Source organism: Schistosoma mansoni, chromosome 4 (assembly GCF_000237925.1).
Source record: "Schistosoma mansoni strain Puerto Rico chromosome 4, complete genome".
Taxonomy (NCBI): Eukaryota; Metazoa; Platyhelminthes; class Trematoda; order Strigeidida; family Schistosomatidae; genus Schistosoma; species Schistosoma mansoni.
In genome coordinates this window covers 22,543,095-22,609,699 of record NC_031498.1, presented here as the reverse complement: position 1 = coordinate 22,609,699, position 66,605 = coordinate 22,543,095, and the positions used below count along the sequence as shown (strand labels likewise).

The following is a 66,605-nucleotide window of genomic DNA, read 5'->3' as shown; positions in this document are numbered from 1 at the left end:
TGTCCTCATTACTTCAAACGTCAAAGGGTTTATTTGGCTGATTACTGAGTTATGAAAACTATCATTAGTTGCTTGGTAAAAAATGTACTGGAGTTCAATTTTTGGTTGTTTTTCTATGGACTAAAATCTCATTATGTATACTTTGTGTTTGTTTTCATGACAGAATTCATTTTTCTTGAATGGTATATGTACTTGTTGAAAAGGTCTTCAAAAAAACCCGTTACATGTGGTTACAGAGAAGTAGTGTATATGCTTTATTTGTGTGTTGACTTGAATGTATCAGTAAAGAGTGTGACTGGATGAGGACTAATTAAAAGACACTAAATGAGTGGTTTAAATCCGTAATACAATAGATACTGAAATACAGAAAAACTGACCAGCAAAGCTTACTGTATCCTCAAAACATACATTAATATTAAAAAAATATCCAAGTTAAAATTTCACATTATTGTGATTCACTGGAAATATAAATAGATGTAGGAAAAATATTGTTGAAATTGCACATGAGAATCAGGACTTATTTTGCACTATCACACAAAATGGGGTCGTACTTAAGCAAGTTATACAATGATGAATGTTTGGCTTTTTTTAATGAATACAACATTAGTAATTCGGGTTCCAAATAATCTAATAAATTGAGCACGATAACTCAATATTCCATTCGATACTTGACTGATTACATAACATACAACTGCTTCTTGAGAAGCTCTGATGTTTTCAACACTAAAGTACAATTATGGGATCAGTATCATATACTTTACATAAAAATGTAATTCCTAGTTTTTGTTCTCAATTAACAATGAGTACTATATACATAGAGCAAGATTAATGTTGTAGTATAAGCATTGGATTTTTTCAGTCAGATGTTTCTTCTTTATTTTCGTATACATTTTATAAACCGACTAACAGTTGATAAAGTCTAACGAAAAAGAGTTAGCTCTGGTACAACCTTCACTCCGAACGTTAATGTATTGAATAGAGAGAGTAAATCAATTTATTTACCTGTGAATCTTCACTGACTCACGTATTTGAAACGTGTATTAACGATCTCTACCCATCGACTATTCAAAACTGCCATATAGGCTACTATAGAAGTAAGTAAGGAAGGAATGACCATACAAAAGAACGATATCAGTTTACATAGTAGCCGAATGTCAATCTTAATCGTAAATAAAAAATTTGATTCCGCATAATATTCGTAATCCATGATGACATAACTCTTTCACTTAAAACACTAGTGAGAATAATAATAATATTTTTTGTAATATCCAAACGAGTGGGAATTTGTATTTCCGACTTTTCGTGACTTAATGTAAACCCTTCCTAAGGAGTAAATAAATATTTCAAGTATATATAAAAATTACCTAAAATTTCCACAGAAAACCCCCTTATCATATGTTTACTAGTGACTGGCTCCATGAGGTATTTCCTGGAGTTCTAGTGAGAAGCAGTAACCAGTGGAGTTCAACCACGTCTGTTGGGAGATATCAACTCACTGAAGACATTGGTGAAATGGTTGCTCAACTTCGTGGATTGGTTGAAGTGAGACATTAACACCGTCAGATGCCGGCTCAATGATCTATCGGTCAAGTGCTCACGCGCGAGACTGGTAGGTCCTGGGTTCGAACCTCGCGCACTGCTGAGGAGTCCCATGATAGAACGAAAACGGCCGTCCAGTGCTTCCAGGTTTTCGATGGTAGTCTAGCTTCAATTGACTCATGATTTCAAGTATATATAAATATTTATTTATTGGGACGTATATTATCATAACTCATCTCTCTGTACTGTATTCTCTACTCCTAATTTTCCGTTTCCACTGATATTGTTTAAATTGCTTTGATTTTTATATTTTCACTGTGTTGATGTGTCTTTTTTTAATGAAAAGGACCGATAAACATTTGTTTCAAGTTATGCAATATGTTTGACGGGTTAACTGTTTCAATCAGAGCTTTACTATATCCATTGCACAATAAATCTTTATCAATTAATAGATAGACTTTTAGATAAATCAAGAGACTATGAAATTTAGTTACATAATTTAAAAGGTATGGAATATTTATAAAATCCCTCTGTACAACCTTAGTGTAATCTCTTTGATGAATATATTAGGAATACCTTTTTCGACCTTTTAAAGAATCTGATTTAATAATCCACAATATCAGACTTTGTTAATATTCGACAATACATAGGATTTTTTGAAATGGTTTTTTAGGCAGTTATAAATGACAAGCATTCATGCACACACAGATTTGTAACATTCTTGAATAATTAAATTAAAAAAGTAATCATGGATGATAATTTCGTCGAAAAGAGAATTTTCTTCGCTGAATTCTCTTTATTTTTATTCAGTGACACAATGGGTTATTTTAATGATCATGGATGCTTGGAATTGAGTTCCCTTTTTAGACATCAGTTGTTTATTTCACTACTGTTCGTACGATTGAGTTCGTGCATACATTTTCTTGGTTTAATACAAATTATTTTTCACATAAGCGTTTAAAATAGCTTGAGATATATGTTACAAAAACTGAAATGAATGGTAAGTAGTTGAACAGACAAGTTTTGTCATGGTATACCAGTTCTTTGCAAAAGATAATCTTCTTTTGAAGTCCTTCAACTCTTGAACAGTTTGTATGTACGTACGTATATATGTATAATTTACATATAAATTCGTGACTGTTTATAGATTTGACATTACTTCAAAAATGCATTCATAGTAAGGACTAACAGAGTTTAGTTTAGTCTTCTACTACGTTTACAGTAAATTTTTCTGCTTTCTGATTCAGTCACTATTTATGGTTTGCACGACGTGTAAAAATTACCTGATATTACCATATCTGTTTGAAGCAATAGGATCAATAGAGTTTAGCAAAATAACTGAAAGCATAAGTATGTCATACTTACATGGATCGTAAAATTTCATAGTTTGGCTGTCAGAAATACGTTTAAAGTACTCCAGTGAAACTCAATGTTCATCTAAAGTCACAATGAATAATCGGTTAATTTTAATGTGGACTTGAAAATAGGTTTATAACTGCGAAGGTTCCCACTAAAGAGATAATGTACACCCTGGATATCCTACGAATAGTTCCATAATGACTCGTTCAATGGCCATTCAATCGTGTCTTGCTTTGAAATTGGTGATCTGATTACTCTAATGAGGAAGATGAAATTTACGTAGTTAACCAAGTGACAATCAGATAACATCCCAATACGGTCATATGCGAATTATCTAACAAGAAGTAAAATATGAATCGAGTGTGCTTACAACTGAGTAGTCCCTGAATGGGAATGAATCAGTTGTTCAGTAGTACATCTTACCATCTGATGCTGTTATTTAATGATGAAAAGTATTGCAGGATGTACGGTAGAATACTGACTGTGACTGACGAATTTTTATAAACTCTCACATATTTCACTAGTTACATTTCATTAAATTTATCACTGAACATATTTAATCAGTGCATAATCTGTTAGGGTATAAGTGGCATAGATTAAAATTCTTCAATCTATCATCGTAAACATGGGGTGTGGCTATATATCCCTGGTTATTATTGCCTAAAAGACCCATATTCATAGGCTCAAACCCCAACTAAACTATTGTGAGAGATATCAAAATATTTATTGTTGGATTTAACAAGTGAATGAGAAGATCAACGGCGTTTAAATTCTAATACAAGCCTAGCTAAATTGATGATTCTGAGTTTTGTAAGGTGACTATTGACAACGCGTTAGTAATTGCACTATTTCGTACTGTTAGCTCTGTCAAATAACATTTTAAGAGTATAGAAATATTCATTATCAACTAAAAAATAAGTAACTTTTTGTTCTGGTTGTTGTTAAACAAGTATATTATGGTTATCTTGATCATAAAACGATTATTTCAGTGTTTCTGTTCAATGCCAGTGAACTTTACCACTAAACGAATGTCTTAATAGGAATCCCTTCTTTAAAAAATAGGTATTAATTCAACATTTTGACTGCAGTTACTGACGTTGGACTGTTGAACTGCTAAACTAGTCACATGATTATATCCTAGTAGCTTATACTCTTGAATTGATTAGTTAGTTGAAACAAACTAGGCTTATTACAGATTAATGATAAGCGGGTTTTTTTCGGTTAAAACATATTTTCCAATCTATGCTATGATTTATGAAATCTGTGTTTAATTAAGCAAACATTTGAGCATAAAGATCATTTTGACTACTTTGATTTTATTTAAAGTGAATTGTCCTCCCATAATTACTTTTAAATTTATAATATGAAGAAGTGATTCCGACGAAATTCGTTCAACGAAAAATTGCCAGATTCATTTAAAATTGTATGAATACAAAACAAACTACTCGTGAATAAGCAAATGAAATTCTCTAAATTTTATTAAAACGTTAATGAACACAATGAATATTTCAGGATATAGAAGTTTTGGAATTTTCTCACTATTATGTTTGATAAAAATTGTACACTTCCTTAAAGTAATAATTTGTAATCCATCGTAAATAGTTTTTAGGAGGATATCGATTGCATTTGATGTAAAATATGGTTTATTTAGTCAGAAATTCCATGGAATCGGTCGTCAAAGTGTATCTAACCTAATAATAAACATCATTACAACCAGTACTATCAGTAATTGATTGACGTTCACGTTTCTACAAGGGGTCAGTTGCGATTAGGCTACATCAGTGGTAATGACCATTAATGTTGTCATGGATAATGCGGGCTTGAATTACATAGTAAACATTGATTTTCATTTGATCGGAGCTAAGGCTTTCTGATAGGTGTAAACATAGTTCAGGAGTGGATTGATAATTAAAATACAATCAGCACTACATATTAAAAAACACTAGTCATTAAGCAGTGTTCAATTCATACGAATGAGACATGCAAATCTGCTTAATACGATCATTCAACTACAAGTCATTAGGTTTAACTCACTCAGCACTAAGGTTATCTTACCATTCCTATCCAAATATGTATATCTTGACCAAGCAAATAATTGAATAATTTGAAATGAACTAAATCCAAACACTATAATTGAAACGTAGGAATCAGTGTCACACGAATTCAGCGATATCGAAGCAAAGTGAAAACAACAACCAGAGATCTTGAAATTCAAGCTGAATAAACTTCTTTTCAGTATGAGATTGTGAAGATTATTGTTCTTCACTGAAGACAAGAACTGGTCTATGTCACACCACCATTGAAAACTAAGAAGATCTAGATGTCTATTTCGTCAAGAAATCGTCAACAGAGGAGATCCACGATCTTGTATGCCAGATGCCTAAACTGTCTTAATGTTCATGTTTGAATCCTCACTGCTGTTAGTATAGTATCTGGTTTGTGCGTTTATTATTGAACAGTAAGTGTTAATTGTCACACTCGAAAGTATCATGTACTCACTATTCACTAGCTTCGAGAGAAAACTCCCAATGTTTCAGTGACATGTCGCCGTTACCTTTGCAGTCCAATGCAGTAGGGTGCGAGTTAGCTACTCACCAAAGACAATGGCCAATGGTCACGCAGTGCTGTTTACTGATTTAATGTAGATATAAATACCGTTGGATACCGACTCAGTGGTCAAGAGAATAAGGCTCCGCATGTTAGACCGATGGTGGTTTCGATCCCTGGGGTGAACATGAACTCTGGGACGCAGGTGCGTCTGGTTGACGAGTCCTAAACAGGGCGAAACACGGGCCCAGAACTTCACTACCATTCACATTCCATCTCTGCCTAAAATGCTTGTGATTTCAGGATGATATCGAGAGAATGATTGACTTCAGTCTAAAAAGTGACAGGGAAGATTCAAACGATCAAAACTTATGAATTATGTGTTCAGCTATTGAGACAATTCCATTCCTCTAAACTGGTGCATGATCTTTAATTATTTCATAAATGTACTCTACTATTGATATTTATGGGGCGTTAGATCAATTAAATATACAATATGTAGATTTTAGTTATAAAATCAAATGAAATCAATTAATAGATGAATAAATCAAATTTAGTAATCATTCGTTATTACGTAATAATTAGTAATCACTAATTTACAACTGTATCATTCACATTTTCATTTAGACATTTAACTAATTCAAGTAGTATATTTTTAATCTAGTTAAACTTTAATTCAATTTATTGAGGCCATCCATCGATTTTGACTGTTATGTTAAATGAAACTATTCGGTATTTTTGTTGAAGAATTGTCTCTCGTGGAATATATCATATATCGTTTTACTGAATAGTGTAATCAACAATCATCAAACATCTCCATGTTAACATTCTTTTTGTGATAGAAATAATTTCCCTGATTATGAACAAGGAATATATGCATAAATGATTATTATCAGAAGGAGTTTTGTGGAGATTTAGTATTTTCATAGTTAAGAGCGTGAGTCAATTGAAGCTAGACCACCACGGAAAACCTGGAAACACTGGACGGCCGTTTTGTCTTATTGTGGGACTCCTCAGCAGTGCACACTCACGATCCCGCACTCGCGAGATCCGAACTCAGGACCTACCAGTCTCGCGCCAGAGCACTTAACCGATAGACCACTGAGCCGGCATCCGATGGTGTTTATGTCTAACTTCAGTCAATCCACGATTTTGAGTAACCGTTCACCAATTGTCTTCAGTGAGTTCATATCTCACAACAGACGTGGTTTGAACTCCACTGGTCACTGTTTCTCACTAGAACTCCTGGATTTACCTCTCGAAGTCAGTCATTAGTGAGCATATGATTATTATTATTATCAGAAGGGGTTTTGTGGAGATTTAGTATTTTCGTAGTTTAGAGCGTGAGTCAAATGATTGGATGGCTTTACAAGTTGATTAAATTTATTTTCATTATTTGGCAATGTTTTTTTTTAATATCTCTGTCACTTAGAAAGTTATTCTTTTGAAACATTTAAGAGATTGTTTATATTTTCGAAAGGGGGAGAACAAAATCTTTACCGGATATATATTAATTAAAAAGAATTAAACGATTAGGTATTGTGATTGATGGACTCAATAATTTTTTTTGCAGTTAAACGAATGTAAATGAAGTTAGTTTCCTTTCCAATGTAAGGTAGATGCACATTATCACACACACACACACTTGCATATACACACGAATACTCATATAAAATCAGTATTTTGAATATATTTTGTCAGAGCTGAATGGTTATAGAATAGCAACTATGATAATATTTAGTGATATCATTTTTTTCTAATCATATTTTTGATTGATTGAACCTTAGTTAGTTGATTGATTGTTTATGGGTTGTGTACAATTGAACAGATTTATAAATATACCCTATCAATTGATGTCTGTGATGATAAAAATTGTTAAACCTTAAAACACAAGCATTATATCATAAGGTTTTTGAAGCCAATCAATAGAAAGGTAGCTAGCTTTTGGTCATTTTAAGATATTTACTCCTTTAAACAAATAAGAGCTCATCTCGACGCCATATGTCCGTCAAAGAAATCCCCCATTGAACTATGTAGGTCTTAGTTGAGCTCTTGAATTCAGTTGGCTCTAAGAAATGACTATAATAATATCACACTGTCTACTATTCAGTGATAAATCAGCATAAAGGCGTCACAATTAAGTGAAACTCATCTATTAACCAAACATACAATATTATCTTTTGATAACATCAATATCAATCAATTTATTTGAATATATTTAGGGAAACTACTGCAACATTTTAACTTTTAAGGTTCAAAGCAAAATATGTAAAAAAAATGTTTTACAATAGCAGTTGAGCTTTAAAGGTCTTGAAACGGTACTACTTTTACCCACTAGCGTTTGTAAAAAATCTGTGATGTTAAACTGACTACATGAACCTATGCTTGTCAAATAACTTATCAATTATATATAATCATAAACCAACAATCGATCTATGCATGGACAAGTGACATTGTGAATATCAAGGTAACAAACGTAATTAAATACTCATCGAGTTAGTTTAATTCCTTGTCTGCACTATAAATGTTTCATAAATCTCACTTATTTGTAAAGTTTGAATTATTGTGACCCACAATGAAATTGTATCGGTCTATCCATAATCTTATTTTAAATCTTTCTTTAGGAACTAGTTAAATGGATCAAATTACGTTTGGACAAACATTATAAACGTTTATGGCATTGTGTAATTGTACGAGGTCAATATTCATCATTCTATTCGTATCAACCAGGTTATTCATTTTGTTTCCGTCATGGACCACGTGTTTTTCTATTGTTTAAAACACCGAATACTTAAACAAAATTATTATTTGTGTGTTTGCTTGTGTATTTCTAATCGTTTTTACATATCATCATTGAAACTATTTAACCACCTATACATTCTTAGCAACGACAACAAATTGAACAGGATATAGAATAAAACATATCGGATCTACCAGGAGAAAATATTTCAAATCAATATTCAATTACCATTTATTTTAATGCAGTTGTATAAGTTAAAACAAAAGAAAACCTTCGCTCCTAACCCAGCTGTAATTCATTGATCTTTTTGTTTAACACTGAATTTATTTTTTTTCCCAGTTATAACTTGGGTTGTTACGTTTACATGTTATACTGTGCTTAGGATAATTTTCATGGAATATCCCAGAATTGATGGATTATCTTGTTCATTTCTGATAGTTTAAGTAACTCTATCCAGTAATGAGGCATGAATATGAACTAGGATGAATTATTTTATTGTAAACATTATCCCAAGTAGTCATAGGATCTCAAAATCTGACGTTCCTGCATGAGATTTACTCAAATTTTCTTCAACCTTGATAGACAATATACTGAATATTTCTTTAATTTAAAGATATTTCACTTTAAGTCCGTTAATCTATGAGCATGGGCTCAAATTTGACATAATAATCATAGTTGTACCCTAGAGATAAGTTTATATCAGGCTGAAAAATGATATCAGTCATGTTTCCAACAAAAACAAAAACGCTTTTAAAACTAGAATGTTACACACGATTCAACTAAGATTTTTATTATGTTTTTAAATCTGTTTGTTAAAAAACATTAAATAACAAAGGTTTATGGTCTGGAAACGCGGTTTTCATCTAATTTTAGCGTCTTATCCTCATCACTATCTGCCGACTTTAAAAAAATATGTTATCTATAATCTATGCTAACATTGAGCTGTTATATAGTTAATTTACATAATCTCAATTGCTTAAATCAAGGGCCATCGACGTATAGACTGCCGTTATGCTTAGTTAATTAAACCTTGCCCACGTACAATGACGGTGACAAGCCTGAAATTCTAATAAAAAGTTATCTCATGTATATATCTCAGTGGTTAGTTAAATAGTTAAAACCAGTTTTGGCATACTATAAGATTGTAAACAAAATTATGAGTGCGGAATTTCACATAAGCTAAATCAACTTTCCCACGACTACAGAGATTTTCTATTATTAAGTAGTCTCTCTATGAATACTTTAAATATTGCAATGTTAATCATGGATATACTAGTCATTCCATACACAAATCAATGCTTGTTTAAGTCAACTTTTTTGGTCCTTAACATGATTTTCGGAGCAAGAATATTTTTCGGGTTGATTGGGATTAGGAAGAGGATAATGAATTGTTTTATCTGTAGTATGCTGAAATTGAAACCAATGGTTTCGTATCGTATGTGTAGAATAAATAAGCAGAGTATTGTGTTTATACTGGTCTATTCTAAGATTACTCTATTAGAACACATGAACCTTCATACTAAGGTTCCACGTTTTGCATTATAAGTTATACACTCAACAAACTTATACATAAAATAATAATTGTTTGTCTCCTAGCTACAAAATATTTCAGGTAGCGGAATACTGAATAGGTGATTTGATTGACTTACAATGAATATGAATCGTGCTACGAATATTCAGTAAAAATTTAAGATAATTTACAGAATAAACAACACTATTTTTGGATCATAGCTGAAAATTAAAATCATGATATAAGTTTTATCCTATTTCTAACTCATTAGATGGATTTACTCGGATCTCATTGGTAATGTTCATAATGAAATCCCAATCCTGTGTCTACCACTTTATACAGTGACAGTCCGAATAATTAGTATCACACTGCTTACACAAGTAAGTAGCCCTATGTTTGTAGTAACAGTGATCAAATTCTATCATCAGTACAAATATCCTAACTTACATTTCAGTACATTCATCTGATGAGACCCCAAAAAACGAAATGTTCGTTACTAACTCCACCGAAATGTAAAATGTAAAAATATAATAAAGCATTTAACTACACTTAGTACTTAGGAATCTTCTGCTTCTTCAAACATCCTAAAAGAGACCGATAAAAATTCAATCTTTAATATTAGTAACGTAAAAAGCACAAACACTTATGAATAATAAATAAAATTATTCTATACTCATAGTTCCTTTTTTATTAGATTGGAAAGTTCAATAACAATGATTTGTGTTGAATAGTATGGATTCATGAGTACCATGCGGTTTTCATACAAAATTTGACAAAAAACATCAAAGGCTGTTTTAACATCCCCACAGTAGTAAAAAAATAGATAAATCAGCGGCTTAAGCAGGTCGCTAGGCGCAATAACTAGGAAAAAAACAAACCATATCAAGTACACAATTATGCAGAGTATCGGAGAAAATATTAAATATTAACAGTAATAAACAAACTAGCTTGTGAATTATTTACATATATTTCTTACTATAAATAGGGATACTCCTTTGAAGAAATACTTTTAATTTGATTGGTAGTTTTTTATACATAGCGCATAGAAAAAGGGAAATAGTAATCTTATTGTTTTAAGTACACAAAGAGGAATATATTCGGTGAACAACAGAAATTCATTTGAAGAAATTATTATTATTTTGATAGACTTACAATAAGCATTAACGTGCTACAGTTTTCTTCTCGATGAACCTCTTCAGATTGGTTAATGGTTAAACATTTGTATCTATACTCATTGTGAAATATTACTTGAAACGGTCAGGAAGTTATTGTACTAGATGTAACATCAAATTATTTCAGGTTAATAGTTTTAGATGGTAAACAATATTGGAAAAAGTAAACGTTTCTTTTTTTTTATTATAAAATATATATGACGCCAAGATTGTCAAATCCTTTCAGTGTGTGCCGGTATTCAACTTATCTAAATGCAGTCATGATTCGGTTATCCATTGAAGTGTGAATACTTGTGATGCCCGCAAATCAAATATAGTGTCAAAATAATGAAAAAATCGATGAGGCAATTTCGAAAGATAGAAATTAAATGCGTATGAATTAATTCAAAGTGGAGTACGTTGTTGTATACTTTATGCTTTAGTTCCCTAAGTAACACAAAGAAATAAAACGAAAAGTCAACTATTATTTAAAAGATATGCTCAAGTGTGAGAAAGTCTAAACATTGTTTACAGATAATGTGTAAATATCTACCACAGTTTGGGAATTGTGTTGTTTTGCAGTAAAAGTTATTCAAAGAAATAAACTGTAGTCTGTATTGAGTAATAATTAATTTCAAGATAAATTGTAGAAGATAATCTCTTGGATGCACTGATTGTATTTTGCATGACATTTACCACTGGTAATCAAAGTGTATCTACAATTCTGAGGAAACCTGATAGATTTTGTGCATTTTTGACCAATATACACTAGTGTTACTTTGTAGAGACAATAATGCTACCAATGGGGGTATGAACTACACATAAAACACCTACTCCTTCACGGCCTTAGATATGCCTTGCTTACAAGCGTCAGCTAGCACGAAGGATATTACAAAGGACTCTGACAGATAGAACAAAATTAACAACCGCCTGTTACCATATTGAACCGGGTTCAAACAAAGATCACTTAGTTACTGGATCTCATAACTTTTGAAAATGAATAAATATTTACTGTGTTTATCACTGTTTTAAAAACTTTCCACCGATTTAACACAAGAACTATGATAATTACTATTCATTGGATTAATAAACACTGTTTTTTATTTGTCAGATCATAATGTGGTTTTTAAAAACAACTAAAAGCCAGAAATTCATTCAGTATTGTCTGTTTTTGAATCTTCCCATCGATTTGTTAGGACTGCAACTGGTCAGTCTCTAATTGGCATATGTGCATACTGTGCGTATTGCCTCGATATAGCCTTAATTCACAAGCATGGTTAGCAGAGACGGATGTGGTAATATTTTAATCATGAATACATCATCAGCGTTAGTGAATAACAAAATGAAACAACTAAATCTCCCTATTTTGGGTGAAATTTCGGGATTTTCGTGCTATTTCTCAGAAACAAAGTGATTGGGAAGTTAAATAAGTGTCGCTTTTGAATAAATATTTATTGATTCGTTAAATCAGACGAGAAAAAGTCGGATCGAAGATGTTAGACGTGCAAAACTTGTCAAAATATTACTCATTACAAGCGTTAATATGACTCAAAATAGAGAATGCGTACTGCAGTCACGAGACAAGCATTGAGTAAAATAAAATAATATGCAGACACAAGCAAGCACACATGACATTTATAAGCTTAGAATTACAAGGATATAAATGTAAAAGTTATGGTAGTGAAGGTCATGATTTCCTATGAATAAAGTTATTAGGATAGTAAAGATGACTCAAATAATCACGCGTACTATTTGCTGATAGCGTAATCCTAACAAAATTTTACATTTTGGAAAACAGTAGTTGCTAGAGTGTAAGATTATCTCATTAATACAGGTTCTTTTTAATTCCCATCATCATTGTTATCAGCACACCGATATTCGGTAGATACCAATTTAAAATACTTCACACAATGTTAGGTGACATTTTAGTAAGTATTTAGGTATCTGGATTTCCCGTTCTATTCAATCCAAATAATCGAAGAATAACAGCTTAACGAATCGGATACAGTGGTCGAAGTCATTCGTGTTTTTTCTTTGTTTACAATAGTTCTTCATCCAGATTGAAGTAGGAATTAGGGAATAAAAATCACAACCCACTTAAATATTGGCAATAAGTTGTTTTGGCCACTATATGTTTAGTGGTTGAATAACGTATAAATATAAGGCTGATGCAATAGACTGAAGTTATTATTTCCAACATTTAATAGTTGTGAAGTTTTTTTTATGGTTGTGATATGTTGAACTTCTCTACTTGGGCCAACTGTTTATATGAATATTCCAGCATCCACTTTCTCTCAATTAGTATATCTATTTCAACAAAGCTCGTTATGTTGTGAAGATAATCCTTAATTTGAATGATAGAATCAGTCAATGAGATAATAGTCCTGAGAAATTTGTACAATAAAACATAACGCTGCATTTATTTGTTTGTAATAAGGACGTTTTTTCGGTTCACTACTAATTTTGTCGGTATCTTGAATGTCAACTGAAAATTAATATAATTAGAATCTTTCGTTTTTAAGAATGATAATATAAGCTTCGTATATGTGTACTTCAACTAGCTACTGAAAAGAAAAAAAACCCAAAATAAATAGGCAGCTAATTCCAGCTAACTCAAATAGAAAATATACAACCAACTTATTCATAAATGTATATCTGTTCCCTCCAAAAATAAAGCCAGATTTCCAACGAATAGTGTATATCTGTATTCTTAGAAAGATAAAGTGAGTTGTGACTTGGCCTTGAATTGGTATGTCTGCATAACGCAGTATATCATCTTTCATTAATAAAGAGTTATTCTGGAGTTTTAGAATTATTTGAAGGAATTGAGGATGGGAAATATCAGTTTAGTTACTTCATTTCAGTCATTTGATGGGTGGTATTCGTCGCGGTTTCACAAGAGATTTAGGCTTGAAGTGTTGACATCAAAACAACCTAAAAAGAATCATTTCTACTATAATTTATCATAATTTGTACTTTAGTAAATACTTAAGAGAACACCTCAATTAAAAAGAAACTGATTTATTATATTAAAACTTCATTTTATATGAGCTTTCATGAAAAGCTCTTGATACATTCAAGAAAAGCATAAAATGCTGACTTTCTCTACAAATTATAAACATGTATAGTAAGCACAAACTAATTTTTCTTTATTTAATTGGCAAAGATTCATGTAGGTAATTTAATTTTCCTGAACTAAAGTCAGTAACACATTGTCCATCTCCATGTAAAATCCATTTAGTTGTTAATAGTCCTTCAACTCCAACTGGTCCACGAGCATGAATTCTCCCTGTGTTTATTCCAACTTCAGCACCTGTTTTTTTAAAAATTAAGACAATAATATTTACATTTTGATTTTAATACATATGAATCACATTGTAAAACAATCATTCAACAAATAAAGTAATATAACACTTGCTTATTATGATCATGAACCGATCTAAGTTAGACCACCATAGAAAACCTAGAAGCACTGAACAGCCGATCCATCTTAGTATTGAACTTCTCACCTGTGCTCATCAAAGACCTGCATATGCATACAGGAATCAAAACTACCACTAGTCCAGCACGCGAACGCTTGAGCTCTTGACCACTAAATTGGCATTCAACGGCATTTATATCTACATTCAATCAGCACACAACACTGCGTGACCATTCTCTATTGCCTTCAGTGGGTAGCTGACTCACACTCAACTCGATTGAACTGCACAGGTCATGACGACATCTCACTAAAACACTGAGAGTTTTCTCTCGAAGCTAGTGGGTAGTGAGTACATGATACTTTCGAGTGTGACAATTAACACTTACTGTTCAATAATAAACGCACAAACCAGATACTATACTAACAGCAGTGAGTATTCGAACATGAACACTAAGACAGTTTAGGCATCTGGCATACAAGATCGTGGATGTCCGCTGTTGACGATTCCCAATTCTAAGACGAAATGTTCATCTAGTTATTCTACATTTTCAATGGTGGTGTGACATAGACCAGTTCTTGTCTTCAGTGAAGAACAATAATCTTCACAATATCATACTGAAAAGAAGTTTATTCAGCTTGAATTTCAAGATCTCTGGTTGTTGTTTTCACTTTGCTTCGATATCGCTGAATTCGTGTGACACTGATTCCTACGTTTCAATTATAGTGTTTGGACTTAGTTCGTTTCAATGTAACATTCATCGTCTTCTTTGTCCAATGTACTGTTTTTTTCGCAGTTGGAACAATGTATTTTGTAGATGATTCGGTTTTTCTTTTTTTGCCATTTCGTCTTTTGGTTTGCATAAGATTAATTGAAGTGATTTTGTTGGTTTGTGTGTTACACTTATTTCAAATGGCTTCAATAATCTCCTTGTAATTTTTGATGTCTTTTATATTTGATAGGGTGATCCATTTGTTGGTTTGGGTTCTTGATTTCGTTTCTGTTGATGCGTTTGGTTGATGTCTTTTGATGAAGTTGATTGTGTGGCCGTACCAATCATGTGGACAACTGAAGACACACATCCAATTGGGAAAATGTGAGATTTTTGATAAAGGGAATACTATTTAAAGGCGCTAGAGAATTTTTAGAAGCTTGACACTGAGGTTAATCAGCAATCAAAAAACACATTTAAATCAATCTGATACGTCAACCAATCAGAAAAAAATTATGGACAAATGTAGGACCAATAATCAAAATAAAGAAGTAGACAATGACAGGTTAAAGGCCAGTCAAGATCGAGGTCTACAGGACAAGTCGTGATTCATACGTTGGGACATCCGATCACTTCATTTCTACCTGAGGTTTGTGCTGATGATGTTGTTCAGAAGAACAATGAAAGATTCATGACTAAACCATCCAACTCGGAAAACGAAACTCAAACTAGAACCACGTTATAATCGATACTCCTCTTGATCTAACCAAAATGGACAGTAAAATATATACATATAATGCAGTAAACATATACACTTACCTAACCCAAATCGGTAACCATCAGCGAACCTTGTACTTACATTGTGAAAAACGCATGAACTGTCTGTTTTCTCAAGAAATATTTCGGCTGTAGCTTCTATATATTCAGTGAGAAAAAAAGTAAGCATTATATAGTTAGGAAATTAATTTAGTAATTATCTGACAGATGATTCAGTTTAGTGGATATATTAGAGCATGCTAAATATTTTCAGTGTGGTTCATTTTGGTTAAGATTAATGCGGAAGAAATGGTATTCTAAAAATTATTGTTTTGAAGTAGATTTTAAGATCCATTATCACGAAATTCATATGAAGGTTTAAATTTCTAGGTACTTATATATGAAAATCATTCAACAATTAGTGAATTTTTATTTGATTGATAATACAAATGGTTTGCACAAAACACTAATTAGTTCGGCACAGTGATAAATTACATGATTAGATAAACCCTCTCCAGCTAATCGACATACTTTATATTCTGTTGTTTTTAGTTCCAGATTTAAAAGAAACAATGCACCAAGTTGGTACCAGTCACCAGTGATATAAGAACGTTGATGATTATAGTTTTGTGAACTGTGTTGTTTATTTCATTATTTCTTTCAGTAGTGTAAGGGATGATTGTTGTCGATTACTTTCAGTATTCAATGTCTTCTTACTGAGTCGTTACCTGGTTTTGTTTTTCATTGAACAGATTGATCTACGTATGCAATTACTCAAACATGTTAAATGAAAATGTATTTTGAGTCAATATGTGAAAGGTCAAACATTAATAATAAAAGCATTGATATGTTAAGATAACCTTTCATACATATATAATGAAACAATGCTAACAATACAATTCCATTATGAATAAATGTTTTGCAGACTTTTAGCCATGAGTTCCCACTCACTAACTACGTCATTTTCATGTAGGAAATTCGACTCATGTAGAATTGTGGCCTGGTCTACTTATATCCACATAAATAGTATGTGGTGATGGTCAGACATAGAATGTATTTTGGCAGAAAACCGATAAGGAAAGAAATGAAATGAAGCGCAATTGGTAAGAAAGTGCATAAACAATGAAATTAGAGAAGATGGATTGATATTTACAGAAGAAACAGTGAAGATTGAGAAAATTAGGTGCTATTTTGCAAATTAACTGTTTACTAAATGGTTATCAGATTTTAGTGAGATAGTCTGTAATTTGTGCTTAAATAAATCCGATTTTCCCCAGTCGTGTTTTGTTCACTACAGAATAACCATGGTTTACGATTTTAGGTGTATTTAATTACTTGAGCGAGAAATAGTGGAACTTATGAATTAGGTTACTAAAATAGCATGAGTGTAATTTACAACCAGACATTAAGTCAATGAAAAATACGGCTGCACCAATAATATAGATTATTTCTAAACCTGTAGAGTGATAAACATGTATTTCATTTAGTTAAAGAGTTATCAGTGATGTGCACCATCAAATGCATATTTAGTCCAATGTAATTGTAGTCAATCTCTACAGTATTATCATTCACAAATTAGTTTAAAATCAAATAGTCTTCATTTTGCTTAATCCCATTCACCTGAAAATATAAGTCTTCACCATTGAAAACTAACAGGTTAAAGTCTTTCACCACCTCAATTAGGTCAACTCCAAATAATACGGTAGTCCATAAAAAATTTCGGGCTCTTGACAGAACAAATCTTTTATTTCTTTAAAAGATTGTACCGTTATTATCAGTTTGTGACAAGCACTTGGTGTTCACGAAGTGAAAATATTTAAACTTAATCTATTGATTAAAAGTAATTGATACATTTTTTTCTTCTATGGGCATATTTCCCTAACTTGTTAGATACTGTCTTGAAAGAATAATATGCTATCTGTCTTTATCAAACCTACACAAAGTTTGTATAGACAATGACATCCACCATGTGAAATGACTATAGTCAGTATTTTATATTAAGTATTTTTATATAAATTAAGTGTGGTCAGAGTTTTAACGTAGCGGACAAAGGTGATTTTCAGAGATTATTGTTCTATCATTTGTCTTAGACAGAGTTGGCTTAATTTGTTTGGTTCAAAGATTATAAATAATTGTAATGATTTTAATTTTATTCAGGTCATCATCTAATATCTTATCGTTTTATAGGCTTTAGTAGACCTTTCTCAGAATTATTCAAACAACTCAATCGATATAAGTGTTACAATCTCATTCTCATCAGAAGATCATTATTACTTCCTATATTCAGTAGATTTCTTTCAAAATGAATCGTATAACTATATATACGAGGCAAGGTCGTGGATGCGCACTGCTGAGGAGTCCCACAATAGGACGAAACAGCCATCCAGTGCTTCCAGGTTTTACTTGATGGTCCAGCTTCAATTGACTCAAGCTTTCAACTATGAAGAGAAGTATTCACTCATTATGTTGATCAGTTGGATTGTATTAGTATTAAAGACTGCATACTATGATCAATGTATGTAAATTTCTGAGATTTGTTACAATTTGGTCGTTAATCAAATCACTTCGAGCTGTCATCTTTGACTGTAACACTGGGTGAGATAGAATAACATCTCACGACGAAAACCAGCTTCTTCAGGGTTCTATATGAGCTTATCTAATGAGTACCAAGTAAAATGAACCCTAGACCTAGAAACTTCAAAATACTTTTCCTTTCAATCGTTTAAAAATCCCAATCATAATATTTGAACGAAGAATATTCTTTTCGATAGATTCTCTTCAGGTTCTACAATTATATATCCAAATTAATAATCCGAAAAATGGCCAGGTTAAAGGCAAAGTACATCGTTTAATGCATGTAAATTTAGGAATGTCAAATCAAATAGAATAAAATTGTTAATGTTGATATGACTCATATAGAATGTTAACTTGAATCTGTATATATGTAAAGTGAAAATTTAAGATCTGTGATCAGAATATAAATATGGGTCGGATAGGGTGAGAGAGATATGATAGTGCAATTACAATTCGATCAAGTGGAAGACTAAATGTGTGAAAAATTAGTGAGACGTAATAAGGAGGGATCAATGCGATGTGAATGAATCATGTTTAGGGGGGATTAATAATGATATTTAACCAATAATAATAATAATAATAATAATAATAATAATATACAAAGATTTGTGAATAAAGATAAGAGAGACAATTACATTTGACTACGAAAGGTCGTAAGTACATAGTCAAATTAGGTCATACAATAGCTAAGATGATTGTTCATTAATTGGCCTTGTGGTTGGCCAAGGGAGAAGTAGGGGTTGGAGATATTTCTTCTGTACACATAGCTCTGGTTTGTTCATTCTGATGTCTACTGCCTCCGCCGTTTGAAGGACTTTAAGCCTGACAAGCTTAGGCAAAAAATTACTGACCCTATAAATAATTGAAAAAGATTGGTTTATATTGGCACTATGACCAGTTTGTACTAAATGGGCCAAAATCGAGCTGTTTACATTCCTCATCAGACCTTTGCTTAGCCACGCTGGGAGGTGTTCACGAGCACGAAAATGTAAATTCCTAGAACTTCGACCAATATAACTTGCTCCATAGGAGCAGTCGAACTGATAAATACAAAATGAAGTGGTCATTCTAGGAACTTCATCTTTAAGCCTCGGTGTCACCATTGGACGCGTAGAAAACACCAAACGTAGTTCACCTGCGTTGAAAGATTTTTGGATAGATCTGCGTAATCTCTGAGCAAGTATTTCGCTAGCGGCATCCCCCCTGAATTGTAGGCGCATGAACAAGGACTTTTTCTTGACCGTTTGGAATTCGCCTATTTTCACTTTCAAGATCATATATTTAATTATAAATTTTCTGGGATACCCGTTCTCCCTTAGAGCATTATGCAATGTGTTTAGCTCATTGTCAACTACATCAGCCGAACATATAGTGCGTATTCGATAGCTAAGGGTTTTGATTAGGTTTCGTTTGTACTGTAGAGGTACAAAGCTAAGGAAGTGTGTATACTGTCCAGTCCACGTACTTTTTCTGTTCATGTTTCTTCTTAACGATCCATCTGATCTCTTAGTTAAGAGGACGTCCAAAAAGGCTAATCGGCCATCACTCTCTCTCACATTAACAATTTTATTCTATTTGATTTGACATTCCTAAATTTACATGCATTAAACGATGTACTTTGCCTTTAACCTGGCCATTTTTCGGATTATTAATTTGGATATATAATTGTAGAACCTGAAGAGAATTTATCGAAAAGAATATTCTTCGTTCAAATATTAGACTTTTCCTTTCACTCAATATATAAACTAACCTCGAGTAGTATACTATCAATCGATGACTGTTTCTTCGGAAACCACGGACATGGTTGTAGATAGTGTTCTATAAATCCTATAGGTTATATTAGGTCGATGAATTTTGTTCGTTCAATTAGGCTCAAGTGTCACTCATATAACAGATTGTCAATCAGTCATACTATAAAATAAGCCCCTGCATTGTAGATTTTATTCATAATACTAAAGTATTACCGTATTAAACTGTCAGTAAAGATTGAATATTCTATGAATTATTTATCACTAAAACCCAGATAATTATTGTTTTTGGTCACTTCTACGTTATGATATTATTATATTTAATGAAAACCCTGTCTCTAGTCAATAAGCTTGAAAGGAAACCTATGGTAATACTGTCATTTCTTCATATCATCAATCTGACAAGTTGAAACAAACTCGATTAAATATTTATCTTATACGTGTAGTCGTTTGCTAAACAATGCAGAATTCTAAATTTTCTCTTTGATGACAAATACTATGTGTGATTTTGAGAAAACTTAGTTCTTTGAGGCATTTGGATTCACATCATTCACTGTTATAAACAATCATGTAACTAACTAGGTGGTAATTTCTAATCAAAATAAACCTAGGGTACAGTTGTATGTACAAATTAATTACAATTCTATAGTCATTCCAAATGTTTGGATCCTAACGTTTTCAACCTGTGGAAGCATAGCGATCAGGAATCTATTTAACACGATAAATTGACTCAACTTATGTGCTCAAGGAAGATCTAAACACACTAAACACTACACGAGATGAATTTTAATGTTTTTTTTTCTGGTTAGTTCAAATATCTTATTGAACTCCTTAACTGATGCATTGCAAAAAAAGAAGAGCTCGAAAGATCAAATAAGTTACATAAGAACTAGAAAAAATAGCTGAACCGTTCAAAAATTAATGTTTATAAGCCTAAGTTTGTCTCCCTGATTTTAGGCTATCACAGAAATATACAGAATTTTACCATCTGGGCTACTTTTCGAGACAGATTATTTTCATAAACAGGATATCACTCAATTCAGATTATTAAAGACGTTTACAAGTATTGTCATTATCGATGAAAAATATCAGTAAAGTACCACGAAGTTAAATGGTTCGACCATTTTTAAATGTTGAAAATGTTTATTTTCGATATATACTGATGTTTTGGATAGATTATTTTAATTCATACAATTTCACAGGGTAAGAAATGAAATTTTTTATCTTACTGTCTTCTGTTACAATCGATTCAGTATGTGCGCTTCCATACGATCCAATATACTCGATAGCTTCATCTACGCTTTCTACTAATTCTACAGTACATTCTAGATCACCATATTCGTAAGATAGATTCTTTGCTGGTTTCATTTCATCTGTTAAATTTTGACCTAAACGTATCATACCTGGTCCAGCATGCAGTTTCACCTGAGAAAAAGAACAAATTAAATAATAAGCATACTGAAAAAAATGACAGTTTAAGCTATCAAACACTAAGCTGATAATTGGTCAACATGTCACAAGATTTATTCAATAAAATGTATTGGCGCTATCATCACACGGAATGTTGATGAGCTTCAGTATGTGATGAAAAAGCTAACTTGTACTCCCTGATTCTCAGTGATTATCTAGTTGCTCCTTGTGTATGATCAAGGTCAACATAATACTTTAGAATGTTTATTGATTTAGCTTTGGACTGTCATTAGTTAGTCACAGATTTAACCTTATTCGATACTTACTTTATGATCTCGTAAATGATTACATAACCTCTCCAGTAAGCCTGATTCAGCATGTGATTTATGCACGAGTAAAGTTTCCATTGCATTGCAAGCTGATGGATAATCACACTTTGAGTCAATAACTGAAAAAAACATAAGAGAGAACACAATTAAAGTTACAGTGAATATTCATATTGTTCATACCTGCTTTAAATTTTATGCTTTTAAAACAAGGTCCTGCATTCGAATCCCATGTACGGAATCTTAGATGCGCATTTCTCAGGAGTTCCATATTAGGACGAGACGGTCGTCTAGTGCTTCCAGGTTATCAATGATGGTCTAACATTGATTTATTCATGATGTCAATCAAAAACTCAACAATCTCCACAACCTCATATTGATCATAAAGCCTAGTTGATGATTGATGAATTTAATTGTTGAATGACACGTGTTGCTGGTTAAAATAATAAAATTTACCGGCTTGATCACTGTAATTTATACAACTGATAATTACTCATTTCATTTCTGACTGTGCATATCAATCTTGTACTCAGATAGATTAAGTTGAGCTAACAAAGTAGTTTGAATCAGTTAAACAATGTCATTAGACCAAAGTTAAACATGTTGAAATAAATCATATTTTGTTGGTTTGGAGACAAAACTTCACCATGCCGTTGAGCCAATGGTAAGTATGGAAAGTGACTCGATGTGATGGCGGATGTATCAATTAGGGTTATATTTCAATTTTTAGAGTAAGTTTTGACAGTTATTGTTAGAGTTTTTATCAAGAACTGATACCTCTTGAAATGCAAGGATCCTAAACTACAGATTTTTGTTCGAAGTCTTAGCAAAATAAGTTATACATTCATATTATTTCCTGATTGGTCAAGCAGGTTAGGATCTCAAGGTCTTTCAGTGATATAGTACAGGTTTATCATTTTAGTTTAACATTTTCGAACTAAATAAAATCATAACCTCTGGTTTCAGCTTGATAGTTTATAAAGCTATGTTTCCACTACTGATAGATAGTAAAAACTCAGTCGTCTGAGTACATATTACACTAATATAACGATCGATCCTAGACTACTTTCTAAAGAATTTACAGCTAGAACTTCAAGAGGAGTAAGTTGACAAACATTTAACACTGGTTTTAGGGTAAATTAGGAAATGCGGAAGCAGTTAAAAAATCAAGATAAAGAGTAAATAAAGGTTTGGAAAAATTTGTCATTAATTTGTAACTAGTTAAAAGCTAATGATACATTATTCTGCTGAAGTACTTTTTAAAGTAAATAACTTTTTTCTTTTAGTCTATGTTCCGTATTTAGTACACAGTCCAGATCATGTAACAAAGAAATCCTAAATTAAAATCATACTTTAGATAATCCAAAACCTTGTCATTTACCCCTTATTGAACTGGAATTACATTTAGAGGTGAGATTCCATGAAAACTTACAGCACTTGACAACGTAAATGATGAAGCTTCAGTACCTCATAAATTCGTTTATTTTTAAGCTAGTTTAACAATATTTAATCAAAGGAAACGTCGAATCTACACATTGTGGGGTAAAATAGTTTCGCACTCAACCCTTCACATGATAATCCCCTTACAAAAAAACCTGGCTCAACTCTGAAAATTTAAATCATTGAATTTTCATTAAATGTTTTAATAAGTTGTACTAAGTCCGCTTGATGTCTTGAGTTTAATTGTTTGGGTGATCATACTGACACGTTCTGACACATCGTTTCAAACTTGCATAACACAGATGTCAATTACTGCAACGTTCTCCAGATCGTATCAGTAAAATTGAACCTTAAAAGAACATATTTAGTCAGGCTTATGGTTAAAACTAAAAGTTAATGATGACTTTGTACAACTTAACAGCGGATAAAAAAAACAGGATTTCGTAAAAAGTGATAATACGGCTTAGGTACTGGAAGATGAGCTTGTAGTAAGCCCATTGAACTATTTTATTATTTGTCTACACGCTGTAATTTGAACATTTAACTCACTCTGTAAAATTATGCGCAAGTCTTGATATCTGAGTATATCATCAGCTATAGACTCAATGGAAAAAGTATTATTTGGTGTTCTACACTAAAAAACATACATATTGTTAAACCTTCTACTTGCTTAAGGCTGATATGGGATACTTTAACAACCGTAAATCGAAATGTAACACCAAACAGGAGAAATATTTACTGAAGTAAGCGTCCAAATGTTCAGAAAAACAGGTGGATATATAACTTTTTGGTATAGGCTACATCACCAAAATCCAGCCAATCCCCAAGCAGGAAATTTATATAGTTGTTCAAGCACATCATTTTACACTGATATTTTAAAACGTTCTATCGTCCTGAGATCGAATGGATGCCTCGTCTTGCTTCCTGGTAACCACCCCAATACATATGTATACGAAAATTTTCTGTTCTTGAAATGTTAAAATAATTTACAATTGTTAGTTAAATACGCAAAACAGAATCAATCATCTACAGTGTTACTCAGCCATTTACATTTTCACATATTTATATTATTGAACTATTGTATTGGTGTTAACACTTTCCAGTAATTTCAACATTATATGATTTACTTTTATTCTTTTAACAAGAACAAAAGGTTTACTTACCTATTTTTAAAGCTTTTTCAGGATCAGCTGCTGAATCAACATAAACGTGACAGACACCAGATCCATGCCCCATGACAGGTACACCAGTACCGGCTTTGTTTGCTGCATTACGAATACTTTCAATCATTTTTGAACTACCTCTTGGAATGACTAAATCAACAAAAGATTGTTTATCTATACCCTGTAAAACATAATCCACATCTTTACGTCCTTCAAGTAGACCAACAGCTCCAGATGGTAGATCGACCATTTCCAAAGCTTCACCAACAAGTCTATGAAGTACTCGAACTGTATGTAAGGCTTCAGATCCGGGTTTGGCTAAGAGACCATTGGCTGTAGCGATTGAAAGTGCAGCAACCTTAATTAAAGTTATTTAGTTGACTTGTAAAAATATGAAGCAGTTTCACATAGAAGTTTTACTATAATTCGGATAAGTGTTAACAGTGGAAGAAATGAAGACTATTTGTCCTGTTAGGAGCTTGTCAATTGGAATTACCTGCTTACCAGTGTTGATGTTCATACTGGAACTAACTTAGTATTGCTTTATTGTTGCACATTAATCAATAAAGTCTGACCTGAATTCAGTAGTGAATATCAATAATGGGATAATACAAACCTTTATAAATAAGTTTGAGTTACAGTTTTAATTTATGAGTAACCACTCAAACTAACTTAATAAAACTATTCTCGTATCATTTCTATCCTACAGTTTATCATCAGTTGTGGCCTGAAAACTGAGAAGTTTACTGATGAACGAAACCTAGATTAAGAGAATTCCTAGAATCTGCTTTAAATCATACAACATGAAAAAATACTTTGTACCAATCAATCGAGAAACTTGGTTTGAGAAACGCATTGCAACTTGATCAGTAGAACTTATTCAACTTTAAATTCTTGGTAATATAGCTAAATCAATGCTCAGCGTAATAAATTGTACTAGTAAACCAACTAAATTATCTTGACGGTATTATTAGTAAGTAATTCTATAGGTATTTTTGTTGTAAAAAAATGAATCAGAAGGAGTTTTGTGGGGATTTCAGTATCGTCATAGTTGAAATCATGAATCAATTGAAGCTAGACCACCATCGAAAACCTGACAGAAACTTTTCGTACTAGATCGTCCCATTGTGGGACTCCTCAGCAGTGAGCATCCATGATCTCGCATCTCGGGATTCAAACCCAGGACCTACCAGTCTCGAATCAGAGCACTTAACCGATAGGCCACTGAGCCGTCATCCAACGGTGTTAATGTCTAACCTCAACCAATCCACGAAATTTATATATATATATATATATATATATATATATATATATATATATATAATCACAAGTTCATATTTTCTGGTCTAGCTTTAATTGACTCATGATTTCAGCTATGGTAATAAAATGAATATTAAGAAAACAGAAACTTTTAGAACTACAGAGAATTATTATTTAGGTTTTAATAGTTTAACTATTGAATAACCGGTTAACTATATTTCTATGTTCCCTTAAATGTAAGCTTTCATTAGACCCATTATTTATTAATAAAGGTCTTACTATTACGAAAATATTGCGAATTAATTATACACATTTTGTTTCATTTCATATCACATAGGGCTTAATTGCGTACAAAATATAATCCCTTAATTGGGTTGCTTCGTAGTCTAAACATTCATGTATATAATCTATGAATGTTTGAAATATACGGTAGATAAAAGCTAGCTTGCTGGTAAATTCTGTCAACGGCAATAGAACACATGCGTTTTGAACCAATAGCAGTTAAAATTAACTAAGCCATAGATCATGGTCGGTTGAAGTTTATCATTAGATGAAAAGAAAGAACATAAGTCTACAGACATGAACATTAGTTTGAGATAGAGAATTAAAAACCTTCTGGTGCATCTCTCTAGTGATTTCAATTATAACTTAGTCATAACAATATTTACTAACAATATTTACATCAATGGGAAGATCCGAACAAACGATACTAAGTAAATTTCAACCTCATCCCATTGCACAAGCAAGTGGATATGAGGACTCAGTGGCCGAGTGGATAACGCGATGGTGTTTGAAGCGAAATGTACTGGGTTCGAGTCCCAGAGTGAACATCAACTCTGAGATGCAGGTACATCCAGCTGACGAGTCCAAAATAGGACGAAACGTGCGTCCTGGATTCCACTGCTAGCCACTATCCATCTTTGCTTACCATGCTTGTGAATTTAGGCTATATCGAGGCAATACGCACAGTATGCACATATGCCAATTAGAGATTGACCAGTTGCAGTCCTAACACATCGATGGGAAGATCCAAACAAACAATACTAAGTAAACTTCAATATTTTGTTTCGATCAAATGACACTAGATCACAATCAAACATTTAACATAATATGCATGTTAATTGATAATAATGTTACTATTACACGCTTAAATTGAATGATAATCATGTAATCATAACGCGCATAGTTTCTTAAGCTGATCAAAATACTTAGTTATTAGTGTCATTTGGTGTCAAATGGTTGACTTGACATTTAAAAAAATACATATATCAATGAACAATTTGAAAATTTCTGACAAAAAACCTTACTTATATGACATGTATACAGTTCAGTAATTTTGATATGTATATCAATATTAGATGAGATAGATATACTGAACAAAGGCAATCTTTTAGGTTTCATTTATTCTGGTCTATTAATCAGCTAAATTGTGTACATCATTATTGGATCAAATTTAATCAGTTATTCATCTCTCTATGTTTTTTTTTGCATAAATGCGAAGGTATCAGATAATTCAGAGAAAATTCAAACTAAGCTGGTATTCAAGTTTTCGAGTCAAAACGACTGTAATGTGAGTAGAATCAATTGCAGGTTGTTACTTTGAATCTTGAATTACTCAACAAAGTCGACACAATACATTTATTATAATTTTCTTTAAAATTTCCACTCTTAATTTATTAAACCAATACTACTATCAATATATTTATGAGATTGTCATCAAATGAAATAACCTTTATTTATTCCAGGCCTATGTTTAAAAAATTGTTTAAAGGTGAATGATTCTATTAAGGTAACTATTTGCAAGTTATCAGAATGAGGATTTATGGAGATTGTAGTAATTTTGATAGTTGAATTCATGAGTCGATGTAAGATGGATCACTATTGAAAACTTGGAAGCATTGGACGGCCGTTTCGTTCCAGTACGGCACTCCTCAACAGTGCGTATACACGACCCCGCACACAGAACTCGAACCCAAAACATTCGACCTCATGTGCGAACGCTTAACCTACAGACCATTTAGCTGGCATCCAACAGTATTAATGCCTAACTTCAGTCGATCTATGATCTTGCTCAACCTTTTATCTATTGTTTGAGGTGAATAACTGTCTCCACACGACACGGATAGAACTCCATTGGTCACGGCTTTTCACTACAACTCCACGATTGATTGAAGTCAGACATTAACACTGTTGGATAGCAGCTCAGCGGTCCAGAGACTATGTGTTCTCATGTGAGACCAAAGGTTCTGGTTTTGAGTCCTTTGTGCGAGATCGTGGATGCGTACTGTTGAGAAGTCCCATACTGGGACGGAATGGCCGTCCAATGCTTCCAAGTTTCAACTATTTGTAACTTGATGGAAGATGCTTTAGAAATATCCTGACCTCATGCGCTAATGCCCACTCTATTATTATTATCATTGTCATTCAGAGAAAAAAATGAAAAAAATTTTGGAATATAAATTCTTTCCAGTTAAGTATATTTTTTAAAAGTATATACTATAGAATTAAACATTTTTCAATTACTGTTCCGTGGTCTTCGCTTTCTTCTCTCTAATTATAGATCATCCTCCAACAACAACAACAAAACCCTGATTTTTAACTCTTGCTTCATATTATCTTATTCATTGCGACAAATGTCCTTTCAAAAACAAAATTTATGGACAACGATATTTTAAATAATTTTACTTTTATATCTCTGTCCATTACATGTTGCATACTTTTCGGTATCAATCTGGTTTTGCTTTTAAATTGGAATGGATTTTGGAATTTATTTTTGAAATACATTCCATTTGATTAAAAACAAATGGAGCAACAATCAGTGGATAGTAATTGATTACAATAAATACGTTTGACAGGGTATGAGACAACCAGACTGAATGCATGAAAATATTTGAGGTTTTTTATCAGTACTATCGTAAGTAATATATGAGAACTTTCGTCTTAATTTGAATGAATAGTTTCACATTATTTGAGTACCGAGTTTATATGAGACATTAAGGAGGAAGAATGTATTTGTAAAATCTCAGAGAACGAATTTGATTGGATGTCCTGTTTAGTATACAGTTAACCACAGAACCGTGTACTTATTTACATTCTATAATTTTGATGTTTGATCATATTTTCTTGAAAAAACTTTGCACCAGATTGCCAGACGAAACGTTCGGTTTACTTTAAATTCATTCGCAAATACGTTATTCCTCCTTAATATCTTTAATAATGTTATTCAATTGAACAAAAGACTTACCTGTGGTAAGCAATCTGGTCTCGATTCAAATATTACCATTAATACACCAATAGGTGCAGTAATTTTCTTTAAAATTAAATTGTCTGCTAATTTGGTACGAGATAATACACAATTAACATGACCATGGCGTTTACGCGATTCATTGGCAATTTGTCTAAGTCCTTCACTTAATGTTTTTATCTTTGAATGACTTAATTGAAGTCTAGCCAATAGAATAGATGAAATACCTTTATTAAAGATAAATTGTAAAATGTATTTTATTTTGGTTACATAAGTTATATAATAAACGTTTTAGTACTTATTAACCTCAAAAGAAGTTTTGTTTATAAAATGTCTAAATATGAAATATAATGACTGATATATGCCAGTAACGTGAGCGCTTAATTTCAAAGCTTAGTGTATTAGACCCCTTTAAAATCTGATGTTATATACACTTTTCATCGTAAGATTATAACATTTTGCTTTCTACCTAGAATTTTTCACCATTGATCAGTGTCAGGTAACCACATTTATAAGTGTTAAATGGTAAATGGAGTTAGTCGATTGGAAACCCTAATTCACCTAGGTTTCGTGCCATTTGGCACTCGTCAGTAAGGTTTGCCTGCAATCTTGAGGGAAATAATACTTCCAGAAGGATTAGATCGCGCACCACTTCGCTTTACAGCCACAGACATTACCACTGCGCTATTCGAAATGCGAATGACTAATTGTAAGACAGAGATATATTTACAAGTGGTTAATCATTCAGTAGTGACCGATGTACAGGCGTAAGTAAGTAAGTGAGTAAGCGACCAATTTCATGTATGTCATTCTCTTATTAGTATTGATTGATAGAATTTGATTATCACCAAGAAGAAATTGACCTACATGGCATCGGTCACTACACAATAATTAATCAATTTTAAATACATTTGTCAATTGATACATAAATGATATGCAAGATGGTTGAGTAAAATCTCTTTCCACCTAGTTTGCAACCATTAACAAGGGATATATTCAATTCTAAGGGCAGGAATATCCTTTAAAGGGTTACCCAATGTAATGGTCAGCGTGGTTGATACTAATCTATTCTTCTTGACATCGGGATCCTGTAGAACTTAGATGATTGCAATAATTAATCACTTGTTCTTTCGGATTAGACAATAAACAACTTCTACTGAGAGATCAATAAATATACGACAATTAAATTTGTTTTTAATTTGTGCTAGCTTTATGAAACTCCGTCGAACAATAGTATATCATCTATTGTAAAAAGGTTTATGGAAGGCGTTCTCCCTATGAAATGATATACTGGACTAAATATCAGATAAATTCCTATTGTTTTTTAGTGGTTTATTAGACCTTCAAATTATATCACTTGCTTGTACACGCAAAGTGTTAGTTGATTCATTGAGAATGATCTCGATGATCTCATGGGACGATTGGCAATTAATTGAATTGCACATATTGGTAAGGATATAATGAACAAAATAGATTTATAAAGTTATTGATAAATAATGACTGTTTACATATTGTATAGTGAGATGATTTTGTCCAATACAATTTAACTATTCCCATATCACTTTTCAGAACTGTTTTCTGTGAAACACTTACTGCAACTGAAGACTATGATGGACTATAAGACACAGTTTACTGTGAATATAACTTTTTATTTTGAGTGAAATAACCACCGGTATTAATCGATGTGAAGTCAGTGGTGATTATATTATCCAGAGTGGTAAACAAAAACTCATATACAAACAGTACTATGAAACAAATCTACGTAAACTACATGTGTATTCTATCATTTAATCACATTCTGAAGTGTCTGAAAACATATGTTTACATCCCGAACTGTTTAGTATTGGTCATTTGAGGCCTGAAATAAAGAGTCTAGGTTAGTGTGAGCTTTTACTCATAAACCTAGTTGACCGTGATACGCATACATGCTACAACTTGAACAAGTATGTGTTCATACTAGATCCTATGTTGTCTTTGGATGAATATAAAAACGTGTGTGGTTACTGATCTACAGTGTTTTAAAATATCTCCTTCAGATTCGTTTACTCAACTGAAGTCAATATTTTGTGTTTTGTCATGGAAAAACCTTTTAGTTCCTTAGGAATTAGAATATATATATATATATATATATATTTTAAATCACAACTGGAGTGCTCATTTTGAATCATGAATTACGTATTATTAAAGATTTTATATAGTTGAGCTCATGAGTCAATTGAAGCTAGACCACCACGGAAAACCTGAAAGCACTGGACGGCCGTTTCGTCCTATTATGGGACTCCTCAGCAGTGAGCATCCATGATCTCGCATCTCGGGATTCAAACCCAGGACCTACCAGTCTCGAATCAGAGCACTTAACCGATAGGCCACTGAGCCGTCATCCAACGGTGTTAATGTCTAACCTCAACCAATCCACGAAATTTATATATATATATATATATATATAATCACAAGTTCATATTTTCAATGATCTATTCAACATTCAATTAAACAAATAAACATACCCGCTGTTTCAGCTTGTTTTATATCAATTTCATTTTCATAAATAATTTCATCTTCATGTTTTAAAAGTTTATCAGCTAAATTATCAATTGCAATTGCTCTAGCCTCAGGTGTAGATGAGTTCAATAGTATACTGGCTTCACGAGCTTATTATAATAATAATAAGAAATATATATGAAATATATAATGTGAGTTGAATATTTCAATATTTAGTTTAAACAATCTAATAACATATTCATTCTATCTTAAGTTTTGATGAATGAATAGATATTCATAATCAGTTGTTGTCAATGTATGTTGATTTCTTGTAGTTCTGAAGTTGATTTTATTTGCTTAAAATAAACATCTCCAAATGTTTTTAGGTAAAAATGGATAGCGACTAGCAGTGGAATCCAGGACCCGCGTCTAGTCCTCTTTGGGACTCGTCAGCTGGATGTACCTGCATCTCAGAGTTGATGTTGACCCTGGGACTCGAACCCAGTACAGTTTGCTTCAAATTAGAGACTGACCAGTTGCAGTCCTAAAAACTTCTTATTAGGTTGTTTTCATGATTTTCGATACATGTCTTTTCAATGTCCGTATTTTGGCTTCAAACCCCATCGCGTTACCCACTTAGTTACTGAGTCCTGATATCCACCTGCTTGTGCAATAGGTTGAAGTTTGAATTCACACGGTGTTATTTACTTGTATCTTCCCATTGTTATTTAGAACTGCAATTGATCAGTTTCTTATTAGCATATGTGCATACTGGGCGGACTGCCTCGACATTGCCTGAAGTCACAAGCTTTATAAGCAAAGGTGGATAGTGGCTAGCAGTGGAGACTGATCAATTGCAGTCCTAAATAACAATTGGAAGATACAAGTAAACAACACCATGTGAATTTCCAAATATTGATTGAATTTTTATGAGTGAATGATCTTAGGTTTATGAACCAACTGCTGTAATAATAATATGATAAGTGATTTATCAAATTTGACCTCATAATTCATTATAAGTTACTCAAGTTCACGGAGTATTTCATGAATCCTGATACAATCATGACAAATATATACTTTAATAAGTCCTCGAGGTAATTGCAATCATTGGTTGAAGATGTTGAGTGAATTAAGTCGACCGGTGACCCATATATATTCACTTTTCATCTTTCTCTGCATCTTTAGTCTTATTACTTTTCCATAAAAAAAAATCCTTTTTATCTCTTCTTTTCGAAACCTATTCTCAATATTTACTTTTTCTCATTATCATTCCTACTACTGTAATGTTGACTCCTTTGTTATTCAACAAATTAATTTCATCTCACTGTGTTGATTCAGAATAAAAACTAGAGCTAACATACATTTGCATCAGTCTCTATGTTAATTGTAACTAACTGACTATTTCAAGTATACATGTTTTCTCCATAGTCCTATATTTGTTATATGATAGAAAGGATTGAACTGATATAGATGGTAAGAATGAAGCCTGATAAATGGGTCTTATTTTCATTAGATAATAGTAAGTGATGTGGAATATTTGAATCCTTAGTGGTCAAATAGACTTTCTTAATATTTTTTATTAGTGTTTTAATTAATATTCATAGTAAAAAAGTCATGTTGCAACGCAAAATGAATCTCTTTACTAACTGACTTTCCTGTCAATATTTCTGTTTCATTGGCTATTTACATTAATATAATCAGTTTATTGCACACATACTGAAAAATAACATTTAATGCTTGTTATAACACATTGCTCATTAAACAATATGCAGTTGAGTGCTAGGAAACAAACGATGATTTTACTAATGAAATAGTTTTGTACAGATATTGGTTTGTTTAATAATCAACTTTCGTCACTAATTATGGGTGATTGGAAATGCTGAAATGATATTTCATCCTAGTTTTAAACTCTTCAGAAATGTATGATCTTTCATAGGAAACTGAATCACTGATTATTAATTAAATGCTTCATATCCTCAAACTCCTCTAGTCTACGTTGTTGTGGGTTTATAATCTAACGGTTTTATTAGTTGGTAAATGTTGAGTAAATTTATTTCTGGATCGTCAAAACAATAAGTTTTTAATCCGTGTCGTGTAGAGACAGGTATCTATCTCAGACTATAGATGAATGGTTGAGCAAGATCATAGATCGATTGAAATTAGACATTATTACTATTGGATGCCATCTCAGTGGTCTATAGGTTAGGCGTTCGCAAGTGAGACCGAGGGTTCTGGGCTCGATTCCTGTGTGCAGGGTCGTGTATGTGCACTGTTGAGGAGTCCGATACCAAGACGGAACAGCCATCCAATGCTTCTAAGTTTTCAATAGTGATCTAGCTTACATGGACTCATGAATTCAACTATTAAAATAAGAAAGTATTTAATGGATTTAGTTTTGAACGATGATTTACTTCATTTGTGGATTACACAGTTTTACATCAAGGATTGACCTCTGAATAATTAATAAATTCAACAGTTTTCACAGTTTCCCTACACTAAAAATAAATGTTTGTAACTATAATAGAAAATTTAAGAATTATGGAACGTAAGCTAAGAAACTGATACATAACTAAGCCATAGTTATAAATTACAGTGAATAATATACTGTGAGTATTTTTTTCATCCACTCTAGCAACCTGAACTGAATTTGATAGTATTTAATTTATATTTTCATGTTACCTTTTGTGGCAATTTGTTTAATTGTCTCTTCTCGAGTATCAAGCTGATTTTCAGCATCATTTTTCTCTTCCAGTGTGAAAAATGTGCCAACATCCATGCCATTCATTACATCAGTAATACAATTAAATCTGCTACCTCTAATTATGACAACTGAAGTTCCCTTCATTGATGAATAAATTAAAATATGAAATAAAATAAATTTTTTAATAATACTCTGACTCCAAGATAAATACAAGTAATCATGATATAAACGTACAATAATCAGGTTTTCTAATTCTGAGCATTAATCGAATTTTGTAGGTTAAATAGTAAATACCCACGCTTAATAGGAAGTTAATTGATGATAGAATGGTTCAGTGATAATGATTCTAAACATGACAATTGGTTATGCAGGTTTCAATCACTCAGGAAGTATCATTTTTTAACATGATTATAGATAATCATTGCTTCCAAACCTATTACCTCTAAACGTCTAACACGATACTGTCACTCTCTATTTTGCGTGCTCAAATGAGTGTCTTGAACAAGAAATGGCTTTAATCTTCAAGTGCCTACGTGAAAACGCATACCCGGAGAAATTCATCCATAAATACGCAAACACCAGCCGTCAAGTAAAGTATGATCGAGTGGAATAGAAAACGTGCTTCTTATACTTACGTTTCAGAGGAGATGAAATCGCTGGAATAATTAATCACAGACTTAATTCTGCGTTGAAAGCGACTTACCCAGCAGCTAAACTGACAACGGTGTGGGAAACTAACTGCTCACTGGAACAAGCTAAAATCGACAAGTCCTCTTTTCTCAGAAGCTCCAACTGTATTTACCAATTTACATGTACGTGCTAAAGCACATACATCGGCAGAACCGAGAGAAGAGTACATGTTCCCATTTTTGAGCATGTTCCTAAGAAACTGAGGCTGCGAGGGACCAGGGTTCTCAACAGTGCAATAGCTTGGCATTTACTCGACACCGGGCACACCATTGACATTTCTCATGCTTTCAAAATCATTAGCAAACAAAGTAGTACAACTGCTCTCCGGTTTGCTCAAGCGATCGCGATAAAAAAACTCAAACCGGATCTATGTACTCAAAAAGAGACAGTGATAAACTTATTACTACCCTGGTAATCAATTTTTTTTATTTTTTGATATTAGTTTTATTTTGGTTAATATTTAGTTTTTATTATATTCCTCTTCCCTTACCCAATTCTTAAATCACACTTTCTCTCACACATTTCCTCTCACTTGTTTCTCTTAAATTATATGAACTCTCCAAATTCTATTCAATTATTACGTAACCCACCTAATTGTTTATAATTCCATGACTCCTTCATTACCTCTAAAAATATCACACATTGGATCTTATCTGTTTTTGAACTCCGCTCAACTATTACGCCACCCACCCTTTATGCTTCCTTCATTCTAATATATATATATATAGTTATCATTGATAACCTTTATCATTTCAATCCTTTACATTCACTTATGTCCATTGTTCCACACTATTTATTATTTCATTGCTAAAATTCTAATACAGATTTGGTTGTAAGCAACTGACGAGAAACCACGAAATATAATGAATTCATATTATTCTGCATCAATATTTGTTCTTTATTTAAATTCATAAAGGGAACTAACTGCATATACTAGAAATAATTGTCTCACCAACAAAGATATGGTCTTTTTAAGTTAATTATTTCAAGCAGGAGATAGTGATAAATTCATTACTAAATGAGGGAAATTGTTATGTGATATTTTCTCTTGATCGACTTAATTACCCAAATGTAGTGGTTACAAACTATGTATACCTATTATCGACCAGTATTATAAGCACTTATGTTTGTAATTGTCATAATTTGCAAACTATTCTTGTTTACAATACATATGACTTCATACTTAGGTGGCGAATGTTATGTTACTGATTTATGTCAATTATTTTTTTAAAGGGACTCATAGAAAAAAAATGTATTTAAACTATTTAAACTACACATCGAATTACTGTCTTACTTGTCTAACAGTCCAAACTGCCGATGCAATTTTACTTTTCATACCACCAGTACCGACAGAAGATGCTTCACCAAAACTCACTAATTCACCATTGACTGATGGTGAGTGAGTATCATATTCTGGGTTTTTCGTTACTTCATACTCGGCCACAAATCGAGCACCAGGACTACCAGGTGGTGCAGTGTATACCCCATCTACATCAGATATTAAAAGCAACAGATCTGATTTTAATTCACATGCCAAACGAGCAGCTAAACTGTCATTGTCACGTACTTGAAGGGCTGAGGCTGTATCCTGAAGATAGGAGAAAATGGTCAGAAAAGGTTGTATTACCATACTGTTATTAACCATGATCAGTGTTTCAAGTGAACGAAAGCTACCTGAAAATACATTTAACATTAGACAACATTTTGAATTTTCACAACACCATAATCCTATGTCGTTAAAAACATCAGTATTAAATAAATTAGTTAAAGCAAAAAAAATCAATTTCAATTTACCCAACAGGAAGCACCTATTAAACTGTTGCCGGCTGCGGAGCATTGAACAGTTAATGCATTCTGCTTTGGATCATGTACACTGTGCTCAGTCACAGGCTTGAACTATATGCATTCAAATCTGACAGAATACAGATGTCTCACAATCTAGTGTGTTGCAGAAGTTATAAATGATTTAATATATCAACTTCTCTCATTCCAGAATGAGAACGTTCTTTGAATTATTCTATATAGTAACGATAAAGTATCGTTGGTGAATAACTGCCTCATACTCGACACAGCTGATGTTTGATGATTTCGGCTTCCCTTTAGAGATCCTAGAGTTACCTCTAGAAATTTTCACTAATAAGCATATGGTAATTATTAGTGTATGACTTTTATCTTGAACTCGATCCTCGGTGGAGTCAAGTATGCGCAATTACATGGAGTCTCATACTAGCATGAAACAGCCGTTTACCGATTCCTCGTTTCTAATTTTATTGTTAACTGCGAAATATATTTTTACTTTTCAATTTCTTAGTTTTTCAACATTGAATACACTTACTGTGCATGTTGTACCAGTAGGATTTTCTTTACTCCAAGCGACAGCATCGTTTGTATTAATTATTGGAACAACCCCTTGATTTAATAAATCTTGAAGTGCTGTACGCCAATATGCTCGTCGATGATCATCATCAAAGTCTACAGGTGTCAATAACATCTAGATGACAATATAAAGTGAAATATATGAACTCTTATTGTATTTTATTAAAGTGTAACATAATGTTAACAAACTATACACTAAGCTACTGGGTGACAAAAGTCACCACGCTCCTCCGGTTTTATATTTATATTTATGTGAAGAGGCTTATTTTTTAAATCATATTCAGAACTGAATTAGATCACAACGCGATGCAGGTATATTCGGCTAACGAGTCTTAACAATGATGAAAGTTGAATCTTAAGTTCTACTGCTAGTTATTAGTCCAGAATGTAATAAACACGTAACTTCTGTCAGTTTTGTAGTTTCTAAATAAAGAGGCCACATGTAAACAGTTATCGATCAAATTCTTTTCTGAGAGTTAATAGGAAAAAATTGGACAAACTCCACTGAATAACACTAAGTCAGACAATAAATAGGAAGAATATATTTATAAAATCTCAGCGAATGAATTTGAAGTAAATCCAACGTTTCACCTACCAATCTGGTCTAAGCTTTTTCAAGGAAAAAAATATTGCCAGTCGAAACGTTGGATTTACTTCAAATTTATTCGCTGAGACTTTACAAATATATTCTTCCTACTTAATGTCTCACATCAATTCGGCGCCTAAATACTGTGGAACTATTCGTTCTAATTTAGACGAAAGTTCTTATAAACACTAAGTTAGATCGTTATTTTTTTTCAATGGCGAGAATTCTCGGTCATATTTACTTCAGTATGTAATCTATATTCCAATTCTAAATCAATATAATTTGAAATGTATACAAAATATGAATAAACATACAGCCGCTGTTCGAAGATCACATTGTTCAAATAAATGATCATATAATGTAACCATTTCTGCCATACCAAAAGCTGCTCGAGCACCACGACTACTTTTTTTCTCATCTGTTTCAAGATGATGCCGTCCTAATGCTATTGCTCCACTAGTAACAAGAATACATTGACGACCCTTATAATAGTAAATAGAAAACAAATGGAATAATCATAATGAACGAAATAAATATGGCAAACAATAAATTATATTAGAAAAAAGTTTTGTCAGAAAGAGCTGATCATTAGAATACTAAAACATAACATACTAACATTAAATCTCAATCAATGTAATATTGTCTGGTCTAGAATGCCAATTGAATCTTATTGATGCAATTTTCAATGTGGTATACAAAGTATGTGACTCAGGTATATTGATGAACTTTATTGAGTATTGGACTACTGAATGAAATTGATTGGGTAAGTGGTTAGTGTAAACAGTTTGAGCAACATTTTCTATCAAAGTTAAACAATAGCCCTGATTTTGTCAAACTGTTTATCTTCTCTCTCTCTCTCTCTCTCTCTCTATATATATATATATATATATATATATATATATATATCCTGACTTAAGAGAGAGAACTATCCGAATAACATGGTTTCTTAACAAATAACGATTGTTACCCTTGAATAAGACAATACGAATAATAACAATATATTGTGCGCGAGATCGAAGTTTCTGGGTTCAAGTCCAGCGTGCGGATCGTGGATGCGCACTGCTGAGGAGTCCTATACTTGGACGGAACGGTTGTCCATAGCTTACAGGTTTTCATTGATGGTCTAATATTGAAATTAATCTAAGCTCAACAATCTCCATAACCCTTAATTGATAATTTTTTTTATTTAGGTCTCTCTCTCCTTCTGAAGGACGATGAAAGCCCCACGACCAAAACATCCAGCTCAGAGAACAAAACTCCATCAAAATCATCCACTTGAGCTATAAATCTTCTCCACCATCTCTCTCTCAGGTCTTACTTCAATGTACACATATTTTCATAAAAAGATATCAGTCAAAACGATTTTTGAGTTAATAATAATAATGGTGTAGTTTGCACAACTAATCACTTTTTATCTTTCGTGATTTTACAGAAAAATAATTGTTACTAGTATGTTAACAGTTATATTAGTAACAATAGTGAATAATGAAATATAGCCCAAGACGTAAGGTTCCACGCTCAAACACTTAATATCTAGATCACTGGGAAATCATTCAATGGTGCTGATGTTCAACTGTGAGTTAATTGGTTCTTGATTTCGCAGAAGGACATAAGTTTTTCCGGACTTATTATCAGAGATTTGGGATATTGATGGATAGCTATCCAAGACGTTACTGATTATGTCAATTTATAGATTGTATTTTATTGTGTTGTATCAGGAAGTATTGGACGGCTGCTTCATCCTAGCACAGGACTCTTTGAAAGTGCCAACTTGCCACTATGCCAGTAAAATAAACCAGGAAATTAAGGTCTTGCTGAGACAACTCGACCACAGGGTCGATTGGTAATTATACTGGATATGACCTATAGCAGGGTTGCGTGTTGAACTGCTAAATCCTATAGTAGGACGACAAAGATCTTTTCTTGCTGCTTGGTTTTCGTAGGTACATGAAATGAAATCAATCTATGACAAACAAAAACTACAAATGGAGCAATATTCACCAACAAACCAGCCAATTTGATCACGGTAACCCTTAGTTTTCCAGAAGAACACAATTGATCATGAACTAAATGTGTTCATAACAAATTTTTGATTTTAAGATAGTTAACACTGCTGATAGACTTTATCTTTATAACTGTTGAAGGGGAGACCTGTAGTTCTTGCGTTTTAGACGTTAGTTGCATAGTATACCGATCTACATTGTTGATAAGATCCCTTCTAAGGCAAAGCACCTCAAGATCAGTAAGTTATATTTTCGCATCAAATATTGATCTTAATACCGAAACTTTGTGAAGACGAATCGATGAATGTAATACAAGGGTAAAATGTTAAGGAAAACTATTACCTTGAAAATATATTTAACTGTGATTAACTCGATTCAAAAGTAATTACTATATATCTGAGAAATAACCACGAATATTAAACATTTCGGTTTTTAAAACTGAATCGTCTCAACAGTAAGTACTTATGACAAAACAGAATCGAACTGAAGACTTTCAAATCAGAGGGTGACCTCAATACCATTTGCAATGCGATAGGACGGAAAAATCTAGTTTACTACATGGTTTCATGTTATATAATCTTCATTCAATGCCCTTCTTGAATTTCCATGTCATTCTAAGTTGAGAAGTTTTATCTTCACGGTGTTTCTTTTAGAACTTCCGGAAATCTATTTCCAGGTCACTAACTAAGGAAACTTCGATTATCAACAACTTGGGTGCATTATGGTAAGATCTTTAATGCTTGGAGGCAGTATTCATCACAAACATTGATAGAAGCAAAAACATTTTATGAAATAAAATGATCTAATGATTGATTTATTGATAATAGGAATTTACAGAAATATCATAATTCCGCCTGTAGCTCTTCTAGAGTTACTGCCGGTCTCAAGCCCGGGTAAAGAATGAGGGTTGGTCATGGGGTTAGCGACCCCATCCCGTAGAAAACTAACTCGCTAATAAAAATGCTAACAGAAATTTCATTCAGTTCAAATATACTCTGTTTCACTAATACACATACACACATATAGGTACACACACACGTATATACATACATGTAGACAACAGTAAGTTTACAAAAACGAACCCATTTAAATCTGATTACATATTTGACCTAGTGACATGATTTATTACAAATGACACTACTAATTAATATATGTGATTATTTATTTCAAGTTAATAATGAACAGAATATGAACAATCTATGGATATACATAGTTCATCATAACCAATTATGATGAATTCGTCCAATTTGTGGACGAATTCATTATTATGTACATGTTATAAGTTAAATATTTTAATATTAATCATTAATAAGTTGAATGATCTCTTAATAATGTAGGTTTTTAAGACCAAATATGACAGGTATTGTGTCCTGGGACCGAAAACAAGTACTAAGTTGTCGAATTCCTTATTGTTGAATAATTTTTCAAGTCATGTTTGAAATAAACTGAGTTATAAGACTTAGTGTCACACTGTTTTCTATTTATTTATATATTGTCAGATAATTGAAAGCCAGTTGTACAAAGATTCAACCCAGCTGTTTTATTGGTTAGTAGTCGTCATGCAATTGCTCATGAAATTCCAAGATGATCAAAAGACCTTTAATACGAGTTTAGATCTGGAGTATTCGACTAGAGAGCAGACCAATAGCATGACACCATGGATTATTGAGCGATTGCTTTTAAGCGTTTTTTAAGGCGTATCAACTTATAAATACTATTCATGTTTTCCGGTGATAATATTTTCATTCGATAATATATTATGATTTTATGTTATAAATTTGCCTAAACAGGCAGGAATATTGAAATAATTCCTGTTTTCCTGGAGATCTGAGTCAGTTTTCGTTGATTATTTGATAAAACAAGTGTGATCAATATTTTCTTTTATCCTACCAGTTACTCTACAATAGATTGAATCTGCTTTCCTGACTAAAATCATGATACAGTACAACATTTCATGACAATAACTGACATAGCATTGCATCACTCAGGGAATATCAGTTCAAATACGAGTTCTAGATGCCTAATACTAATAAAAGCGAAGTAAATGAAATTTTCTATCCAGGTAATTTATACCAATAGCCTCTAAATACTCTATAGATGAATCATTTATTATTGTTTCCAATGGAACTCAATTCATTGATAACCATTTTACAAGCATTGATTTCTTTTTTTATATTCGATTGTCAAATATTTCCAATATTATTATTAAGAATAGCAATCCACTAATATTTTTATATAGTTGAAATCATGAGTCAATTGAAGCTAGACCACCACGGAAAACCTGGAAGCACTGGACGGCCATTTCGTCTTAGTATGGGACTCCTCAGCAGTGCTCATCCACGATCCCACACTCGCCAGCGCTTACCCACTAGACCACTGAGCCAGCCGGTATGCAACGGTGTTAATGTCTAACTTTAACCAATCCACGAAATTGAGCAATCATTCACCATTGTCTTCAGTGAGTTGATATCTCACAACAAACCTAGTTAAACTCCACTGGTTACTGCTTCTCACTAGAACTCCAGTAAATGCCTCATGCAGTCAGTCACTAGTGAGCATATGATCATTATTACAAGAAGATTTTGAGGAGATTTTAGTAATTTTTTTATATAATTGAAATCATCAGTCAATTGAAGCTAGACCATCATGGAAAACCTGGAAGCACTGGACTAATTAGGAAAGAAATATTTCTATTCTTCTTTTATTTCTAATCAATTTACCTGAATAAAAATGATTCACTAGTGAAAAAAGTAAATTCTTTTAAAAAACAATCTTCTGCTATAAGGAAATATAAGTTAAACGGTAGCAATAGTGTGATTGTCAAAAGACAAAAAAACAGTGCAATAGATCAACTCAGTGTTCATACGGTATTTGAATATAATAATATTAATGATTATAATAATAATCTGCTCAGGGAATATAATTTCAACCAAAGTATCCTATTAAGAGCTTCAATTCTTCTCCACCATCTCAGTGCACATTATTGTTATACATATTAACGAATGACTAAATACTCTATAGTACTATATTAGGACAAGGTTAGTTACACAATGCTTTTTTAAGTTAACCATTACTGGTTTCCATGATATTTTCAATAAATATCATTAATTATGTATGATTAAAAAGTAGAATAGGATTGACAGAGTGGTGGGAAATGGTTAGTTAAACAAATTTAAGTCTAATCTATTAAGTTGCTAGGTTTTTAATATGTGAAAATTGGATTTTAAGTTGTACTATGCATAGAAAAGAAAGAATTACTTCATCAGTACCCAACATATATATGTATATATCAAACGAAGCCAAGTTTGAAAGTGAGTTTTTTTTTCACATGGGCAATACTAAACAGAAATCTCTGATAATCAATAAATGGACAAGTTTTTAATTAGTTATTTTGCATTTTAAGTATGTTTTCTCAAGAAGACAGCATTCATGTTAATTAACATGTAACTTTTCTGTAATCAATACGTAATCATTAAAAAAGGGAAACTAACCAAATTTATTTATATACTGATTAGATTTTGTGTAGTAATTAGTAGTATAATCGATTATGCACATCTTTCTTATTTCGATTTATCATTAATAAACTTATTTCAATCAAAGATCATGATCATTTTCAGATATGATCCTTGTATTGTTATCTTCAATTGTTAAAGCCTTATCTACTAGGGTACCGTCATTTTATAACCACAAGTATTTAACTGCATTACTTGTAAAAGATAAGTTTCAGTTCGTATGTGAATTGCCTCAACAAATATCTTTCTATTCACCGAATGTATAAAGCGATACTAATTATCGTTAAAGTCGGTAGTGAATTTTAGAATTAACATTTCATTTAGTTTAAGATGGGTTTGAATCCACAAGTTTACTTGCTCAATTGGTTGATTTATTGCTAATTATAAACAATAAAAAAGTACAAACCCTCACTGAAGGTCAGATAAACTAATTTATTTCACAGTTTTACGTTAGCACTATAACAATACAACTGAGGAACAAATTTTTTCAAGACACATTTAGCCCTTCAGCTCCAAATGATTCCATGATTCTAAGTTGAATATATACATAAACAAATATTCATTCGAAATAATGATTAAAATATTAACTAACCTGTTGACATAATTCAGCAATTTGTTCTACTATAGCAGCAAGTCGACCAAGTGCTAAACCACTTAGATCCGGTTTTGTTACTACTGCACTACCTAATTTTATAACAATTTTCTTAGCATCATTTAATTCGATACGAGTTCTTGCAAGTTTATTTAATGTTGTACTGTTATGTAATCCATGTTTTATTTGATTACATAATAATAATGATTGTCTATTTCTTCTTTGAATAATACTAAAACTGAATGAAATTGTAATTAGATTACATGGTTATTATATAATGAATATTAACATACATATTTGATAAACAATTAGATTTTAACATCCTTTTTTTTTAAAGAAAAAGAAAGTTTCACTGTTTACAAATGGGTTAATTTGTATAGGTCATTGGGTACTGTGCACGATTAGTTTTGAGCTGATATTTATAGTTTTGTAATATTGATGAGAAACAAATGACCTTCACAACGTACATTTGAACAATGTCAACACACTGTGTGCTTTTGATTGGTGTAAGTTTATTTTAAATGAATAGTATATAATCTATGTCACATAGATATTTTTTGACTATGCAATAACCCTTAAACTGATTTTAACATGAAACTATTGAGTAAGATTTCTCAGTAAAGACATAAATCAAATAACGTTATCAATTTTTTTTATTAGGGTTGGAATCCTTTCACTTAGTTACTAACTTACTTACTCCTGTTACTCCTCATGGAGAAGCACAAGCTAACCAGAAAAATTCTTCATCTAACCCTGACCTTGGTAATCTTTACCAGTTCTTTCAAGTTACTATTCATTATTTTCATGTCTACTTCCAATTCTTGACGTAGTGTATTCTTTGACCTTCCTCACTTCCCTTTTCCTTAAGGATTCCAAGTAAGCTCTTGTCTTGTGAGTTGCAGTTTAGTGATTTCCGTAATGCATGTGCTATCCACTTCTAAAGTTTTTTTCCTAATTTCCTCTTCAATGTGAATCTGATTTGTTCTGTCTCATAGTAAGCTGTTGCTGATAGTATCCGGTCAACGGACATTGAGTATGTCATGTAGATAATTGTTTATAAATACATATACATTTTTGATGATGGTTGTGTTAGTTCTCGAAGCTTCAGCTTCGTGCAATAGAACTAACTGTGTTGACTTTCATATTGAAAGTTGTGATTTTGATATTGGTTGACAGTTGATTTGTGTTCCATATGTTCTTCAACTGTAGGAATGTGTCCCTCGCTTTGTGAAATCCTTTTACAGTAATAGAAGTCATACACATACATAGCATCAAATCTTAGCAAAATAAAACAAAATAATTCATTGTTAAACTCAACAAAACTGTTGAATGCTTCAACTAAACAAAACATTATAGGACATTTCAGTGAACGATAAAGTCAATGAAACATTTGAAAGAAAAAACCAATAAACACATATGACCTGAATGATTCTGTTTAAAGCACGTAATTTTACATTGATTTTACTTGTTAAAAGAACTGACTGTATTGTCCAGAAGGACAATGAGAGCTTCACAGTTATATAACTGTGCTCAGAAAACGCAACATTATCAAAGTAACAAGTTGTACCTTAATTAATTATGTGAACACTAATACAATAGATTAACTATTTTTTGAGTAGTATTTTAGGTAGACCATACTTTAATTTTACTCCCTATCAGATTTAAATCTTTACACTACAAGACACATTTTGAATAATGAAATGAGGGATCATTATGAGTTGTTACTTTATTTTTTAATAAAGGGGAAACGTTTAGAGATCATTCTTAGGAGTATACATAAATGCTTATAATTATCTTACCCGGAGCCTATATTTTCAAATAAACACTATTTAGCAGAAGGTGAATCCTATATTTAAATCGAAATAATGATATAATCCCTACCTTGTTAATTTAGTAGGTTTTAAAGATGTAATTATCGTTTATGACTAGATATAACTGATTAGTTCAATATTGGGAAAACTAGATTCTTAATCATCGTTTTTAGGGTATTGTACTCACTACAACATTTGAAATTTCTGGATTCCATCATATACAATGATTTAAAGGTTGGATCTTTTTGGTCCACTAAGTACTACCCTATGTTTTACCATTCCATAGTTATGACCATTTGGTTATTCACTGCTTTCCCTTTCGACTACCATATTTGGCTCGTAAACTTTTTTATTCAGTATTCTTTTGTGCTATTTTGTTAGAAGCATTCTAATGAACAGCAGACTTATCGCTTGACATAACTTTAATTATGAAGTACTTACATCAATAGTTGAGTCTCTAACAGTTATCACTCCGTCACATTGCAATTCGCATAAATATTAACATTAGATTCATGCATGTTAACAGCTCATAGCACAATCATTAGGCTACAATAATCATATTCTGTTTGGTTTATTAATTATTCAAAATGTTGAACACTAAACCTCTGAATGTATTTTTGTAACAAACAAGAACATAGGTGGAGACAAAATTACAGAATCCCGTGGTAAATTATTAGAACTATACATTGAATACTTCATTGGCAAATTTCCATCATTTGTCCTTCATATTCTGTATGATTCTTCCCATTCGCAATTCCTTTTCATTTCTGTTTCTATTCTCTTCAACTTAATCCCCTAGTTTTCTGCTGTCAAGGTTTCCACTTTTATTTGGTGTTACATACTACTTAGGTTGACAGATATAAGTAGCATGCACCATATTTCTTTGTCTAAATAATAACAATTTGTAGTGACGAGACTATAATTTATGAACGAACCAATCAGGTATAAGATAATAGGTCTCGGATTCTGGCGCGAAATTCACTCATCCATTTGGATAAATCGAGTTTTGGCATTATAGCGATAATAACCTTAACCATGAACTGTAAACCATAATTCGAACTCCTCGCACAGGTTTATAACCCTCATTTGGTCCTAATTATTATGTGAACATTCTCAAGGTCACTATAGCGTCACTCAAAGGTCGTCCATAAATTATAGTCTCACCTAAATAGGTTTATTTCATTCGTAAAAATAAATCATTATTTCAAGTAGTTGATTTAATCTTCTTTACAAGAGAATTATCACATTTATATTAAAACTAAGCATGATTTGAAAATCTTTTCTAATTAGAAAATGAAACTTTAGTAAGTAAATAGCCGTCGTAAAATTAAAATGAATATTGAATCTTAACAAAACTACCTTTTAAGAAAATGTATTAAAACATTGAGACAAAGCGTTAGTGTTATCAAACTCTTGTAGTACCATGCTTCGCTAATCGTTCACCTCGATAACCGTTATAATACTAATCTTAACGGTGCATAAAATCAGAAGGCAAAGAGAAGCGGAAGGTACAGTTTTATTGACAAATGACGCGGGTCAGAAAGTTATCAGCATATGAGTAAACATCAGCGAGCGAAACAAAAATGTCACGTATTGCAGATGGTGGGTAAGCCAACTCGCTTTAATCACGAGTTAATCAATATTTATAGTCAGACAAGAATAAATGACAGACGTATGATAGATAGGATAAGAAGTGTACACACACCTACTCTCATATAAAAATGGTCAGAGTTAATAAGTGAGTGATTAACCAGGTGAAAATATGACTCATGATGGACAGGTGAATTGACTTGTCCCGAAATTAGAATAAAGCATATGAGCTTAACATACTAACCGATACTACACTCCACAAATTCATATAAACAATTAAGAATGAAATTGAAAATAACATTATGGTTAGTTAATGAATGTTATCATATGTACATTGTCTCAACAATAATATTTACCAGAAACAGTTCATATTCACTACTGACTTATTAGTTTAGGTACAAAACTGTATGTTTAAAATAAAACAACTAATTGATTATAAGGAAAATAACAATGAAGTCAGTTATTGAAAATAGATTAGTCTGTTACAATTTGTAGCAGAAATGTAAATCATAACAAGTTGTAATTTGTAGATCTTGTAGACATTTCAATTGTATTCGGTAAGTTATTCTATTTTTAGACAGAGATTGACGATAGAATTCAAGACACTCACTTCGTCCTATTTGGGATTCGTCAGTTGGATGTGCCAACAACCAATACGAAAATTAATTGTTCTTTTCTAGGCTCTTAATTATTGAAAATAAAAATTATTTCATTCCTATATGCTTTTATTTACACTTATTTGAATACATAATCTGAAATTTTTACACTATACTTTTTCAAAAGCTAGTGCGCTATTGTAAATTTCTTCGATTTAAACTTTGGGTACTGATATTAATTTAAGTAATATCAAGCTGGAAACGTTTTTTACTTATATCAATATAGTACACTAACTAGCTGAAAATTGAAATCCTAATTACAGTTGGCTAGCTGATTCTCATCTTGCCAAAATATATATGGCTGTAAACTATATAAACATTCTTTGCGTAGTTTTTTAGTTGACGCTGGATAAAATCAAAATTAATTTGTATATTTTTAATTCGTAGTTTTATTCGAATGGTAGTTTACTTACGTGTTTCGGATTCAAAAACCAGAAATCTGCATTACTGCACTATTTTTCCATAAATGACGTAATGATGATAAAAAAATCAAATAGTTGGGTTGACTACGATAGCAATAGCCTCCTCAGTGACTAACAGTTATTCACGGACTGCGATGATTTGATTTCTACGGCACATCTAAAGAAAATACTACTCTCTACAATGTCAGCATGGTGATAGTGGGATCCTCTTCATAGGCGGTGGGATGTTAGTTTGTAGTACACCAGATAAGTCAGGAGGTTTTAAAAATTGCATGATTTGCTGTCTGAAGATTGTGTGAACTAAAGAATCATTGTTGTTGCAGACAGAACTAAGACAGTATTTGATATTAATTAACACTGTCAGCTAATTTAATGTTAAGATCTTCATCCAGACGACTCAATAACCGTGTTCCAACATTTTTGAATTTTCTTGACTGTAGTATTCAAATGAGAACTGAGGCTTTAAACTGGTAATCAATCGGCATTTTGAATAGTGATCGTTTAGATTCACAGTTAACACAACCAAAAAATATAAAGAAATCGTCAGTTTTCCTCATCACTAGCTTCAAAAATCTATATCAAGCAGTGAATAATGATGAATTGGCTTCAGACTGACATCTTAGTGATTGAATTATGTCAATGAAAGAGCGATGGCGTGGATTTTGAGGTAATAATGAGTTACAGTACTTGTCCAACTTAGCTGGACCCAATTTTCAAAATACCAGTACAAACATATCAATCAAGCTGCTTAAATACCTACAAGACATGTTTTCACTTTCAGAGACCGTGAGTTATTAACTTTTTTAATATCAAATAAAAGGAAATGATAAATAAGTTTTATAAGGCTTAAATTAATTATTTTGGTTTATAACAACAATCTTCAACTATGTCAATAAGAGTAGGAATTTTCAATGTACGTTTCAATGTAAATCTCGAAAATTTATTGAACATTATCTGTTGGGCAAATGTTGATTGACGATAAATCTGAATACTTACATTTTAATTCAACAGATGTCTTTCATGAAATTTGTCATTTTGATCATTTAAATTAAGTTGTATAAAGAGGAAAATTATTTTCTACTCAAAGATGTTTCTGATAATCGATAGATCGATTACTCTGTTGGGCCGCACCACTGGCTTGTTAGTTGCTCAATGTTTTAAATTTAACCAAAATACTTTTGGAAATACTTAGACTATTTGAATGCAGAGAAGAAATCCATATCGAAGTGTGTCTTAATCCGAACGATCGACAATAGTTTATAGAATAGTAAGATTCAAAACTAATTCTTATATCAAGGTGATTTGGACAGAATGCACACATGCCAATTAAAACTGATCAAAATGCAGTCAACACTGTCATCAACCAGATAAGTTAGTGATTATCTGTGCCCAGAAGTTAAGTGGATAACTTGTTCGAGACGAAAGCTACAGGGTTCGAATGCCACAGTGAGCATCAACTCTGAGATACAAATAAACGTGGTCGATGAGCTCCAAATAGAACGAAATGTGTGTCCAAAGCTCAACTGCTAGCCAAGGGTCATCTATTTTATAAATATTTATTATTGAAAAAGATATTACACTTAATACTTCAAATTAAACATAACCTTGAAACTAACAATCGTTCTGTCGTATGCTGCCTAATACAAACGTAGAAATGGATGGAAAAGATGCTGATAATGTTTTTATAGTGTATTTTACTAACTTTACACGCTCATTAATATAAGCAAAGATAAATCATGCAGCTTAACTGCATGTTGATTTTTTCACGAAAGATGAAGGGGTCAACTACTTTGTCCGATGTAACGTTCCTCAAGTATCTATTTGATCAGTTAATCTATTATATCATAAAAATGAAGTGTTATCTTTTAAGACCTAATAAATAGATGCATAATTGGGTTGAATCTTAACTGAAATTCAAAATATATTACATCTACAATAAAAATATTAAAAAACATAACAAATGTGATCGAAATCATGAACTGACTTAAGTAAGACAACCACTGAAAATCAGGAAGCACTAGACAGGTGTATTGTCCTAGTATAGAATTTCTCGAGAACATTCAATGACTTTCACAAACTCTTATACTGATCATGTGCTCACTAGTAACTAACGTCAAGAGAATGTCACAAGAATTTTAATGAGAAGGCATGACAAGAAATATCCAACGGTGTCAGGTGTGAGTCAGTTACACATCGAGAAGTGCGGTTTTGTGATATATTGGATTGGTTAAACCTATGAAAATGTTAATTACTTTACGCTAAGTTGGCGGTTTAAAGGTTAAGCCCTCTACACGGTAGTTGAAGGTCCTGAGTTGAGACAAAGCTTTTCTCTTTTGTGATGATAGATACTTATTGTACATTAGATAGCAGTTTTAATTCTATATTTCAGTTGCGAAACCTCTTGAGTTTGAAAGAAAATATTTTGATTTTCAGCCATATAAGACCTGCTAACACTGACGAAGATGGACTCAAATCGTTTTTCAAGCCTAATAAAATTGAATATAAACGTTTTTACTCTCGATCAATGCTAAATTAATGCTATAATATTTTGAACTTTACGATAATCATATGTTAAAGTTAGGCGTTTCCTTAAACATCTGGGAGTTTATTAATTGATAGTTTGTTTCTTCCATAGATCAATAAATATTGAAATGGTAATTTATGCATATCGGTTATTTGGATCTTCCTATTTATGTTGGGGATTACTATTGATTAGTCTCTTTAGGCATATGTGCATCCTGTGTGGATCACCTCGATATTGCTGTTAAACCTCTAGCATTATACTCAGAGATGGATGGTGATTGACAGTGGAACTCAGGACACATGTTTCGTTCTATTTGAGAGTCGTCAACTGGGTATACCTGCATCCAGGATTCTAACCAAGTGCTTCCTTGTTCATGCCCTATCACTTTATCCACCTAAATGCTGATTTCCAAAAGCCACTGGCTTGAAGGGTCCCAAACATGACGAAACGCGCGTCCTGGACTCTACTGCCAGTCACTATCCATATCCATCGATAATGAAAAAATTGCGCTTTTCAACAAACTTGTTATGGATATCACTTCTATAAAAGTATTTCATATCAGATATCTTTCTGTTAGCGAGTTTCACAGTTAAAATATTCAAGGAATTCGAAACTAAATATTCATAAAACAATTACTATCAACAATAGTTTGTATTGTAGCCCTCACATAGAATCCTGAAGACCAAATGAAAAGAGGAAGACCAAAGAACACATTACGTCAAGAAATGGAGACAGACATGAGAAGAATGAACAAAAATTGGATAGAACTAGAAAGGAAGGCCCAAGACAGAGTAGGTTGGCGAATGCTGGTCGGCGGCCCATGCTCCATCGGGAGTAACAGGCGTAGGTAATAGTTTGTATTGTATGATTTAGAATACTAAACATGATTTTATGTAAATTATATTGAAAAATAATAATGACGAAAACTTATTTAAAGTAATAAATACCTGGAGACAATAAAAACCACCCAGGAAAACTGACATCAAAATTAATTGAATAATGAAACCAATATGGTAGCTTAATACTACTAAAATTAGTAATGAAAATAAACACAATAAATAATTGTCATGTACGGTTATATAGGTTAATTTATAGAATAGATATGAACAGTTAAAAGGCTTTCAATATTATATATAGATATGGGGTTATTTAACTGAAATAGATTAAGTTATCAGACCATTGTATTAAACTAAATACTACTGATTATATATACACATGGAAACCAAATAGTTTAATGAATAAATAATTAAAATAATAAACAACTCGTCAATGATTTAATGAGTTGAAAACAAACATACACACACACACATGAACAACCAAACTCAATTCAATCTATTCCATCATTATAATGAATGAGATTCATTTAAAACAATGTAATTGATTAAGGTCATCTAGTTTAAAAGGTTTATGAAATTGTTGTAAAAGGGTTGTGTGTTTAATTTGATCTTTTTTTTTAACGTATCCTATTTAATAAGTAAATAGGGTTTAAAAATAATATTTATTAGAGAATAAATAAATTACTGTCCAAAAGAATATTATACAGGGGTCAATAGAAGTGAGGTAAAGTAGACAGATAAAAGAACACATTGCGTAGGGAATTGGAGGTAAACATGGGACAATCTATACCACTTGGAAAAAAAACTGTAAAGAAGAGTTCAGGAAAGAGTTGGTTGAAGAATTGTAAGCGGCAATCTATGCTCCACTAGGGGTAATAGGTTTAAGTAAATAAGTAAGTAATTACGTAATGTAAGTGAGGCAAAATCGACCATGTTTATAAATGGATATGTTAACATTTGTTAAATTTCAATTACAATTTCCAAGTATGTCATGATCTCTAGCGGTGATCGAATTCGAAATAAACATATGTTGACTCACTGAAAGTTGATCACCATGGAAACTCATCGAAATATAAGAATTAAAAATAGTCAAGATTTTAGGAAGAAATAGATTATCATCGTGTAGGAATTGCCGGTATAATTATACAGAATTAGTATAGATTACTTACTTACGCCTGTTACTCCCAATGGAGCATAGGCCGCCGACCAGCATTCTCCAGCCCATTCTGTCCTCAACCTTCCTTTCTAGTTCTATCCAATTTTTGTTCATTATTCTCACGTCTGTCTCCATTTCTCGACGTAATGTGTTCTTTGATCTTCCTCTTCTCCTTTGACCTTCAGGATTTCATATGAGGGCTTGCCTCATGACACAGTTGGCTGCTTCCCTCATTGTGTGTCTTATCCACTCCCAGTACTTCTTCCTGATTTCTTCCTCCAGTGAAATCTGGTTTGCTCTCTCCCACAGTAGAATGTTGCTAATAGTGTCTGATCAACGGATCCGAAAAATCTTGCGTAGACAACTGGTAATAAACACCTGTATCTTCTGGATGATGGTTTTCGTAGTTCTCCAGGTTTCCTCCACATACAGTAGAACTGTCTTTACATTTGTATTGAAAATTCTGATCTTCGTGTTGGTTGAAAATTGTCTTGTTTTCCAGATGTTCTTCAGTTGTAAATATGCTGCTCTTGCTCTGCTGATCCGTGTCTTCACATCTGCATCAGATTCACCAGAAAAATAGTTATTAAAGATAATTACTTCGAAGTTTTCAAATGAGTTAGTACTTATTTTAAAATCAAAATTATGTTAATTACCATAACTCTGAATCTACCCTAGTAATTTTTGAACTATTTTACAGTATGGGGTAATGTGCCCATTTCTTATCCTTTCCAATATTATACCACTTTCTTTTTCTCTCCTCTATTTAAGATTATCACCCTATATTTATATGCGATTTTATTTATTTAACTTTTACTAGTTTCTACATGTAAATGCCTTGACAAGCATAAGTGTAACTAGATTATTTGAAATGTATGGTAATGTAGTTTGAGCTACTTATATCCACATAAGTAGTATATGGTTATGGGCAGACATAGAATGTATTTTGGCAGAAGATCGATAAAGAAGGAACAGGAACGAAGAGCAATCGGTATGAAAATGCATGAACAATAAAATCAGAGTACATGGACTGATATTTTTACAGAAGAAACAGTCAAAGTTAGGATAAATGATTGTTATTTTGCAAATTAACTGTTTACTAAATGGTTATCAGATTTTAGTGAGATAGTTTGTAGTTAGAATACAGTTCGATTGTCCCCCAACTCGTGTTCTAGTTCACTACAGTACAAATATATCCACTTTATCATTTCATTGTTCTAACAATATGAATCCTTTTATCTTTCAGATAATTAAGAATTATAATGGAACTTTAGAAAACTGAAAAGCTAACTCATATATTTATTTTTATTTCAAATGGAATCAAATAAACCACCTATTCATCGGAGACTTAGTTATATAACCATAAACTGGATAATATTATGAAAGTTGTTTTATATTTCTGTTGAAGTAATATATTCCTTTAAAAATATCAATTATTGACAGTCCTACAGTATCAATTACAAACCATTAACCTTAACTTTACAATAAACATTTCGAAATATTTAGCAATTTGTTATAATATGTGGCCTTACTTACTTACTTACGCCTGTTACCCCTCGTCGAGGAGCATAGGCCGCTCACCAGCATTCTCCATCCAACTCTGTCCTGAGCCTCCCTTTCCAGTTCTTTACAGTTAACATTCATCCTTTTCATATCGGCTTCTATTTCCCGGCGTAGTGAGTTCTTTGGCCTTCCTCTTTTCCGCTTCCCTTCCGGATTCCAAGTTAGGGATTGCCTAGTGATGCACATTGGTGATTTCCTTAATGTATGTCCGATCCACTTCCAACGTCTTTTCCTAATCTCCTCTTCAGCTGGAAGCTGGTTTGTCCTCTCCCATAAAACACTGTTGCTGATAGTATCCGGCCAATGGATGTTGAGTATTTTGCGTGGACAACTATTTATAAATACTTGTACCTTCCTGATGATGGTCGTAGTAGTTCTCCACGATTCAGCTCCATACAGTAGGACTGTCTTGACGTTCGAATTAAAGATTCTGACCTTGAAATTGGTTGAGAGTTGTTTTGAGTTCCATATGTTCTTCAATTGTAGAAATGCTGCCCTTGCTTTGCCAATCCTCGCATTTACATCTGCATCCGATCCTCCTTGTTTATCAACGATGCTCCCCAGGTACTTGAATGTTTCCACCTCTTCCAGGGTTTCGCCATCAAGTGTGATTGGGTTGGTGTTCTCCGTGTTGCATTTGAGAATCTTGCTTTTTCCTTTGTGAATGTGGAGGCCTATCGATGCAGAGGCTGCTGCTACATTTGCTGTCTTCATCTGCATTTGTTCGTGTGTATGAGAGAGGAGGGCTAGGTCATCTGCGAAGTCCAAATCATCTAATTGATTCTGAGAAGTCCATTGTATTCCGTATTTCCCTTCAGATGTCGAATTCTTCATAATCCAGTCAATCACTAGAAGGAAGAGGAATGGAGAGAGTAGACAGCCTTGTCTGACTTCGGTCCTTACTGGAAATGCATCTGTCAGCTGTCCTCCATGCATGACTTTGCATTGTAGTCCATCGTATGAGTTTTGGATAATGTTGACAATCTTTTCAGGAACTCCATAGTGTCGAAGAAGTTTCCATAATGTTCTCCTGTCCACGCTGTCAAACACCTTCTCATAGTCGATGAAGTTGACGTATAGTGATGAGTTCCACTCAACTGATTGTTCAACGATGATCCGTAGTGTCGCAATCTAGTCTGTTCACGACCGATCCTTACGGAATCCAGCCTGATGATCCCTAAGTTCGGCGTCTACTGCGTCTTTCATCCGATTCAGCAGCACTCTGTTGAAAACTTTTCTTGGTACTGATAACAAACTGATGCCTCTGTAGTTCTCACATTGGCTCAGATCTCCTTTCTTTGGTATCTTGATGAGATATCCTTCTTTTCAGTCCATTGCCACCTGTTCCCCTTCCCAAATCTTCTTGAATATAAGGTGAAGCATGTTTGCAGTTAATTCAATGTCTGACTTCAGTGCTTCTGCTGGTATATTGTCAGGTCCTGCCGCCTTCCCACTTTTGATTTGTCTGATGGCCATCTTGACTTCTTCGATCGTTGGTGGAGTGACATCTATTGGAAGGTCAGTGTGTGCTGCTTCGATGTTCGGTGGGTTCAATGGGGTTGGTCTATTCAGCAATTCCTCGAAGTATTCTGCCCATCTTTTCCTCTGTTCTTGAATCTCAGTGATTGTCTTTCCTTCTTTATCCTTGACTGGTCTCTCTGGTTTGCTATATCTTCCTGCCAATTTCTTCGTTGTATCATATAGTTGTTTCATATTCCCTTCTCTTGCAGCTTTTTCCGCCGTCGTTGCTAGTTATCCCATGTATTTCTGCTTGTCGGCTTTAATGCTTTTCTTCACTTCCCTGTTTGCTTCTGCGTAGTCTGCTTGTGCTTTGACTTTCTCTGCTCGTGTTCGGCTGTTGTTAATTGCTAGTTCCTTGTTCTTCCTTTCTTGAATTTTGTCCAGGGTTCCCATAGAGATCCATTCCTCGTGATGATGCTTCTTAGGACCAAGAACCTCCTGACACGTTGAAGTTAGTGCTTCTTTTATCCCTTTCCAGTTGTCCTCTAAAGTAGTTTCTTGTTCTTTCAGTAGATCCTGTAGAGCCTGGAACCTGTTGTTGAGAGTTATCTTGAATTCATGGAGCTTGTCAGTATCTCGAAGGAAGGCTGTATTGAACCTTTGTAGTGCTGTTTGTCCAGTTGTCCAGTGTTTCTTTAGCTTCAGTCTCATCTTGGCCACAACCAGGTGGTGATCTGAAACTATGTCAGCTCCTCTCCGGGTTCTCACTTCTTCCATTGATCTTCGGAATTTTTTGTTGATACAGATGTGATCTATCTGGTTCTCTGTGGTGTGGTCCGGTGAGATCCATGTAGCTTTGTGTATGCGCTTGTGTGGGAATATTGTGCCGCCTATAACCAATTTGTTGAATGCACATAGGTTTGCAAATCTCTCCCCATTTTCATTTCTCTCTCCTAATCCATGTCGTCCAATTACATCTTCATATCCTGTGTTGTCCACTCCAACTTTAGCATTTAGATATCCCATCAGGATTGTGAGGTCCTTTCGTGAGCACTTCTCTATAATTGATTGCAGCCTTTCATAGAACTGATCTTTATCGTCGTTTTGGGTGCATAACATTAGATAACATTCATTGTTATTTCCACTCTCTTTGTTTTGAAGAATTGCTTTGACAATCTTGGATCCGTAAGATTCCCATCCTACAAGTGCATTGCGTGCTTCTTTAGACAGCATAAGAGCAACTCCCTCAGTGTATGGAGCATTTTTGTCTTCGTGACCGGAGTACAGCAGCATCTCTCCCGTACGTAGTCTTCGCTGTCCAGATTGGGTACAATGGTTTTCGCTGATTCCGAGTACTCCCAAGTTTTATCTCCTCACTTCCGTTGCTATTTGATTGATCCTCCCGGCCTCCCACATTGTCCAGATGTTCCATGTACTTATATTAATTGTTGTTTTGGTTGTTAGAAGGGGTATCGGCCTAGTGACTTCCGAAGAATTTCGGCTTTCATCATGAGACGTCATAATTATTCCTTCAAGTGCCAGGGCAGAGTTTAAATGGTTTGAATTATTTTTTCTGGTTAGCGTTTTTTTAGCGAGTTAGCTTTTCTACGGGATGGGGTCGCTAACCCCATGCCCAACCCTCCTCCTTTACCCGGGCTTGGGACCGGCAGTAACTCTAGAAGAGCTACAGGCGGAGTTAATGTGTGGCCTTGTGCCCTATTAATATATAACGTATTGATACCGCCAATTACAGAACAGTGACTTAGCGACCGGACCAATGACGTATAAAACCCGTACGAGCAGTCTATAGTCTTTATCGATTATTCTTCCTACCTAGCCCTGCTTGTTGACTCCAGAACAGCAGTCTCAGAACCCACGATATAAAACATGTATTTCAGACATACTGGGTTTATATAAAAACCGAATAGACCATATCACACCATAAAATAGAAAACAACATTTGTACATGTTCTAGCCAGAAGTGGCCGTGAATGTGGGAGACTGTAATTAATAAACTGGGTATAACTTAAGATTGTTAAATCGTATAGTAATAATCCATCGATCACAATTAAGCGTGTAATAAGAAAAATATGAATATGTATAGTTTGGCTACTTAACAATTATACTATATATATATATATATATATATATAGTATTAATCCATAAATGGATTCCAACAGTTATCATTCAGTTTTGTCATCGGGATATAACACAAACATTATATTTCATATCAAACATTGAATAGAATTTTCAAAGATGTTTTTAAACTAACTATCGGTATAAGTTGAATTACCCCTTGAAATCTATTTTAATATTGGATATATAATCTGAACTCATTGTTTGAATGAATAATTAAATCAATATTCATAAAATAGATTAAAACACACCCTAAAAATGGTGAATAGGCTTTTTTATTTGATATGACAGAATTAAAAAAGAACAGAGGCAATTCCAAAAACACCAGAGAATTTTTACAAGCTTGGCGCTGATAATATCGTTCAGAAGGACGATGAAAGCTCCACGATCAAACCATCCAGCTCAGAGAACAAAACTCCATCAAAAATTGTGATTGTTGTTCAACATTACTTCCGTATGCTTAATTCAATGTGATAATTATTCAGTGTAGTAATTATATTTGTTTCCCAGTGTGGTGCTTATTCAAGATACGATATTCTTGTAATAAATTAACATGATCTATCCTCAACATGATAATGCAGTATGTGATTTGCTATAACTCTGAGTATTTTTCTTATATGTGATTTCATCCTAATTAATGACCAAGGTGGGCGCGTACAATCAATATATAAATGAGTGTATTTTCGACTCGGGTCATCGTCGTGTTTCGGGGTTAATAAACCTTCACTTGTACCAGTCTTTATGTTCTTACATTTTTGTCGCGAGAATTGCAGTGGTTTCTCGTTTTACAAGTGTAAGTGATAGGCGATTCCAACATAACAATTGGTGACGTAGTCATACTGTCGTAAACGAGAATGCCAGTGATGACAACCAAATGTATTTGAATACAAAATTACAGAATCTTTTAGTAAAATCTGAGAACTATACAGTAAATTCTTCACTTGCAAAATGTCAATCAATCGTCTCAGATTTTATTGTTTCTTCCTTTCCATATCAATCACTCTCTGCTCTTGTTCTCTTCTCTTCCATCTTCTTAATCTTCTTCCTCCAGAAATTTAACTTTCAATAACGATACATACAACTTATATCTGTCGACACCAATAGCACACACTATAATAACAGTCAACGGTCAGTTATAACAGTATTATCAGCCAATACTATCTGTACATATGTTTTATATTTCTTTTTTTATAGTCGTTTATACTATTCAGATGTTTCACAAGAAAACTTATAAATTAGAAGGACACTTGTCTAGATCAGTTAAGTTGACTATCAATTAACAGCTTGGCTACTTATAAGATTCTCTATATTATCCATATCATTGATATAATTAGCTAACAAATAGGTTTTTTTATACAACTTGATTACTTAATGGTAGCTAATGTCAATTTGTCATTATCTTGATGATTGACTAAATTATATTGAAACGAAATGTAAACTGGACATTACACAAGGTGACTTGATGTAGTTCATTTTGGAGTCAAATGATTATTGCCAATTAAAAAGAAGAAAAAGACGAAAAACGTCGATTTTTACTCAGCTTGGTGGTAACACCATAAATTCTAATCACATGATAAGCTACTTTTTCATTCTAAATTAACACAGTATTTTGTTGATTCGAACAAGATGTCATATATCAGATCCTAATTATCCTCGTAAGACTAAATACTGATTGGAAAATTAAGTGATCGAAACGTTTGTACCTACATGTCTGTTTTTTATCATAGACTGGAAAACCTTTGACCATAGAATGCTTAGCCATACGCTGATAAAGCTTAATTAATGATTGTATATTCACTGTTAATTTTCTTTAAAATCTGGGAAAAACTACTTGTTAATATCTAATTTATCTTTACGCCCAGTATCATAATATTTCTCCTACAAAAATACACTGTAAATATAAGCAAAGAAATTCTGGTGTAAATCACGAACTGACCTTAGCTGGACCAAAATTAAAAACCAGGAAGCTCGCTTGATTTTGTATTCCGACTCAGTGATCTGAAGGTTAAAAAGCCTAAAACAAGATCAAAAATCCTGGGTTCTATTCCCTGTGGCGATTTCACAGATGAACGTCTTTGAGGAGTCCTATACTAGAATAAAACAGCTGTCCAAGACTTCCTGATTTTTAATAGCTGTCTAGATAGGGTCAGTTCGTGGTTTGAATCAGAAAAATCCCGAATTCTCCACAAAACACTTATCAAGAAATAAATTCTAGTTGTCTGTCTTTTTTCCACAATCCTACTAATGGCAGCTATATTTTTGGTAAATATAACGGCATTTTAAAAAAAAGCAACTTTTTTGTTAAAAGGGAAGCATTTTTATCAAACCAAAAAAGCCCTCCCGGGGGTTTGTTCCTACTTAAATGGCGTACCAGATCCGTTTTTTTTATGTCTTTTTTTTAAAAAAAAAAAATTAAAAGTAAGTAGTAGGTGGTTTGTGCTCATGGATATTTTTACCTGTTTCGTTTTTAAGCGTTTTTGTATTTTATTTTTTATTTGCTATTAAATTACTTTATGTCATTTATTGATTAGACTAAAGAACCACCTAACAAACTCAATGTCGTTGATTGATCGAAGTTAAACATTAACACCGTTGACTGCCGGCTAATTGGTCTAGAGATGAGGCGTTCACAAGCGTAATTGTAGGTCCTGGGTTCAAATCGTGGGTGCTTACTTCTGAGTCACATAGATAGATGAAACCGCAATTCTTTGTCACCAGGTTTTGATGGTGTTCTAACACTGATCTTTTAATGATCTCAATTAAAACTCAATATCTGTTTGTTAGATAAAAAATTTTCAGTTTGTTCATTCTGTAGAAAGTACATTACAAACAGTGTACGCGAGTAAACGAATACCATTACACTTGTACAAACATTAATATTGATCTCTACTGCCCCTTGTGCACAGACATAATTAATTATTGTTTAACAGTCATAAATATATATTTCGATATTATGTAAACAATGTAAATTTCTATTTTCCAGTCCCCTTACATTAAAGACTTAAGAACATTGTGTCTTTGTCTTCTTTTCTGGACATCTGAATAAACATTATACTATGTTGTGTCGATGGTCCTAAAGGCTGTTACTAATCTCAATGTTGAACGATATGACTCAGTAATGAAAAAAATTATGATTTAACAATTTAAACTCTTGTAAGACTGTGGTTAACTGCATCATCTACTTTTTCGTTCAGCGTTCTCTGAAAGTACTTCAAAATGTGTAAGGGAAAATATATGAAGGAATCGAATAAAACAATTATATTAGAACTCATACTATGGGTGTGTGCTACTTATATCGACATAAGTAGTATGTAGCTCCATCAGGAATGCAATATCTAACAGCAGAAGCTCAAGAAGATCGAAAAGGAAAAAACAGGAACAAAAAGCGATTGGCTTGGAAAGACAGGAACATTGAAGTCTGAGATGATTGACTGATATTTGCAAAAGGAACAGTTATGTTCAAGACAAATGGTTGACATTTTGCAAATTAAGTATTGACTGTACAGTCCTCATATTTTACTAATAATTCTCCACTTAAGAGAAATGAAAACCATGAAAATGATAATAATGATGATTGAGAAAAACCTTTTAGATGAAAACTTACATTGTAAAAGTAATAATATTTTCTTTTGTTTTCATAACATTACCAATAAAAGATCATAAATAAGTGAATTCGGATGAATTCATGAGTCAATTGAAGCTAGACCACCAAGGAAAACCTGGAAGCACTGGAGAGCCGTTTTTTCCTATTGTGGGACTCCTCAACTGTGTGCATCCACGATCTCACCCCGCGAGATTCGAACCCAGAAACTACCAATCTCGCGCGCGAGCACTTAACCGATAGACCACTAAGTTTACATCCAATGTTGTTAATATCTAACTTCAATCAATGCACGAAATTAAACCACCGTCCACCATTGCTTTCAGTGAGTTACTATCTCACAACAGGCCTTGTCGAACTCCACTGGTAATGGCTTCTTACTATAGAAATCCAGGTTTTCCATGGTGGTCTAGCTTTAACTGACTCATGAATTCAACTATTAAATTACTAAAATCTCTGCAAAACTCCCTTCTTATAAATTTGGATGAGTTGACTCTATTACTGATAAACATCTACTATTATTTGGTGTAGGTTAAAAACATCTACTGGAAGTAATCAAATAACAGGAAATACAAAATCTAGTTACATTTTTTCTTAGAATTTCCTTAATAGATGCTTTGTTTAGATAGTTACAAGTGACCTTAATGGTCATAGTTATACAATAAACTGTAGTATTATATATGTATAGATCAAAAAGAATGGATGTGAGAAAATCATTGGGATTCACATTTACTCTGTGGTTTCTCTACATCCACTTATAATCTAAACATATTAGTACTGATCATTGAAAAAGACTGCTCACAAAAGTTCTCTTCAGTGAAGAAGAAGAAGAAGAATAAAAAGAACAATCAGAATGGAATAACTATCAAATTTGTTTATGTATTTGAGTATATATATGTTAAGTAATGGGAATATTTATAAGTTGAATATATTATTATAGAAATAAAAGATTAATACTACTGCAGTGTAGTCTACTTATATCCATATAAGTAGTATATGACGGTGGTCAGACATAGAATATATTTTGGCAGAAGACCGATAAGGAAAGAACTGAAATGAAGCGCAATTGATAGGAAAATGCATAAACAATGGAATTAGAGAAGATGAACTGATATTTACAGAAGGAACAGTTAAGATTGAGACAATTGATTGTTATTTTACAAATTAACTGTTTGCTGTATGGTTATCAGAATTTGGTGAAATCGTCTGTAATTTGTGCTTAATTACATTCGATTGTCCCCAACTAGTGTTCTGTTCACTACACTAAGACTATTTAATACTCGAAAAACAAAGTTTATTAACTGTATATCGATTAGATAGAAAGTAAGGTGTAATAATTAGTATTACTGAGAAAGCGTTACGTAACATGAGTTTGTAACTGAGGTTACCATAGCAAAATTAGAGTGATAAGTGATTCGTTTTAGAATCAAAAATTTTGTTTAAATCTTCATGTGGTAAAAGCTCCAGCAAAACATAATAAATTCGACATCCTCCATTGATTAATTGTTTTGAACGACTTTGAGACATCAATAACCTGTTCATTGTTAAGAAAATAACGGTCAGTCCTACTACTGATGAGTTTCTTTTGGTTTAAGCTTCTTTGAAATGGGCTGGAAATCGTAGACAATCAACATCCTTTCTGTTCTTGTAATGTTCATATTTTGGTGTGTGCATGTAAACTGGCAGACACAATTTGAGGTTGCATAAGGCGTGAACTTGTTAACGTTTCACTGTTGTAATGAGCAATTCGTTTAAATGGTAGAGATCACATCAGCCTATAGATTTGTATTTTTAACTTTGGCTTTTAGTCTGAAATAAACCTTTTCAGCTGTTTCACCACCCTTGAATTCAAGTTTTAGGAAAACAAGTTTTTATTCAACCGTATTGTATTCTATTTCTTATATTTAATCCTCCCATACTCTGTTATGAATTTTTAAGAGTAAGCATTATTACGCAAACAATGTTCATTTCTGGTTAATTTCTCCTCAATTTAATCTTTTTGCACGGTTGCAAAGCATTCTAATTACAGCCTTTTGTAGCTTATTGAACGATATACCGTCAACAAGTAATAATCATTTATCTGAAGTCACCATTATCATGAATATCTGCGATTTAGTGAGTTACATTTTGCAGATTCTACCCCAAACACATCAACAAATCCAGGTCAAGACGAATAGTGAAACAGCAGTCTCTGTAGAAGTAGGCTTCAATATATACAAGGGATGAAGCAAGATCTTCAAATTCAACACAGAGAACATCAACCCAGTCAAACTTGATGGGAAAACTCTGAAAGGAGTGGAGATATTTACCTATCTGAGTAGCATCATCGATGAATAATGATGATCTCATGCATACTTTAAGGCGAGTATTATCAAAGCAAGGACAGCATTCCAACAGTTGAAGAATATAAAGCACTCCAAACAACTGTCAATCAATATCAAAGTCAGAATATTCAATACGAACGTCAAGACTGTACTGCATGAAGCTGAAACTTGGAGAACTACCACAATCATCATCAAAAAGGTATAAGAATTTACAGATAATTGTCTATGTAAGATATTGAATGTCTATTGACTGGATACCATTATCAACAGCCAACTATGAAAGACAACAAATCAGATTCATACTGAAGAGGAAATTAGGAAAAGATGTTGGATAGGATACCCATTGACTAAATCATCAAACTGCATCGCAAGGTAAGCGCTAACTTGTAATTGTGAAGGGAGACAGAGAAGTGGGGGGCTAAAAAACACACTGCATCGAGAATAGTAACTGGGAAGAATTTGAGAGGATTGCTTTTGATAGATTTGGATGAAGAATGCATATAGTTGGCCTACGCTCCTCCAAGAGGGATAAGTAAGTAATCTGCAAAGAATTTTCTAGTTTTTTGACTAATCAGTCATATTTCACAAAATGTCTACCATTTTTGAAAAACCAGTAAAGTAGAAAAGAATGTGATTCGACAGTCTAACATTATGTTTGAATGATGACTTTCAAAGCATATTTAAAACATAAGAAAATTGAATAAATACGTAGTGACGGATATTCTAGATTTGTGTTGGACACTAAAATCAAAGAATCGTAATTTAAACGCAGATTAATTCATCATTGAAGTGTATCTCAAATGTAAATACTAAACTCAGACAATGACATATTTTGTCACTGGTCTAGTCATAAGGCAACTATCTATATATTGAATACGATCAGTCATGTTTCCTGGTTTTCGTCAATGACCACATGTTACGGATCGTAACGTAAAGCTGAGTAATTATATAATAATTCAGAACATTGCAAGCAGTTTCTCATGTACTTCAATTTGCTAGATCAATCCAGAGATGTAATTCTTTAATCAAGATTATCATAGGTGATGAAAATATACATTTTGTAATTTCAGTCCATGTATAATTATATCAAACTGTTTTCATTCACTTCCGTATAGTTAATTACACAATAAGTAAACCTCCTAGCTACCCAACAATGGAATTATTCAATCTCTTTCAAGAATTAATCCTTTATTCTTTAAAAAATAGATGTTGAAGAAAAATTATTGTTTAATATGAAGGCATTGCTTTCTGTAGGCTAAGTGATTTAATTGTCAAGTTTTCATTGTCTTCCTAGATGTTATCATCAGCATTTATATTTAAAACAGTATAAGCTAATGTCGTCATTGCTTTACCAGTCTTCGCCCTTACGTCTACATCAGATCCTTCTTGTATATCAATGATGCTGATCAGATTCCTGGAAGTTTACACATCTTTTACAGTTTCTCTATCAAATGTCATTGAATTGATGTTCTCGGTGTTGCATTTGAGGATCTCGTTTCCTCACTTGTGCATGTTGAGTCGTACTGAAGCACAGACTGCTGCTACTTAACTGAATATCTTCTTCAAGAACATCAACTCTGAGATGCAGGTACATCCAGCTGATGAGTCCTAAATAGGATGAGACGCGCGTCCTGGATTCCACTCCTAGCCACCATCCATCATTGCTTATAATGCTTGCGAATGAAGGCAATATTGAAGCAATCCGCAGAGTATGCACATATGTCAATAAGAGACTGATCAAATGTAACCCTAAACATCAATGAGAAGATTCAAGTAAACAATACCAAGCAAACATAATAACCTAATTTTATTGATCAAAATTCAATTTATTCCTTTATTCTTACAATTCGTATTACACTTTTTTTGTGTTTAATCGAGTGAATTGAATGAAATTTCATAAATTTTTATCACGTTTGTTTTTGTTTTCTATTCATAATTCACAGTTTTCTTTTTTGTTATTACCTTAGTCATTTTTTTTTGTATTCTGTATTCTTTTAAATAGAACAGTCCGCTTTAGGTATGAGAATTCATCAATTCATCAACTCTTATACCAATAATAATTATGTTCTCCATAGTAATTGGCTTAGAGAAATAATTACAAGAGTTCTGGTGAGGACCCGTGTTTATTGAACTTCAATCATGGAAGGTGTGAGACAGTTATATACGACAGGGGATGGAAGATGGTTGAAAAATATCTCCAATTAATTGAAGATAGAAATGTGCATCGTAGGACTCCGGTTCCGTAGTCCGAATGGTTAAGCGCTCGTTCAGAGAAATAAATACCTTGGATTAAACTCTCTGTGGATCCTGGGTGCAATTTCTTTGTAGGATGATACATAGAAAGATTTAACACTCACGCCTAACACTTACTAAACAAGAGTCATATAAAGTGAAACTGTTTCCCTTAGGTATAGACAAAAAGATTTCGAAATGGAACTAATCGAGGTGCATTAATTGATAAATAGTAATAATAATAATAATAATAATAACCTTGTTTAAATGCAGTATTATAAATAATGTAATGGAAAGAAATATTCAATATTAATTGTATAATATTGTCTAAATTTCTGTTTAATGTGTATTCGAATTGCTGACATACTGCTTGAGGTTTTAGTAGAACAAAGATCTTGGAATTTCGACAATGATAAATTCGGCTTAGTAGAATGTCTGATGGATAGCTAGTTCAACT

At 32.8% G+C, this 66,605-nt stretch overlaps 1 protein-coding gene and 1 non-coding gene across 2 annotated transcripts; one reads left to right on the top strand and one right to left on the bottom strand.

Annotated features, from left to right (window-relative positions):
- Positions 1-13,853: 13,853 nt before the first annotated feature.
- Positions 13,854-45,931, bottom strand: Smp_145020 (putative delta 1-pyrroline-5-carboxylate synthetase; the record flags this gene model as incomplete). The annotated part of the gene is made up of 13 exons (XM_018797228.1): positions 13,854-14,159; positions 15,797-15,892; positions 21,285-21,480; positions 21,792-21,913; positions 24,395-24,752; positions 28,899-29,125; positions 31,403-31,546; positions 34,056-34,215; positions 36,062-36,342; positions 37,117-37,258; positions 38,044-38,211; positions 43,837-44,074; positions 45,924-45,931. 13 exons carry the CDS (start codon positions 45,929-45,931, stop codon positions 13,996-13,998), a joined length of 2,304 nt encoding a protein of 767 aa, XP_018652291.1. The 3' UTR covers positions 13,854-13,995.
- Smp_tRNA_00386_Gln_TTG.1.1 lies at positions 26,415-26,481 on the top strand. Its single transcript has one exon. It is a non-coding gene (tRNA).
- Positions 45,932-66,605: the final 20,674 nt, after the last annotated feature.